The sequence below is a fragment of the Chenopodium quinoa genome, unplaced genomic scaffold (assembly GCF_001683475.1).
Source record: "Chenopodium quinoa cultivar QQ74 unplaced genomic scaffold, ASM168347v1, whole genome shotgun sequence".
Classification (NCBI taxonomy): Eukaryota; Viridiplantae; Streptophyta; class Magnoliopsida; order Caryophyllales; family Amaranthaceae; genus Chenopodium; species Chenopodium quinoa.
In genome coordinates, this window is record NW_018744498.1 from 1467372 (window position 1) to 1539460 (window position 72089).

Below are 72089 nucleotides of genomic sequence, written 5' to 3' on the forward strand. Positions count from 1 at the left end.
CGTTATTACAAGTACAAATGCCCTTTAAACATGCATAAAAGGCGTGATCAAGCAATAACAATAAATATAATCAAGAAACAAAATAATAATCATGATAATAAATCATCATCATAAAATTATAATAATTAAAATAATCATGATAATAATTATAAATAATCATAATAATAAAATTTATCATGTTAAAGCATAATAATATTAGCAAGATCCTAGGCATGATACTAAAAAGATTAATAACAAACCCTAGCATGTTACTAAACAATAAAAATAAAAGCTTTAGCCCTAACATGATACTAACATGCTATTAGGAAAGAAAATAGGAAACATCTTTTAATCATACTTGATATTAGCAATTTTTAGTTGTTACCCTAAACATGATACTAGGAAGCAAAAAAAAATCCTAAAATGATACTAGGATTCAAAATAACAACCTAAACATGATTTCTATAACATAATATCAATAAAGTAATTAAAGTACTTACTTGGATGCCTCGTATCTTTTTCTAATAACAAAAATCACACATTAGTAACTTCAAGGAAAATAATAAAATTAAACAATTAAATTAAATAATTGAGATAGGTATTTGAGACCAAACCCTTGGAAATATCAAACCTTTCACGTCTAGGGCGAAGGCAACTTCGAATTATGCTAGGTGTGCTTAGTTCTAATGTATGAGGAATTTTGTTTGTAAAAGGCTAGGTTAGAAAGAGAGAGAGAGAGAATCAAGAAATTCTTGATGAGAGTTGGTGATTTGAAAAATGGGAGATATGACCTCTACTTATAGAGAAAAAATAGGGTCAAAGAATAAGAAAAGTATCCGAATTCGAATCGAAATAAAACTCGATGGACAGCAGTTTTTGCGGATTTTGTTTTTAACATATCTTTTGACCTAAAAGTCCAAATAAGGCATACAATATTTCTTTGGAAAGCTCTTGAAGTATAATTTCCAAACCAATTAGAATCAAATTAAAATATTTTATAGATAAAAAGATATGGCCGATATAGTAGGACGGTGTTAGTTTTTGATAGAGTTTCATGTTCCATTCATATCTTTTTCGTTATAGCTCGGAATTAATATTATAATATATAATTGGAAAGATAATTTCAAGATCCATCAAACCATATAAGATTTGGATAAATATTATGAGGTAAAAAAATAAAACCTGAATATATTCCACTTCGTAAAAAACAAGGGTTCTAAAAAGGAGTAGTGTTATTCAATTTCAAACTCTTAGAAACATAATTATCAATCCTAACCCCATTAGGATTTAAGCGTACATTATAAAGTATTCTAGAAGACTATAATCAATCCTAATATCTTTAGTAATGATAATTAATAATAGGACCTCCTCTAAAACATTGGGCCGCATATAAAAACCAAACCGGGCCTAGTTTAGTATTTTGGTCATAACTTCCTCATTATTCATCGAAATTGGGCTTATAATATATCGTTGGAAAGGTCTTTTCAAGCCCCATCCAACTACACCATTATTAGACCGATATCATGGACCAAACTAAAATGGTATGCACGTTTTTTTTAAAATAGGGTAAGAAAAGAAATAATTTCAAAAACAGAAAGAAGAGATATTTTAATAAAAACATCCTCTTCACTAGACTTTTTACACTTTCGCTATGTTTGATAACCAAATGACATGAAAGGTATTTATCAGTGGGTTTGGTTTTGGGGAGACACATTTGGGTGTCTACACCTGTGCACCAAAAATACCAAAATCCGACCAGGAACTCCCAGCGGGCTGGCCGCGAGCTACCAGCGGGCGCGAGTATCCTCCCGCGGGCGCGGAATTATTGGGAGCGGTTGCGGCCTTCTGTTGCGCGCACACACCTGCTGGCAGCCCCTATAACCCCAAAATGCACCCTACTCTTTCAATTCTCTCCTTTTTCCCACCTAAAACCCTATACCCTCTCCTGCAATATGAAACCTACTTCACCCCTTTTTCTAACATTTCAACATCAATTACAACTTCCAACATCAAGTTTTCAAATCTAAAACCCAAAAATTTCAGATTTCCTTCCCCAATTTAATCAAAAATTGGGACTTTTTCAAAATTTTGAAGTTTTGTGTTGAGGTTTGGAGCTTGTTTTTGGGAGTTCTATTTGTTCTTACGTACATCTTCATTTTGAGCATTTTACAAGCATTTCAAGGCTTCATTGAGGTATGGTTTCTTATTGTCATTTCATCATCTTCCGCTTTGATTCAAGCTTGAACCTTTACTGCTTTCATGGTGAAACTCTACGGTTAGTTCTTTTCACTTGGAATTTATGTTTAGTGATATCATTGGGTGTTGAATTGAAGTGATTTCATGATAAATGTCTGAAATTTTATTGAATTATTGAATAACCATTGGTTGCTATTTTCTCTCTCATGGGTATTCTATATAATAGTTTCATATCATTGATAATTCAATGTTTGGGATTTATTTTGCTCAAATTGACTCATGATTTGGTTTCTTATGTTCAAATTTGCCTTCAATCCATGTTTATTTGCTTAAAATTCATGATGTTATTAATGACATTGTTCATTTGTTACCATCTCTTGCTTCTATTGTGAGATATTTCCATTTTGTGCTTGTTCTTGAACAACTACTTATGCTAAGTTTTGATACATTGTAGATGGCCACACTTCGTCATAAGAAGCGAGCTAGAGCAAGTTCAAGCAAGCCTAGGTATGTTGTTCCACCTCCACCCGAGGTTGAAGAAACTTATGGCATTTAATTTTTAAAAGAATCACATTGGGATTGCTTCAAGTGTCTATCTAAAAGAAAGCTTAGACCAACGAGATTCTACGATCAAACAACAACCAAGTTTCTAGGGATTGATGAGGAGGTTCGCCTTCTTGCGGAGGGCCTTGATCTTTTAGAGTTCTTGGATTTGAGTGCCCCTACTTATGCTAGGGTGACTTATGAATTCCTTTCTTCTCTCAAAGTTGTCCATGAACCGGGTGCAAATTACTCAAAGATTTTGACTTTCCAGCTCTTCAACAATGATCACTCATTGACGGATGCTCAACTATGTTCATATCTCAAGTTTCCTTGGGTCGAGGATCCGGATCATTGTATCTATCCGACTAATAGTAGAATGGCAAATGAGCATGGATATGATGAGCAACGTTGATGGAGGAGTATCTCGGAGGAAGGAAATTATGACCCTCAAACTTCAAAGTCTGCTTCCATGATTCATCCGGCTATGCGGTATTTCAACCGAATCCTCACATACTCTCTTTGCTTCAAACTTCAAAGGAGCTTTGTTGGTTGTGGATAGCCGACCAAAACGACTTTGAGATTGATTCGGTGGATTTCACGGAGCATTTGATCTCTCGATTCTTGGATATTCGTGATGGAGTTTTCCTATCGGGGTGCATCTAATAGGGTGGAATGATTTCTATTCCAGCTCTTTGCATCAATGATGATTACAAGCCTTTGTTAGATGAGATTTCCCCAATTATTGATCCTCGAGAAAAATCTCCCTCTCATTTCCTAAACATCTTCGCCCTTGTGAATAAAAAATTTCTTGACCGAACGAGGAAGGATGATGTTTTCATTTGGAAAGTTTCTCGATATAAGGAATGGTTCCTCATCCCTTGCAAGGAGGAAACTACTCGCCCCGAGGAGAGAGATTCTTTGTCTTGAAGGCCCCCGATGTGAGATATTAATCCTTCTATCCCATGAAGGACAAATTGTACAAGAGGTTGTTCAACCAATGCGTGCTCATCGAACGCTCATTCTCTTCCCCCGATTGAACCGGGAGGTACACCTACTCTTTTCCCTTCTCCTACTCCTACTTTTGATATGTCAACAATTCATGCCAAGCTTGATTCTATTGCTAACATGTTGTACTACATGCCTTATGTGCAACCCCCATCCCTTGGTTATGATTACCATACGTATCAATTATATTATTTGCATGTTTGGAGGGGGGAAATAGAACCTTACGTCAACTATCCGTACCTCCCGGTCCAATAAGGACCTGTCCCTCAATGGGAGCCTTTTGACCCTACTGGGGGTCATAGACTTTGTTACCCATATTGGGAGGGCCCCCATATTCACCCTAGTTCTATAATAGGCACTACCCCGGGCACTTACCACTATAGGCGACCCGGTGGTTGTGATTATGCATATGATCCGGCTAATCCTTCGCCTTTTTCGGACCCCGAGACTTTTGGTAGGTCGGGTGAGCCGATCTTAAATGATTGGTCTCATTATTTTGAGCTTAACAGAATTAGGAGGGAAATTCGGTTGAGGGGTAAGGCTCCCATGGAGGTGAGCGAGATGGCAAGCTCTAGTCATTTGATGGAGACCGGTGAGGGGAGTTCTCATTCTACTCCTTACCATAGTGCGGAATGATACTACCATGCCCCCCCTCTTTTGTGCTTTATATGATGTTTCTCTTTTTCCTATATTCCTTTAGGTTTAGAGTTAGGGAGGTGGCCCATCTTAATCTTGGGGGTATTTTATGTCTTTTATTGTTGTGCTTCGTTGTTTCTCCCCCTTTCTTTTGTAGTTCATTCCTGGTCTCGTCTGCTTCTGGTGTCGATCTCTGAGTCCTTTGGTTTTATGATGATGATGATGTGCTTCTATTGAATTCTCTGCCCGACTTATTGGCCTTGTTGTTTGATTCGATGATCGATGTCTGATGCGTTTCTCTGTACCTCTATTATGATGATTCCTGATGTTGATTATCTGATATTTAGTTTCCTGTTACTGTTTCGATCTGATGTCTCACTGGATATTACTCCTTTTGCTTTTACTAATTGCTTTTCCTTTATTTTCATTATTTTTTTTTCTTTCTTTTCTTCTTTTATTTTGTTTGGAAGTTACTAACAATTTTCTTAGTATATAGTTCTTTATTTCTCACTTTTCTCTATTGCTTATGCTTTGGATTTCAACGTTCGTAAGGTGCTCTTACAACTTGATTTATGTAGCATAGCTTTAGTGCCCGGTGAGATATTTCTATATCTCTTCTCTTTCTTTTCTTGGTTGCTTAGTTTAGGATTATCTTTAGGATGATTTGAATGGTTCAAGGATGTTTGCTTTGTAACACCTAGCGTGTTTGGGGTCATTGGCATTGTTGCCGAATGACCACTTTTTTGATGATTGGGTATTACTTGTTATTTCTTGCATTCTTGTGCTTTTCTCTCTTTATTTTGGTTTTAGTTCTTTTCCTTCTTTCAAATACAAATAAAACATTTTTTATGAGGCTATTCTTTTTCTTTTTGTTTGTTAAACTCTTTTCTTTGGACATTCTACAACTCGGAATTTTGCCTTTGCATGTATGCTTTCCTATGTTTAATTGGTGTGCATGTTTTGAGAATATTTGCGATTGACTCTAGGATAGGGTATGTTAAGGTAGCGGTTTAGACCTTTTAGGGCCTTAAAGCCGGATTCTGTTGGGTTTGTGGTAAGAAGGAGTTGCTTCCTTTGGTTGATTTGACGCCTTTAGTGAGTTTTTGCTACATTCATGTGAGGTTCATTATTTTTCAAGCCTTCAACATATATTTGCATGAGCGGCATGGATCCTTGACTATTGCAGACCTAATCTAGAATCTTGACTCATAATTCTCAAACTCGAAACCGAACCAACTAGGGAGGACACAGACATCTTTTCGGGGAGGTAATGTTTCATTTCTAGGATTTTTATTTCTTTTTAGTTCATTGGGCTTACATTTTCCATCTTGCTAACCATATGAGCCTTTTCCCTTCTTTTCAAGCCACATCTTTAGTTCTTGAGCCTTTTATTTCATTTACGTTTCCATCATTGTTTTTTCTGAAGCAATTGATCATTATTGTTGGAGTTTGTGGTGAAGAAGTTTGGGTTTTTGGTTATCTTGAAAGCAAGATTATGTTGTGATATTTGTGTGAATAATGGAAAGTGAATAAAGTAAAAGCCGTCCAAAGTAAAACAAAAGGCAAGGACAATGCAATTGCATATTTGTAAAAGCCATCCTAAGTGTAAGAGGCATGGAAAATTGTTTTGTTATGAATGAAAATACAAAATAAATCAAAAAAAAATTGAAAATGAGAAAAATTTAAAAATATTTTGATGTAAGTTCTTTTCCCTTTTCAAGCATTGAGGACAATGCTTCCTTTTAGCTTGGGGGAGAAGCGTTTAAGCTTTTTGTATATATACTTGTGGATATAGCTTTGAATAAGCTTGGGGGTGTTAGTTTGTTTTTGTTTGGTGACTACTTGATTGTGATTCTATGAAAGGACCCATTCTTTGCTTTAGTTTTAGGGATACCACCAAATTTTAAAATTTTAGCCTACCCCTAACCTTTTTCCCTTACATTACAACCTTTGGGAAAGTCCTTTCGACCTAGTGGTTGAGTCATATACCGAGGGAGGGCATTATGAGTTAGCTAAGGAAAAGGGATGCAAGGTCAAGATGTCGAGAAAACCCTAAAATTCTATTCTTTTTCTGGTTCATTCGAGGAACCAAAGGGACACTTACTAAGGGAAGATTTGAAACCATAGGGAGAATGTGGCTAGATTGGTTGGGATGAAAGTGGATAGAGCCTCTTTAGTTCTCTACGCTTAGCATACCTTATGTTTCAATAAACCGTGAATATCTTGAAGCATGCATACCCATTCCATATAGAAAAGTTTTCATGCATTTGCATTTGGCCATTTGTGAAAGTCCTTGTCAAGAGCTATTTGTTTGAGTTTTTGTTTTACTTTCTTTTCTTTTTAAATTGTTTTGCCTCATTTTGTTTCAAAGATTTGTGGGTTAAACTCTTAGGAAACCCTTACGAGACCGCACTCGTCCTCATAGGCGACTTTGGGGTTTAAAGGGTTTTTTGTAGCTAAAAACACCCGTGATTCCTACGTTAGTGAGTCTTAGTGTATATTCTTCTTCTCTCTTCTTCTTTTCTAAATAAACCCCTCTTTATTCCTTTTTAGCCTTCGTTTTGCTCGGGACGAGCAAAAGTCTAGATTGGGGGAATTTGATGAGTGTCATTTATGGCACTCATAGGGTAGTGTTTTAAAATATTTTCACTATATTTTTCATGCTTTTATTTTACCATTTTGGTCATTTCTCCTTTAGTTTCTCTATTTCTTCTTCCTTCGTGTTTTACTTTCCTTTATGTGCTTTTCTTCATGTTTACCTTTTATATTGCTTTTTTTCTCTTCTATTTTCTCTCTTTGGTTTCATTTGTAGGTGCCTAAAGACTTAGCTTTGCAAAGGATTCAAGAGGAGCAAAAAGAGCCAATTAAAGGAGTTTCAAGCCTCATGGAGAGGGCTTGGAGAGGGCGCTCCTCTTCTTCTCATGGTCGCGGACGCGGGTTAAGTGCACTATTTTGGTGATTTTGGGCACGAACACTCCGCGCCCTAGCCGCGGCTTAAAGAGGCCGCTCCAGATTAAAGAGACTGCGACCCCCTGCTTCGCCTGGAATAGGGCATCCGTCGCGCATTGAGCCGCGGGCGCGGGTTTTGCCAAGTTTGACCACGGAGTTATTTATGGGTTTAGTACCCGTTTCTGCGCACTCGCGGAGTCTTCTTGGAGAGGGCCGATCGGTTTTTCTTATTTGTCTATAAATACTTTGTAAATCCTTTTGAGGGCCAACTTTTAGATAATATTTCATTTGCTTAGCTTTTAGAGAGAGAAACTAGAGAGAAGTTAGAGAGAAAGTAGAGATTGTAATCTTTGGATTTGATTTGTAATTCAACATTGTTTCTTCAAACAAGTTACCGATTCTTCTTCATATCAATCAAAGTTTGTAAGATTTCTTTCCTTTGAATTTACTTCAATTGCAATTTACTTTTATGCTTGAATGTTTGGTTTGGATTTTTATTTAGTTTTGAGAATTTGTTGGTTGATTGTATTTCCTTTTGATTTAGCTTGAAATGAATATGTTTGAGATTGAATTTGTTTTGGATTTAAATTTCACCATGATTAGTGAGTAAATTAGTTGCAAGGGATAAGGGGAAGCATGCTTGATTGATGATTTTTTCTAGTTGATGATCCTTGATTGATTGATTGTTGCAATTAAATTGAATGACATAGTTGTGCATATGATTAATTAGACTAGGAGTGATCAACCTATAAGATTAATCTAGATTGCATTGCAAATCTCAATGACACGAACAATTGATTTGGGAATTGCTTTAATTGATTGAATTTGATTGTGATTCTCCTTGTTAACCATTCGTAGTGAACCCTAGCTTGGTTTATAGGATATAACCCTTGAATTCCTTTGATTGAAACTAATGTTTGTCCCTTGCAATGTTTGAATCAATTGGGTGATCTATCAATTAGCATGATTGTTAAGCTTGCATGTGGAACCTATATCCCTAGTGTTTAGCAATTAGATTGAATTCTTGATTCTTGTTATCCTAGTTACCATACTCAACCATTGACAATTCTTCGATTTAGCTTAACATTAGACTATAACATAATTTCGATTTATTCCTTTGGGTTCGACCCTTAGCTTACCTCTATACTCCTATAAGGTTTGTTAAGCGTTTACAAATTTAGTTTGACTTAGGGAGAATTAGATGATGACCTAGTTCCAACCCTTGTCAATCGGTGATCGTTGTTGCGGGTGGATCATCGTTGGAGGCCTTCGTAATTTCGAGGCTAGCTTTCAAGTAAGAGCCCAAGCCGTCGGGCGAAGCACGCTCCAAAGGTAATCTTATTATCATAATCTTGTAATTAAGTTTATTATGTTTATGGTTTTATATATTGCGAGTGCGCTATTGTTTTGGGTTTGTTTCCGCAGTGAGTCAGACTCACCAAACCCCAACAAAATTTTGTCAAATGTTGAAACATGATAACGAAACCAACACACCAAGATGGTGTAAGTGCCAAAAGGACTCACAAAACCTAAAAATCTGATACCATTATGATGTGGATCTCTTAAGATTCTCACAAGGCTCGCAAGCTACAATAACATTGTATTTTCGGATTTTAATAAGAACTAAAGAAATTACACGAAAATTAAAAGGATAGTACCCTTATTCTCACAGGAATAGAGGCTCTCTTCTTAGTCGCAACTAGAAGATGATCACAAGTCGCAATAAGTGATGTTTATTATTAACAATCAAACGAGCAACGCTCAACGGATTAATTCCCATAACAAATCTATCAAATTCTTAAACTATTATTGATGTACACCCATATTTTTAGGGTGACAAATCGTACAAAGATAAGATAGGAAACTAACAATTATAACCTAAAATAAGATAAAATATTAGGAATCCTAACCTAATATATCTACAAATCATATTTTAATCAACTACTAAATCTATCCTATCATAAATAAATTAAATAAATAAATATCCTAATGGCTAAAACAGTTAAAGCCTAAAAATAGAAAAATTCCTTTCAAGTGAAAGGTAAAAACTCATAGGCAAAAATCCTAATAGTTAATAATAACTAAAAGATAGTGTAGGTTTTCTTAAAATTCCATGAATTTTCAAGAATACCCATATTGGGCTATTGCTCCCGCATTATAAATTATGATGTGGATCTCTCAAGACTCTCACAAGGCTAGCAAGCTATAATAACATTGGATTTTCGAATTTTAATAAGAACTAAAGAAATTACACGAAAATTTAAAGGATTGTACTCTAATTCTCACAGGATTAGAGGGTCTTTTCCTATTCGCAACTAGAAGATGATCACAAGTCGCAACAAGTGATGTTTTTTATTAACAATCAAACGAGCAACGCTCAAAGGATTAATTCCCATAAAAAATCTCTCTTATTCTGAAACTATTATTGATGTACACCCATATTTATAGGGTGAAAAATCGTACAAAGATAAGATAGGAAACTAACAATTATATCCTAAAATAAGATAAAATATTAAGAATCCTAATCCAAATATATCTACTAATCATATTTTAACCAACTACTAAATCTATCCTAACATAAATAAATTAAATAAATTAATATCCTAATGGCTAAAACACTTAAAGCCTAAAAATACGAAAAATCCTTTCAAGTGAAAGGTAAAAACCCATAGGAAATATCCTAATAATTAATAATAACTAAAAGATAGTGTAGGCTTTCTTAAAATTCCATGAATTTTCAAGAATATTGTAGACACCCAAATGTGTCTCCCCAAACCAAACCCAGTGATGAATACCTTTCATTTCATTTGATTATCGAACGAAGCGAAAGTGTGAAAAGTCTAGTGATGAGGATGTTTTTATTAAAATATCTCTTCTTTCTGTTTTTGAAAATATTGCTTTTCTTACCTTATTTATGAAAACGTGCATTACAGTTTAGTTTGGTCCATGATAAGGGTCCAATAATAGTTTAGTTGGATGTGTTTTGAAAAGACCTTTCAAACAATATATTATAATCCCAATTCCGATGAATAATGAGGAAGTTATGGCCAAAATACTAAACTGGGCCCAAGCCGGATTTTACCTACGACCCAATGATCATGTGGAGGGTCCAAAGGTCTAATCCTATTCCTAAACTAATTAGGATTAATTAAAAGCTTCTATAAGTTTCTAAAAGATCTTAATGATCCTTTTTGAAAAGATAAGATTAAAGAATTTGAGTTAAATAAAAACTTTCCTTTTTTAAAACTTTTCTTTTTCTTAAATCCTAATTCTATTCGAATTTAAAGATGTTCAAAGACAGTCAGATTTTATTTTCTTTCCTCATAATCTGTGTCCAAATTTTATATGGTTGGATAGATTTTGAAATTATCTTTCCAATGATACATTATAATATTAAATCCGAGTTATAACGAAAAAGATATGAATGAGATACAAAACTCTATCCAGAACTGACACTGTTCCACTATTTCGGCCATATATTTTTATCTACATAAGATTTTTATTTGATTCTAATTGGATTGGAAAGAAGACTTCAAGAGCTTTCCAACGACATATTATATGTCTTATTTTAACTTTTGGATCAAAAGATATGATAAAAACAAAATCCGCAAAAACTGCTGTCCATCGAGTTTATTTCGATTCGAATTCGAATTCTTTTCTTATTCTTCGACCCTCTTTTTTTTCTCTATAAATAGAGATCATATCTCCCCTTTTTCAATCACCAACTCTCATCAAGAATTTCTTGATTTTCTCCCTCTTTCTATTCTATTTTTTTACAAACACAATTCCTCATACATTAGCACTAGACACACCTAGCATAGTTCGAAGTTGCCTTCGCCCTAGGCGTGAAAGGTTTAATTTCTGAGGGTTTGGTCCCAAATCTCTCTTTCAATTATTTAATTTAATTGTTTGATTTTATTATTTTCCTTGAAGTTACTAACGTGTGTATTTTGTTATTAGAAAGTGATACGAGGCATTCAAGTAAGTGATTTAATTGATTTATTGATATTATAATATAGAAATCATGTCTAGGTTGTTATTATGATTCCTAGTGTCATGTTAGGGTGTTTTGATCTTCCTAGTATCATGTTTAGAATAATTTCTAATATCAAATATGATAATTTTGATTCCTGCGATACTTCCTATTTTCTTTCCTAATATTCATTTTAGTATCATGTTAGGGTTAAAGCTTTGATTTTGATGCTTAGTGACATGCTAAGGTTTGTTATTAATCTTGTTAGTATCATGCCTAGGATCTTGCTATTAATATTATGTTTTTATTGTTAACATGATCATTTTAATTATGATAATTATGATAATTATGATTATTATTATTATACTTATTATTATGTTTCTTGATATTTATTGTTATTGCTTGATCACACCTTTTATGCATGTTTAAAGGGAATTTGGACTTGTTTTTTTTTTCTTTTTTTTTTGAAGCCAAGTAAGCATGATTAAATTAAATCAATCTCCGCCAAAGTATGAAGGCTTTGGGTAAAAGAGTTCGTACAAACAACTTCCGAATTAGGATTCGTAGCCCATCGTGCAACTAAATGAGCTAAGGAATTCCCACCTCGTTTCACATGTTTACATTGAAAGAAACTAAATAAATTACTCATCCTCAAAATATCATCAAAGAGTATGAATATAGGAGCAGCACCCTTCTTTCTCGACTGAATTGCCCGAGTCACTTGCAGTGCATCACATTCCAAAATCACCTCATCAAACCCCATCCTTCTGCCAAGCTCCACCCCAAACCGAGCAGCCCCTGCTTCAGCCATATCAGGGCTCCAACGAGCTTCAATATGCTTAATAGCGGCCACTAAAAGTTGTCCATCAGGTCCTCTAATCACAACACCAAATCTGGTGCCACCACCCTACTGAATGTGGGCATCTACATTAATCTTTACACGACCACTGGGAGGAGGAGACCATGAAATACGAAAAATAGGAGCTGCCCTAATACGTGTAGGCAAAACCTTTGCGTTATAGGCACAATAATCAAAGAATAGCTTCACGAAACCAATCCCCATCCTCACAGCATCAATACCAGCAGGCCCCTGAAAGATGTGTGTGTTCCTGCAATGCCAGATTGCCCATGATAAAGACGCAAAAACGCTCAGCCTCTCCTTCTTCAGCTTGCTCGACATCCACAACAATCTATCCGCAAAGGAGCTTGATGGTGCATCCATAATAAGCTCTCCAAACTCACTGTTATCCCACACTCTCAAAGCATAAGTACACTCAAAAAGAGAATGTATAAATGATTCCTCTTCACCACCACAAACAGAACACCGTTTAGAGTCTCTAATGTGGCGCCTATACAACTCCCCCATAACAACTAAAGAGCCCTTGCACGCACTCCATAAAAAATGATTGAGTTTAGGAGGACCTCCCACACTCCAAATAGTTTTCCACAAAGAGTTTGTGTTATCCCCATGGAATAAATCCCAAGCTCTTAACCTGCCAAGCCGACCCAACCAATAGCCACTTAACAGAATACACTCCATCTTTAGACGGCCACCAAAATTGAGTATCCCATAGAGTGGTATGAGGGAGAGGGATATCCAGGATAGCTAACCTGTCCGATGCACTAAAATTCGACACAAGCATCGAATCATCCCAGGAATTTGCAGAACTATCAATTAGATCACTAACCTTCAAGTTCGGGTTGCTTTCACCAATAGGCAAGGGAACACCAGGAGAACCCGACCCAAGCAGCCATGCCTCTTCCCACACTTTAATGAGCGAGCCATCACCAACCCGCCGTCGTAAACCATCAAGCAATAAGTTCTTTGCACCCCAAATGCTCCTCCAACTATATCAAGGATCAAAACCCCATCGTGCCTCAATAAAATCAGAATGCTTGAAATATCTTGCTTTCAAAATGCAATGTAGCAGCGAAGTATCATCATTAATCAAGCGCCAACCTTGCTTATCTAATAAAGCATGGTTAAAGACCCGTAGATCCCTAAACTCCATGCCTCCTTTTGACTTCGGTAAGCAAAGATCATCCCACTTATGCCAATGCATCTTCCTTTCCGCCCCATTCGAGCCCCACCAAAACTTGGCTAGCAAAGAGTGAATTTCATCAATCAACCCATCGGGAATTTTGAAGATACTCATCATGTATGTTGGGATAGCTTGGGCCACCGCTTTGATCAAGATTTCCTTCCCCGGGCGAGATAACAACTTTTCTTTCCATCCTTGTAGTTTCTTCCAAATACGCTCCTTTAAGCATGCAAAAATAACTTTTTTTTATTTACCAATAATCGTCGGTAAACCTAAGTATTTTTCATGCCTATCCACCTCTCTAACACCAAGGGTCACACCTATAGCACTTCTCCTTTCTGCAGACACACATTTGCTAAAAGCCACCTCTTCCTTGCTTAAATTAACTTTCTGACCCGATGCTCTTTCATAGATACTAATACAATTTTAGAACATTCTTGCAAAGTAGCTTTCGCAAATAGAATACTGTCATCAGCAAAAAAAATAAATGAGACACTCTTGGAGCCCTTCGACAGACTCGAGCCCCATGTATCACATTTTCCCTAGCCGCCTTTGAGAGGAGAGTAGAGAAAGCCTCATCACAAATAAGAAACAGATATGGAGAAATCGGATCCCCCTAATAAAGACCCCTTATTGGAACCAAGGAACCAGAAATTGCACCATTATACTTGAAAGAAAACGAGACACTCTCCAAGAACTTCATAATCCTCTCCACCCAAGCTATTCGGAATCCCATTCTAAGCATCACTTTCTCCAAGAAACGCCACTCTACCCTATCACAGGCCTTACTCATGTCGAGTTTAAGAGCAACCGAACCATCACTACCTTCGCCTTTTCTCTTCATGGAGTGAAATATTTCAAAAGCAACCAAAGCATTATCCGAACTAAGCCTATTAGGAACAAAAGCACTCTGATTTTTTGAGATAATCGAACCAAGCATGGGTTTTAATTTATTTGCAAGGGTTTTAGAAATGATTTTGTACAACACATTACACAAAATAATAGGCCTAAACTCGGTCATATATTTTGGGTCATCACATTTAGGAATAAGAACGATGCAAGTTTGATTAACCCTTACTAAATCCAACTCACCACGCCACCAAGCCTTCACGAACCCGATCACATCACCTCCCACGATATTCCAGAATTTTTTGGAAAAATAGAGCATGAAGCCCATCCGGACTCGGCGCCTTATTTGGATGCATTTGAAAGAGTGCATTTTTAATTTCTTCTCCCGTCGGCTCTTTGTCAAGCTCTAAATTCATCTCTTCCGAAACAAGGGTATCAATACCCCCCAATGCAGCCTCAAACTCCACCGGTTGATCAGAAGTGAAAAGGCTATCAAAATAGCGAGCAATGATCCCATCCATCGAGGGCATCGAAGTCTGCCAAACCCCATCCTCATCAAAAAGCCCCATAATGGTATTTTTCTTCCTCCTCTGACTTGCTTTATGATGAAAATACTTCGTATTTTTGTCTCCGTCACGCAACTCATTAGCCCTTGATCTAGCAAACCAGTAGGATTCCTCCATACAACGAAATTCAGATAACTCACTACTAACAACATGACATTGTTGTAATATGCTTGAATCCATTCTGCCACCCTGCAAACCCCGCAATTTATCTTCGGCTTTTTTAATTTTTTTCTTCAAACTCCCAAAAGTCCGATCAGCCCACGCCGAGAGTCGTTCCTCCAGCCCCAAAATACGGTCAGACATGGCAGAATTCACCCCGGCATCCCATGCCTCATCAACTACCTTGTGACATTCTTCACTAGATAACCATAGTGCCTCAAATCTGAATAATTTTTTCCTTCTATCGATCTCATTGCTTTCCCCATATTTGAGCAGAATAGGGGCATGGTCCGAATGACACATTGGTAAGTGCAGCACCTCCGAACATTGGAACAACGAGCACCAACCCGAGTCAGCCACAAACCTATCCAACCTCTCCCTCAGAGCACCTCAATATTATTTCCCCTCTGCCAAGTGTAGATGTTGCCTTTGAAACCAAGGTCCCTAAAGCCACAATCATCTAACGCACTTCTAAAAGCATCCATCAATCTCCCATCCCGCACCACACCACCACTCTTCTCATTCATTCCAAGGATTTCATTGAAATCACCAAAGCAAAGCATAGGAATCGTCGATACCCTTTTCAAATTTCTCAATAAATCCCACGTCTTATATTTGCACTCCGCAGCAGCCCACCCATACACTCCCACGACCTTCCAAATAGGGGTATTCTCACTATTACACACATTAACTTCGATATGATGATCCGAGAAGGAACACACCGAAACATTAAGCTCTCTCCACCATAAACCTAAACCTCCTGACCTCCCATTACTACTCAAACATAAACCATTTACAAAACCACAACGATTACGAATAAGCTCCAAGCGATGTGCATCAATTTTAGACTCCGAAACAAAAACCAACTCCGGCCTATCCCTCCAACACCAGTCCTGGAGGGCTCTCACTGTCAATGGGTTGCCAAGCTCATTGCAGTTCCAAGCTAGTATTTTCATTGTCCTTCGCGGTGTTGGTCAACACCAACCACCGCTACTTGAGTCGAATTCACCCAACCCGAGGCAACATGAGAGCTTTTCAATTTTTTCACACCATCCCCCTCCTCCCCCATACCCCTCCCATCAGATTGCACTACAACTTTCCTCTTTCCCTCTCCCGAAACTTCATAAATATTTTCTGTATCCTCCTCCATCGCATCCCCCACCAGTACATTGTCCCATTTGTCCAGCCGTTCCACTCCCCTGTTTCCCCTACTTTCCAGATTTTCGAACAACATATCTCTTCTGACAGTTTTGACCCAAAGCACTATCCTTCCCCACCGAGAAAGATAAATTTTGTAGAGGCAAAGAACACATAGGAGTGTCCTGATCAATCCTATTTGGGGAACACAAGTCTGACTTTTGAGTACTATGATGCCCCACTATACCACACACAAATTCTCCACTCACTACATTTAAAGTGTCAATATCCAAATTAGTGCCCACCACAGCGGAGTTAGCTTTAACAGATATAATTTTATTATTTAACCCCACATTACACTCCTTTGCCACCAATCCCAAAGAATCCTTTCCATCAGACATTCCCTGCAAAAATAAAGTATCACCATCCCCATTCACCTCCTTATCACTAGAAACCTCCCTCCGCTCATCTTTGTCCCTAGAAACAAATAGTTGGCGTTTGCTTTGGGTAATTTGTGCTACCTCATCATCCATCTTGCTAAAACCCCTCCTCGGCGAAGCTTTCAAGAAAGTCCCCCATCCCAATTTTCTCGATTTTTCATCTTCAGAAACAGCCACAAAGTCTCTTTCCGAGTGGCCAATTGTACCACACGCAAAGCAAAAGTAAGGAAGCCTCTCGTATTTGAACTCTACTTTCACTTTCTCCCCTTTCTTATCCTTCATCCACTGATATCTTCTTAACGGTTTCTCCACATCAACCATAACTCGCACCCTTTGATATCTATTCAATCCTAATCTGTCTTCCTGCAATTCCATGAATTCCCCCAAATTCGATGTTAGGGCTTTTGCATATGCATCAGTCCTGCAATTAAAGGGTAAGTTTAACACCCTCACCCAGAATGGCGAGTGGGTAAGCTTCACCTTATCCGGCTGTTCATTGCCATCAATCTCCAACAGGATAATCAAATTATTTTCCCAACACCACGGCATCCCCTTCAACACCTTCTCCTTATCCCTCCAATGAAAAAATTGAAAAGCATAGAGATTAGGGCTAATTACCCTAATAATTAAATCGTGTGAGGGAGCCCAGACCTTCAACATTGTCCGCTTAAATGCTTCTACGTTATACGGACGCTCCGTACACAACCTTCACACAAGTAGTAGATCAATTTTGTCATTCGATTTGGAACACTCGATATCACCCACATCAATAAGGTCACCATCTTCCTCTTCCAGTCGAAGAGAAGAGTATTGCATAGCCAATTTGTCAGCCATAGCCGGAGATCCACGCTCGGTCAAGGATCGAGCGTAGCGCAGTCGTTCGAGACAGAGATCAAACTTTCTTTCAAGGAGTTTCGCCCTTTTTTCGAGGGAGTTTTTAAATTCTCAATATTTTTTTCTCTCTTCTTTTAAAAAAATGGATTTGAGGTGAGTTTGTACTTGTAATCACGCTTAATAAGATAATTAATAATCTTGTTTAGGGTTAATTTGATTATAATTCAAGTGATCGCCAATAATAGTTTTGTTTGTGCATTAATATTCAACCAACATAGATAAACAGGTTTAGGGTTAATCCTATTGATTGTATGTTAGTCAGAAAGCGCACATAAATACGATCAGAATAAAGTAGAGACCTATTATTAGGGCAGGTTCAATCTCTTTTAGGTTTGATTCATACCTTCATCCCCGAACTACCAGTCATGGTTCCAGACCTATTGGAGTTGACGATCTCGTGGATCATCAAGGGGTGTAACCTTCACCTCGTGAACGGTTTACAAGTTCCTAAAACTTGTTGGCGACTCTTTTGCTCTATCTTCTTTCCCTTTGGACGCCACCGTACTTAAGTGTATGATCACAGTGGGGTTCAAGCTAGGGATAATGCTTGAAATATTTCCTACAATTGCCCATATTGGTTTATTGCTCCCGCATCATACTCCCCTTCTTCAAACGAAATTCGCCTCGAATTTTGTCAAATCTTGAAACATGATAACGAAACCATCACACCAAGATCGTGTAAGTGCCAAAAGGACTCACAAAACCTGAAAATCTGATACCATTATGATGTGGATCTCTTAAGACTCTCACAAGGGTCGCAAGCTATATAATAACATTAGATTTTCGGATTTTAATTAGAACTAAAGAAATTACAGGAAAATTAAAAGGATAGTACTCTTATTCTCGCAGGAATAGAGGGTCTCTTCCTAGTGGCAACTAGAAGATGACCACAAGTCGCAACAAGTGATGTTTTTTATTAACAATCAAACTAGCAACGCTCAAAGAATTAATTCCCATAACAATTCTCTCTTATTCTTAAACTACTATTGATGTACACCCATATTTATAGGGTGACAAATCGTACAAAGATAAGATAGGAAACTAATAATTATATCCTAAAATAAGATAAAATAATAGGAATCCTAATCCTAATATATCTACTAATCAGATTTTAATCAACTACTAAATCTATCCTAACATAAATGAATTAAATAAATAAATATCCTAATGTCTAAAACACTTAAAGTCTAAAAATAGGAAAAATTCTTTCAAGTGAAAGGTAAAACCCATAGGCAAAAATCCTAATAGTTAATAATAACTAAAAGATAGTGTAGGTTTTCTTAAAATTCCATGAATTTTTAAGAATACCCATATTGGTCTATTGCTCCCCCATCATTGATCATATGCATTTCTAATTGTAATGTCCTCTGAATATACCCTTTTCCTCGTATCTAAGTTCAGAAGTTTCTAATGATGACTTTAGTTGATCAATCTCTAGTTTTAATGAGTTTTAGCTTTAAGTTTTGGCTTCTAATTTTGGCTTTTAGTTCCAAATCTTCTTGAGCTTCCTCACAATTTTCTTTAGTAAAGTGACTTTGCCTTTTGAGTGTTATAACTTTGACATCAAACTATTATAAAGAAATGAAGCTAAGGTAATTACCGGTTCAATATTTCAAATTACTGGCTTACTGATAAGAGAGTATCTTTTACTACATTAACACTTAGTTTATCAAATCGCTTAGTAACCCATTTTTCACAGAGTTCTACAGGCTAATTTAACAAGAAAATTAGAATATTAATTGATAAATTCCAGCTTATATACAGTAGTAGGCGATTACCTGAGTGAGGAACTGAGGGTATCATTGATTGGTTTTCCCCTGATTCGATACTATGATGTGTAAGTAAAAACCTATTATAATCAGCTTACCGGAAGAAATGCAGTATTGTTCTTTAATTTGAGGTTGTAGCTTGTAACCTTGTGACTGATTATACAGGTACTTAGAGAGTCAATTAATTAGCAGATTCTCAACAGCTGAAATGAATCTTATGAGTGTTTAGATACATTTATAAAATTGTTGGCTTTGACCTATGTTGCATTATCTGAATGAGCTTTGCTTTCATTCTGAAAATAGATAACTGAGTCAGTTGACATCATGTTTGGATAGCAACATAGGAAATAAAGGGTAGGGATAAGGAAGGAAGGGAAGGTGAGTGGAGAGAGGAAGAAATCCAACTTCTGTTGTTTGGATGAGGGATAAAAGGGGAGGTAAAAGTTGATATTTGGGGTAGAACGTTGGAGTATTAGCCTCTAGAATAGTAATATAACTCAAATTATTCCCAACTTGTGTTTAAAATTGATCGTAAATCAGGAAAAAAAAGGTTTTTGATCGTAATACCATCTGAATATTTATATGTATTTGTGGTTTCCTTTAAGTAATCATCAATTTGCTTTTTAACCTAGTAAATGAATCTGAATCACTACATGAATCACCTAACCAAAGTAAATTACAAATCTTGAGTTATAGGCCCTTCCCTGTGAGTACTGTTTTGGTGAGTTCTGCTTTCCGACACTGGTACATGATGTGCCTTTGACACAGACATTGGAGTACTACCTAGTTAGGGATTAGATTATCCAATTTATGAACACAAGAATGCTGAGAATTCTTTGCCAAGTGTTTTGCACGACATTCCCTTACCTTTGCACGAATCTTTGACGCTGCTGTGCGAACCGCCTCAATTGTATCATCATCCACGACAGAAGTTTCGTCAAACAAAGCCTCAAGATTTGGGATCAGCTTGTTCCAACATTTGCATTCTTTGGTTTAGGTAGGATTGTGATAAGCCACTTTGAGCTATGTGTGCCTCCGGAGAATGTCCTTCCGCCAACGATCAAGTACATATTTTGATGGAATTTCTTTCACCCTATGTTGATCCCAAACTCTAATGATATGCTTACACAAGATGTCATCTTTTTCAAACTTTCGACAATCATAGGAAATGTCTTCGGTAACAGGGTTAAAGACAATTAAAACCTCCGGTATTAGGTGAGGATTTCTTCACTTGCTTCGGTGGATTTCTGTTTCACTAACAACTTCCTCACCCTTAGGAATGACATAAATTATTCTTGAACATTCTTTTTGCACTACTTTAAACTTGGCATGTGTGTAATTTTTTTTGAACCCCTTGTGTAGACTTAATAGGTTTGGGCGTAGCCCATTTTATGACTTAGAAGTTTTTTTAACCTGGTCCATTTAATTTATTATATAACTTGAATTGTATTTGATTAATTCGGATTATTTATTTGGGTAGACCAAAAATAATTAATATGGATTATTATCATGATTTAACCCAAAATAATTTATTTAATTTAATATATGACACTCATAAAATATCTGTGTCTATAAGTGTACTTTATACCATTAAAATTGAAGGTTGAAAGAGGAGAGAGAACACAACAAAGGTTGAAGGATGAGAGAGAGAATATAAGAAAATACCAAAAGGTTAAAGGAGGAGAGAGAAAACAACAATTAACAAAAGTTAAATGTAATTTACATATACACCCCTTGATAAACAATTCTTGTATTTTCTTTTTGACTAGGTAAAAAAAAATTGCTTAAAAGGGACTAAATCAATATCAATCAATCAATATATATATATATATTAAAACTCAAAGGCAAGCATTATAATCTTGCCACGTGTTGTCATTATCGCCACGTGTTTCCATGTCACCTACTATTACCAATCATCAATGTTTCCACACAAAAAATAATAATTTGTTAACAATAGTATTTGAACTCATGACCTCATCTTTATTAAATTTAAAATTTAACCATCACTCCAACAACAAATCTCATGATAATAAAGTTGTATTTAAAAGAGTTATGTTCATAGATTCAAATATTTTAATTGCCAACTTATATGTGTGTATTTTGACAACAATATGATTATAAAATTAATTTCATTTCTTTCAATTACTCAACCTTAAGTATATGTTATATACTTATATTTAAGTATGTAGTATTAAAATGTGTAACCCAAATTTAAATTAAGGTTTTTTCTTTTAACTACGAAATTTGTTACTGGACGGAATTCTAATGATATGTAGCTGAAAAAAGAAATCCCTTTAACAAGTAAAACAAATTGATACGATATAACATTTTTTGTGATATATAGCTAGAAAAAATATCCCTTTAACAAGTAAAACAAATTGATATGATATAACATTTAGCTTACTTCATATTAAATAACAAATTAACAAATGGTCGATATTGTTTTTATAAAACCACCAATATATTTTACTTTTTTAATATAGTATTTTTATATACAAACAATGACCCGGGGTAGCGCCCGAGCCAAAAACTAGTTTTCCTACTACAAAAAAAATCTAACAAAAATGGTTGTTGGGAGTATTGAACCCCACACTTTGACATTTATCTACGTGCATAGTTGCTCTAACTCCAACGCCTCCATCTTTTTTTTTTTTTTGAAAGAACTCCAAGGCCTCTATCTCATTGAATTGCTCTGTCTAATACTACCTCTGGTTCAATTTAGTCTCAACAAAGAACATGTTTGCGGAAACCAAGGCAAAAGATTGAAAACATGATTATGGAAAAATAAGGGTATGTGCTTAACTAGTAATCCAACCAAAAAAAAAGAAAAAAACAAATTCAACCTTAATTAAATTAAATAACCCACCACCATCAACATCACCAAGCATCACATAAACCACCGACCACCACCACCCAGCATCACCGAATCTACCCACCACCACCCAGTACTAAACCCAGCACCGCCAGTGCACCATGACCACCCCACGCAACCTGCAACCCGTCGACCTAGCACCACCACCCCACGCACCCAGCAACCCACGAACCCAACCACCCCACTACCACCACCCCGAACCAAACAGCCGACTTGCAACCGCGAATCAAACCCACGAAACCAAACCCACAACCGCCACTAATCTGAAACCCATGAATCAAACCCACGAAACCAAACCACCAATCTACAACCCACGAAACCAAACCACCAATCTACAACCCACAAATCAAACCCACTACCGTCGCCGATCTGCAACCCACGAATCAAACCGACGAAACCAAATCCACGACGCCGCCGATCTACAACTCCCGCCGCTCGTAACACCATGAAGCCACCATGTAAAGGGGGTTGGAGGAGGAGAGAGAAAATTAAATGGGATGAGAGTTTAATTAACGGAAATTTCACCAAATGTCCTTGAGTCATTTTTTTATTCACCATATACCCATGCAAATTTTCAAATTCACTATATACACTTGAGTTTCACATTTTTGTTAAACTCAGGAGTATTTGGTGAATTTAAAAGTTTTGGTGGGTATTTGGTGAATAAAAAAATAACTCAAGGGTATTTAGTGAAAATTCTGTTTAATTAATTAAGATTGAGGTTTCATCTAATGAAATCATATTTGTAATTTGATAAAGGTGTGTTTTAAAAAAAAAGTAAGGGTATATTGATCAATTACTATCCAAAAAAAAAAAAAAAAAAAAAAAAAAAAAAAGAGTTTGTTGAGAGTAAATTGAACCACCAAACAAGAAATTGTTGCGGAGTAAATTGAAGGTAGTATAAAGAAAAAAATGGACTCACATAACCCTTTCTCCTCCTCCTCTCTTTCCGACTTTCAGCTCTCCATTGAAGCGCACTCGCATCGCACTTGACGTTCTCCATCATTGAAGCAGCATCTGTGGTAAGTTGTTTCTTTTTGTAATCAATTTCACAATCTAAGGTTTATATTTAATTGCCAGTGTATAAGTGTAGGGTTTGAAAGTCTCAACTATTGCTTCTAAATACTAACATTATGAAAACAAAACCATGAGCCTAATTGAATCACATATCCCTAAAATTATGTGATTTTTTCGAGATAATTGAATCAACTTTGGTTGCTAGTGTATTGCACCACCCTGTAGTGTTAGGATTCAACTATGAAATTGAATAGTTGAAACTTAATTGATGCTTTTTTCAGATTAGTTGTTAATGTCAGTTTTAAACATGAAAACCCATCGCCAACAATTGTACCAGTAATAGTTTTCTAGTACTCTTTGTTTGGTTTTAATATGGATTTCTTACTCCTCCGTACTATTTGATTGTAATATTGAACTTTCGGGTTATATGAATTTTTCAAAAAACTTTTGGAATGAAATCAATTATGAACGAGCTTTGGAAAAAAAATAAATGAATTCATGACAGGTGGTTGATAATTAATTGTAACCCACCATCCGGGAATTCCTGAATCCGTCATTGTTTGGCCCTAGTCCCATCTCTGATCAATTGCAATGGCCGTCAATAATTATGATTTATTCGTTGCTTTGCCAATTTTGAAGGGTTCTTGAGATATACATAAGTAATACTGGTATTGTAATTTTATGCTCTAGTAGTTTATTGGCATAGTTTCAATAAGGCTTGGTTACTGTACTTAATGATGCTAACATATGCTGCTTTCTTTTATCTTTTTCGGCATTTGCAATTGGGCGAAGCAGTGGACATATGATGAGAGTATATGATGCTTGCTATGAAATATTGAAGATTCAGAAATTTCGACGGCTGGTCTCCTATGGTGGATTTTATTGTTTTGCGGCAGTATTGAGTTATGCTTATACCAACAACACGTAAATATTATATGTTGGTTTATTTTTGTGGGATGAGCTTTGATGATTTGATGAGGAATAATAATGATTTCTCTGTTCTTGGTGTTGAAGCACGAGAGCTGGGTATTCCAGAGGTGATCAATTCTATGCATCTTATCCTGCAGGAACAGAAATGCTAACAGACACTGCAAAGGTTAGAACTGATAAATGTCGAGTCCCTCTCCATCTGAGAACTTGTGTATTTTTAAGGCTTCATTATCTGATAAATGCGAAATTTGTTTTGCAGTTATACAAAGCCGCGCTTGGCAATTGCTTTGAGGTGGAGGATTGGGGGCCAATAGAGTTTTGCATTATGGCTAAACATTTTGAGCGACAGGGGAAATCACCATATGCTTACCATGCTGTAAGTTGGCTTATATACTCTATGCATTTAAAAAAATGGAGGGAGTAATGTTTTGTGGGTATGACATATCTGTGGTAGAACTGTATGATTGCTAAAAACTCTATGAAGTTCATTGAACGCTCTTCTTGTTTGATACTCCCGTATGTTCCTATCAAGAAAATTTCTTGGTGTTAACTGTCTAATCTTCTGTGATGACAGCAATACATGGCTCATCTTCTTTCACATGGGCAGCTCGATGGAATTGGATAAAAAAGGTTTGTTAAGAGAGTCCTCGAGGAAAAAACTTGACTGGAAAACTGTTACTACAAATACCATGAGCTAATAATGAACCTTGGCCCTGGACCAAACCTAACATGCCCTCAATGAATTCCTGCCTGTAAATGTTTTACTATGATGCTATATTGTACACTTATGTCTCAAAACTAGTAATTCTGAAATGCGGAATTATTGTACATGTGCAGGGTATCACAAACTCTTATTATTTTTGCTTATTGCTATTTTGCTTAAATACTAAGTGCATGTTGCTTTTTTGCATTTGCATTATCCTTCCAATAATTACTGTTATTAGTTAACTTGAATCTGTTCTATTAGTACTTGAGCAAATGTTGATGTGGAAATAAAGCATCAATCTATCAACACTACAGGTTTGTATATTGTAATTATAATTTCAACTGGTAAATTTGGTGGCACGACATTACATTGGATAAACAGAGATGTCTTCAAACTGTAGCAAAAGTAAGTGCCTCTAGAATTAGAAGCTCAACTTGGGCAAGGTAGGATTACAAATTAACAATAGGGAAAAGAGAGATAATAAGGCTTTATGCCAGTGGCTTGTCGGGGTTATTACTGAAGCTGAGGCATAATTTGCTGAACAGAAAATTCTTGGAAGGTTTGAGGCTCTACCATATCCTGTGAAAGTAATTTGGTTTCTCGAACGTAGTAAAGGCAAAGCACGCAATCTTCTTCCCGGTGGAAAATTTCTGGCAGAAACAAAGCTCAAGGGTCACTCCTGATCTATCCTAAAGAAAATTAGGCATACTGTACATGTAATCTTACAAGGTTAGAAGTTGCTAGCGTAACAACAATCTAACAGACAATGAATGACGAAGAATCTACTAAATACTACGAGGCCTACATACACCATAACAAAACAGACAAGACCCAGAGGATAGTCTGGCCTGCACTAAATATTTTAGAATATATTACAGCTGAATCCACCATTATCTTGATTTCCACACTTTGCTCTTTTGTATTCTGTCATCCTGCAAGATACAATAGACAATAGAAGATTAATTATGCATGCAGAGAACCTTGAAACATCTATACATATCTATGGTGTCAACCAGTTAAGTTACATTCATGACAACATTTTGCCCATTAACAGTGAACATTAAACATGTCATGGGTATTAAATACAAACTAAAGACCATGTCAAGCATGCCTGGTGTTTAGTATTCAACTATGCTATACTATATTATCCCTCAGACCTTTTTAAAGCACTGTTATATGCCTATATTTGACAGGCAGATTTAAGCAATCTCACCCCTTCTAACGGCTGAGTTTGTTTCCATGAATTAGGCATATACATGAGACTGCTAGTTTTCATAAGAAAACATAGTATAGTAAAATAAAATTTCAAACCATCACATCTATGTTATAGATTATATATATATCTAAAAAGTTTCCAAATGAATTAAAAGTGCACTAGACCATCCAGAAATAACCATCAAACACAATGTCTTGGATGTCCACAAAAAGTTGTCACGTATCCTGAAATAATAATAGTTCATAGAAGAACTTCCTTAGTTGCCCTATAAAAGCGATGGAAAGAAAGCGGGAATGATAGTTAGTAAAGGGCAATTAAAACTCATGTACTGGGAGGCTGGGTGAATATGACTAGATTATCTTTAATGACTATTGATATGCAGATTGAAATTTGTAGTGTACTAGGATAGGTGACAATTGACTTTTGAAAAACCACATCAGAATTCCTTTCTCAGCTAAAAAAACCAGCACTTTCATCAGGCAAGAAGCATGAACAAGCAACTTTAGAATTTAGTTGATTTAAAATCAGTTAAAGATGGACTGTCAGCAAACCAGCAACACATCTAGTTAAGAGATTATTATTGTATCTCAGTATCTCTAAACAGTCTTGATGCGTAACGCACGAAAAAAATCCTCCTAAGCAGCATAAACCATAATACATAGGAAACACATATAATTATGTTTGATCCCTAAGTTGAGGTTTGGGCTTGATATATTTCTTGAACTTGAGGGGTATTAAGCTTTAATTTATAACTGATGTTACGGCATCCATTTGAGGCAATTCTTATTTTTCTACAAGATGTACGTTTTGTCAAAAAAAAAAAAAAAAAAAAAAAAAAAGATGTACGCAACTCCACATTTACGCCACCGTAGTTGAGGTGATAGCAACATTCTAAAATATCTTTCCTTTCGAAAAAAAAAAAATAGCAATATTCTAAAAAGTTAAATGCTAAGATAGAAAGATGTCTATTTATATGATAAACCTTGAAAAGGAAAATCCATGATCTCTCACAACTATATAGAGATGAAAATGTTCTCTCACAGCTTAAAAACCTTACAAGAAAGTAATTAACATAAAAAAGAAGAAACTGTTATGATCTTTATCTGGATTAGACCATGGCCACACCCTTAAATTAAGGGTAGGGATGTCCAAACTAAATTGAAATCTTCATTTTGTAATTCCTTTTATTCAGTTTGTATTTGAGATCAATTTTTAAAGTGTCTAGCTCCAAATGCATACTACATAAGACTAGATGTGGTTATTGGACAAGGTAGTCCAATGATAATAGGGTCAGGGCCAAGCTTATAGGGCTTTTAATGGATTAATAGACAGATACCTTATTGGGTAGGGTCAACATGTTTTTCCAATTTAGTTGATAAAAAAAATACATAATGTAAAAATAATTATATAGATTAATTTGTTTTCATTTGTATTTAATAATGGCTTTGTCCAATATTTATTTTAATTGATATTTTGTAAGCCTGCCCATTATCGACCCGCGGCCCGCATTATCCCGACCCTATTGACCCTATAAAATGTGACCCTCTTTGACCCTGACCCGCAACTGACCCGCACCGACCCTGACTCGACCCGCCCAATAACCAGGTCTACATAAGACTAAAGTAGAACCAATTAATCTAATGAGAGTTTAATCTAAAAAGTTAATTGCTAAGATAGAAAGATGTCTATTTACATGATAATCCTTGAAAAGGAAAATCCATGATCTCTCACAATTATATAGAGATGAAAATGTTCTCACAGCTTAAAAACCTTACAAGATAGTAATTAACATAAAAAAGAAAGTGTTATGATCTTTATCTGGATTAGACCATGACCACACCCTTAAATTAAGGGTAGGGATGTCCAAACTAAATTGAACTGTTCATTTTGTAATTCCATTTATTCAGTTTGTACTTGAGATCAATTTTTAAAGTGTCTAGCTCAAAATGCATATTACATAAGACTAAAGTAGAACCAATTAATCTAATGAGAGTTTATTTTCGAAATATCAAAAGGACAGGGTAAAACTAGGAATTAATGCAATCTATATTATTATTTCAAAGTGCGGGTGAATGATGATTAAGCAAAGGCTAAGGCTCAATCCATTCTCAAAGTCTCAAGTATGCCACATCATTCGCATATAAAAGGCAAGCATTTTATTAGTGATCACTCATCACGCACCAATCAATAGGGGGAACAAAAAAGGAAACCTAGATCAGGATAGAAAAATGAACAAAAAAAAAAGTACTACCTCCCTTAATTTTTTGTTGCAACAAAGAAATTTCGAGACTCACAAATAATACCGCTTTGTTGTAGCTAAAAATTAACAAAGGTAGTAATTCAAATAATTAGTTCAAGGAAAAAAAATTAAACTAAAATCAAATCAATAATCATACAGGGGGATACAGACAACAAGATTATGATAGAAAATTAGACCAAAAAAACAAGGATTAAAAAAAAGTAAATTTCAATTATATTTTAGCATGAGAGAAGACTAAGAAATGAGCCAAAAAAAAAAGTAAAAAGAGGAAATTTCAATCGTTTTCACCTTGAATTAGGCAAACAAGACATTCATGATTAAAAATTATAAATCAATTTTCTAGCATGAGAAAAAGGAAACCAAGAACAATAACAGTCATGCAACTTGAAAAAAAAGGTAGCCACAACCAAGAGAGAAAACTAGACAAAATGGAAAGAAACAATAAATATAGGAAATTCAATCAAGATATTCCAATATGACAAAAGATTAAAAAGGAGCCAAAAAATTAATACTCCCTCCGTTACTTTTTAGTCGCAACAAACTAGTAGTTTGCGGACTCCTAGGCAAAAGATGGTAAGTGTAATTAACAAAAAATAAGGGCATATGTTTAATATTAATCCAACCCAAAAAAAAAAAAAAAAAAAAAAAAAAAAAAAAAAAAAAAAAACATCAATTACAACCACCTATCACCAACACCACCACCACCTTGCACCATACCACCACCACCTAGAACTATGCCGCCACCACCTAGCACCACCCCCGATTTCGCCCACCTACAACCCCGAAACCCACAACGTAACCCACGAACCCAGAACCACCATCCACAACCCCGAAACCACCACCTACAACCCCGAAAATTCGAACCAACAACCCACGAACCTAGAAAATTCAAACCACCAACCAAATCAACCCACGAACCCAGAAAATTCGAACCACCTACCCACGAACCCAGAAAATTCGAACCACCAACCAAACAACCAAAGAACCCAGAACCACCACCCACAACCCCGAAACCCACAACCCACGAACCCACATCCACCACCCACAAGTCCACAACCCCGAAACCCACCACCCACAACCCCGAAACCCACAACCCACGAACCCCCAATCCCAAAATCCACAACCCACGAACTTGAACCCAAACCCATAACCCCAAAATCCGAAACCCACAACTCTCTATCATCAATTAAAGCTTTAATTGGTCAAATTTAACCATCAAAACTATAAATTTAACCATAAAACCTTCAAATACGTGCTTCACCGCAGTGACAAAACAACAAGAAGAGGAAGAGAGAGAAAACGGAGGCGGCCGAAACAAAAGGGACATCGGCGGCAACTTCCGGCGACGGTGGTGTACTGAGGTGAATTTTTGGGTGATGAACAAAGAATGGAGATTGGTGGTGGACTAGTGGTGGTTCCCAATCAAGATGAGAAAGAACTTTTTTTTTTTTACAAAAGATGAGAATGAATTTAGATGGGAGAGTAATGATTTTGGGGAAATAATTAAGTTAGTTAATGTTAGGGTTTAAATTATTAAGTTAAAATTTGTAGTTTAATTAGGGTGTTTAGAAAAAAAAGTAAGGGTAATATTGTAAAATCACACAAAAAAAATTTACCATAAAAGGAAAGAAATAAGTTTGTTGCAAGTAATGTGTACCGGCTATTTTTAGTAATTGTTGCGAGTAAAAAGAAACGGAGGGAGTATTTGAAAGTTTTATTATAATAGTTGAAGTTTTGTAATTTTATGCCAAAATTATCTATATAATGCATTTAAAATTATAAATTTAGATAAGAAAGTAAAAGTTTAAGACCATTTCTTATACAGGCACAAACTAGTCTTTTACTTAATAAAAAAGATCATACTAGTCAGGTAATTCTGCAGTCAGCCATGAAGAATTACAATTTTGTCCTTCAGCAAAAATTAGATATTAATTCAACCACTTGCAATCAAGTTCGGGTCAAATCATTTTTGGTCGAAATTAGGTTCGGGTCGGACCACCTTTTGGTTGATTTCAGGTTTGGATCAGATTACTTTTGGGTTGATTCAGGTTTGGGTCAGATCATCTTTGAGTTGACTTTACAGGTTAGGTCATATTCGGCTCCGTTGCGAATATGATTTAATGATAAAACTAGATTTAGGCCCGTGACGCCCCGAGTTACTGCATTATTCCATAATTGAAATCCTTATTTATATTTAATTTTGGTAGAAGATATGTATATGGAGATAGCTTAAGTGGCTAACACTTTAGTTTTTAAACTTAAGGTTGTGGATTAAAATCTTTTACAACTCATATTTTTAAGCACGTGAAATGAAAGACTAATTGAGGAGCACCACGTGGCATGTAGGCTTGTTTAGGAACACCTTATAACATATAGTATAGATAATCATTATTATTTTTGTCAGGTCAAGTCAAATTCAGATCAAGTGATTTCGGGTAGAGTTTGAGTTTCACATAAAGTATTCCGAGCCGGGTAATCAGGCATGGGTTAGTTTTATCAATCACAAGGCTGAACATATTGCAATATAAGGTGTAAATTATGGCATTTTACCTGGCTGCATAGTGGACAAGACTAGTTCAAGTGCTATCCAGAGATTGACGCTTTATTCTCGAGCGCAGCTGGTCTATCGAGGCCAACGGAACTACAGAAATCTTTGCTGCCTTTTGACAATTGCTCTCATTTAGCTGCTGATCAGGCTGGTTATCAGAGGAGGTTGTCATTGCTCTCGTTTTAGGACGCTGAACTTCAAGTTTCCCTAGATTCACCTCATGTTTGTGACAGTGCCACTCATTTTGGTGCTGATCAGATTGATTGTCTGAGGTTGTCACTGCTCTTGTTTTAGGACCCTGAACTCCTTCAAATTTTCCACAAGTTCTCTCATGCTCATGACGGCGCTGCACAATTTGCTGCTGATCAGGCTGATTGTTGGAAGAGGTTGTCATTGCTCTTGTCTTAGGACGTTGACCTCCTTCAAATTCTCCTTGACTTCCTTCTTGTTCATGACAGAGCAACTCTTTTTGCTGCTGATCAGGCTGATTGTCAGAGGAGGCAGTCATTGCTCTTGTTTTAGGACGCTGACCTCCAATGTGCAATTTGTGCTTCTTCAGCTGTTGACAAGTTTCATCGTCTGAGGGTGGTGTTGTTTGTCCAGTTTCAGATGTCCTGTGAACTTTACTTTGCAATTTCTCACTGATGTGTTGCTGTGATATGCTGAGAGTTGCTGGATCAGAAAACCCGGCTAGTTTCTGAAGATGCAATATCGATGAAGCTGCAGTATCTTCCTTGGCAGCTTCTATCTGTTTTGGTGACCTTCCAAGGCAATCTTTTTCTGGCTGTTTGAATTGTTGCTGAGAATTTTGACCACTTTCTGGTTCAGATGACCCTTCTTGTCGATGAGCATGCAAATTTAAAGAAGCCACTGCATCTTCGGTGGCTGCTTCTAGTTGTTTCCATGGCCTCTCTAGGTTTTCTTCTTTCATGTCTTTGGTATGTTGATGAGAATAATGACCAGTTGAAGGTTCACATGACCCTTCTTGGAGATGCAAATGCAAATTTGAAGAAACTACTGCATCTTCTTTGACTCCATTTGTTTCTATCCACGGTTGTTTCTGGCCATCCGTTTCTAGCAGTATGACTTTATGCAGAGTGTTGGAAGAAAAAGCAAATTCAGATGACTCATCTTGCTGCTGAAAATGCAAGTTTGAAGAGCCTAGATCATCTTCCTTGCTTGCTTCTACTTGCTTCAGTGGCCTTTCTGGACCATCATTATTAGACTGCATTGTTTGAAGTTGGGGATTCTGATCAATTTCCAGCTCAGACAATCCTTCTTGCTGAAGATGCACATTCATTATAACTATTGCACTTCCCTCGGTTTCCTCTTTTTGTTTCCGAGGCCTTCCCCGTTTCTTTACCTGAAGTTGCAAAGTCAGCGAATCAGCCTTTACCTTGGTTGCACTTTCTTCTTTCCGAGGCCTTCCCCGGCCTGTCTTCTGTTTGTTTTGCTGCTTTTGATTCCAGTGAGTTGCAGGTTTAAGAAGCCCTTTTTGCAGCTGAAGCTGCTCATCTAATGAAGGCACGGCATCTTCTTTGCTTTCTTCTACTTGTTTCTGGGGCCTTGTAGGAACATTTTCCTCTTCTAAGGTACACATAGTTGCTTCTAGAGGCTGAAGTCTAACATCAATTTGACTTTTTACTTCTTGGTGTTCTATTTGATGCTTGGGATTTTGCAAGGATGGTTCTACCTGCTTCTGGTGTTTTTCTTTTTCTTGCTCGCATTGCAGAATATCTGACACAACATGTTCTGTAGCAATAAATTCAGATGGCTCGACCTCTGGACAAACATTTTGCTGATCAGTTGCCAGTTCACGGTTGCTGATTTTATTAATCTGGCAAAGTTTGGAGAGTGTCTCTTCAACAACCAAATTGAATGCCGGTTTAGATGGCACTTCCTGTTCCCAAAGACACTGACGCTGCAAAAAAAAAGATGTGGTAGTTTCCTCTGTAGGCTCCTGTTGGTCGATGAGCTGCTGGTAATTCTGATCCAGTGTTGACACTTTATCTTCTATTACAGCAGTGGTTACCATTTCACCTATATACAGCTCATCTTTCTGTCCATTCAGATGCTGGGTCAGGGGTAACTCTACTGTGTTTACTTTGGCTGAATTTTCTGGTTCACAAAGAAGAGTATGGTCACCCCCAGTCTGTTGGTTATCTTTCCAAATATGACCATCATTCGATGGAAAAGTTTCTGCAGCCAGTTTGAACTGTAGTGAGCTTCCCTGATCCTTACCTTGTCCTAGATGCTGGTGATGAGGCAACATATCAGAAATTTCTTCTACAGGATCCATTACTCCAATCTGAGGTACATGATCCACACAGCTCTGTCTGTTTCTCCATTCCACCATGTGAGGTGATGGTGGTGTCATGCTTTCAGTTGCAGCAACAGTATCTGCCTCAAAATTACTACAATTCTGATCCTGTGGCTTCAGCTTCTTCTGTAGTTGTTTTTCTTTTCTCTTAGGCAGATTTACATGTGAATTTGAATTTGATATTGATGATGCCTCCGTCATTAAAGGTTTGTTTTGTGTCAGCATTTGTGCTACATGCCTTCTTCGCTTACCACACTTTTCCAACACCTGTTGAAGGGGCAGGTTCTCTTCGTCATCCACAGATATAAGCTCTTCCCAGCTACTATGGTGGTACCAAGGGTCCGGAGACTTCTGTCTATCCAGCTGATCTTTGAAACCATCAATCAAAGATGATGAACAAGCTTGTTGACTTTGACCAGCAGGTAATCCCTTGAAATTTGGAGACTCCAACAGAGTTGAACAGGGCTGAAAAATTAGCATCGACAATAAATACAAATGTAATAAATAAACTAAAATAAAAACTGGCACTCAGCAGTATAAAAAATATCTTTCTAACTGTATAGTTCTTCTTTCCACTAAAAGAACTGGCGCTATCTAATCTTTAACAGAGAAAGGCAAATTCAAAAGAGACGAAAATTCAAAGTAAAACATTATGGAGCTATCCACCTTTTAAATATTCATGAGAACGAACAAAAACTCAAGGCCAATTTTTTCTTGTTCACCTAACCAACTGTGTCAAATGGTTATACTTAAAAAGTTCAATAAATTAAAGAAAACACAAATCATGCAGAAACCTTTTTTTTTTTTTTTTTTAATGAAGTTTTTCAATTTGGTAAGAAAAGAAAAACAGGAACCTTTTTAGAGGTTAAGTTGATATTTTGCAGAATTATACATGTAGGTTAATCAAAGAATCTGTTGTACAAGTATTTACTGAATGGAACAGCAATCGAATGATGCCAATTTCTACTCCAATGAATTAAAAGTTGATAATTGCAATAAGAACTGGGTTCTTGGGGGTGAAATAGCGAATTTCTAAATGGGAACTGCAGATATAGATCTAGATCAGGAAACCACCTGCACAGACGTGAATTTTTCACTGGAACAAAATAATAAACTATGTAACACACGTAAACTAATGGAAACAGCATCCCGATTTATTTGGTAATTATCAACCAGAAAGTTCAAAAATCTACACCAAACTATTGTTCAGTATGACTAGTCAAAAATTAAGACAACTTCCAGTCACACATTAACATGAAAGAGTAAAAGCGCACAGACACTTGTTACACAGAAGCATGTGTTTTAGTCCAAAATAAATTATTGAATTGTTAATTGTACAAAACAGGTATCTGAAGGGTACTAGTAACATAGCATAGGCATATACACAACCACTAAAGAAAAGGCTATCATAAAAGAAATTTAATGGAAAAAAAATCTATCCAGCTTTCAGCAAGGAATCACTAATTCAATTAAAAGACACAATCATTAGCCCAATGTCTTGACATCTTTTCCCTGGCCTAAACTCTCTCCTCCCCTAGTTCATCATCAGACATTGTTCTCCATCATTCTCACCCCTCTATAATGCCTTAACGCAGAGACCATCCACTCTCTGTGAAAATAAAGCCACCACAAACCCCATTATTCATTAAAGAAGACAACCCCCCCCCCCCCCCTCTTTAGTCCCTAGTGATTAGCACCACACAACCACCCCACAATAGCCCTGTGTTCAACTGCCATCATATAGATCTAGTACTACCATCACATCTGATTTCCTCCCTTCTCCTTGGCTCCTCCAAGTTCATATCTAGGTACCAGTGCCATTTCATTGACGCATGTACTGTTACATTTGAAAAATAGATCTTAACTAATCCTCTTCTTCCACTACCTCATGATTTGATTACAATGTCACAAATTTACCCTAAAGTTTTAAATAAAAGGTTAACTGGTAACAATATTATCATATGTTGAAGGCTAGTATGTCTACGTTGATTTTGAGGATCTTTAGAGTTAAAATTTCCAGTAAGCTACACATAGCTCTTTTTTGTTGTCAAAGGTAAAACTTCCTTTGTTTTATGTGAAACAATTTTTTTTTCATGCTTGCAAAATGCATAATTACAAGCTTTAATATCTTGCATTATTAATAAGAAAAGTTAATTAAAAACAATGATATTTTTGAAAATATAGACGACTCTATTAAGATTACACATGAGTACATGACTGTTTTTCTTTAAGCAAATATCACAAAAATAGCAAAAGTAGCATATGTGAATAGTATATTTATCAAAGAAAAGTATAGAAGTACAATTACTCACTAAATAGGTGGCGAGAGTATGTGACATGATTCTAGGGCTTAAAGTTGGTGACAAATCACACATGACACACATGCTATAGGAACACATTTTAGTATAATTAGTATGGATTCTCATTTTGATTTCATTTGATGGAAACATCAAATAAGACAGGGGTAACTGCTCCTAGCTCCACATTTTAAGACTGTTACCTTGGTCTCAAAACCTCTCTGAGAAGAAAGCTCTTGTAGCTGGCTGTGATCAAGAAGATTACGATCCACAGTTAAAGCTGGCAAAGATGGCACGGATTTTGAATAGACTTTCATTTTTTTTTGGCAAGCTTTCAACCTCTTTTTTGTGTGATACACCGAACGTTTCCGTTGTGGTTGCTCTTGCTCGACTGGCAAACCACATACAATCACGGGATCAATTCTCAATGAGGTTGGATTTGTTCCAGCACTGACAGCAGCTAGTGGAGTATTGCCCTCAAAAGGAACAATCATTAGCTCGCTCTCCTTTAAGGCCGATTTTTTAACAGCCACCTCATCAACATCAATCCTAATCAAAAGCTCACTTTCCTTTAAGACCAAATCTTTTACGGATGACTTCTCAACACACTCAACGGGTTCAAGCACCAATTCAGCAGCACTTTTATCCTCATCCATGGACATCGTTTCAGTTATAACTTCACTTTCATGTTTCGCCTGCAATACTCCCACAGATGATGGAACCAATAACTTTGTTTCGGATTTTCTTTCACACTCATCGTCGTCTAAAAGAAGGGCTTGACATTTCACTTCAAATTGGCATTCTGTAGGCAGTAATTCACTTTTCAAGCCACCAACAACTAACTGCTCCACAGGCACATTCACTAGATCATGATCCTCACCAACTGTTTCAATACCACCCCATTCCTCAGATGTCTCTCTAGCTTCGCCAGTCAAATCAATCACATCTTTTAGCACCATCTCGTTACGCCTCCTAACCACCAAGTTATTGCTACTGCTGATAATTTCCTGCCCTCCATCAACAACCGCAGCTCCCCAAACTTCATCATCTTCTTCAACAACCAAAGAACTCCGCCTTCTGCTCCTGCTCCTCCAAGCTATATCATCTTCATCTTCTAGCACCCCCACTTCATTACACTTATCAACCACCATGTTTCGGCTACAGCTAGAAATATTGTGCTCTTCTCCAACAATTCCACCTCCCTCAGATTCATCATCTTCTTCAACCACACAACTCCGCCTTCTCCTCTTCACCCTGCTCCTCCTTAACACCATGATGTCTTCCTCTTTAAACCCTATCACATCTCCACTCGCTTCAGCTACTTTTTGTCCACCTAAATTCCCCTCCTCAACTGCACACTCTATAATCCTCCTCCCCAACCTTTGCTTCAGCGGTTCACCCCTCCAATTACACTCCTCGATTAACGCTGGTGTGGTATACCGATTATCAGAAGTGCATACAATCTCACCATTTTCACACATTCTACTCAAATGATGGCTTAAATACACACTGCGTGCCCATGGTAAACCATCATAATTTTCCTTTATATACTTCGAAATTGACTCCTCATTCGACCCATATTCTTCATCCAACTCCTTCACCGCAGTTTCTATCATCTGCAAAGTAATAAAATTAAAAATTAAAAATAAATATCAATAAAGTGGAAAAAAGAAAACCAGAAATTTCAACAATGCAAAACTCCATCAATGATCACTTAAATTAAATTAAAAACTAAACATATAACCATAAGAAAAAACCCAAAAAAATATGAACATTGGCAGAAGTTCAACAAAATTAAGCCCAAAAAAATGCAGATAATCGGCAAAAAAAAAATTATAATAATGCAAACCCAATTAATGATCACTAAAAATTAAATTAAAAAAAATCCACAATATAAACAGAAATTTCAACTATGCAAACTCCATCAATGATCACTAAAAATAAATTAAAATAAACTCAACAAAATAACCATAAGAACATTGGCAGAAATTCAACAAAAATTAAGCCCAACAAATGCAGAAAATCGGCAAAAACAAATATAAGAAAAAAATAACAAAAAAAACCACATAATTTAACAGAAAGGTAATTATGTAAACCCAATTAACGATCACCAAATATGACATTAAGAAAATCAACGAAGAATTAAGGATAAAAATGGTAGAACAAACCGCAGTATAAGTAGGATGAGTAGGAGTTTGAAAAGCAGGAAAAGCTAAAAGGAGTTGCTGTTCGATAAAAGCAATTTGAGAGGGAGAAAAGGGTTTAATTGAGTAAGAATTAGCGACATTGAAAACAGAATTCTTAAAATTTTCCATAATTCGGGCGTGTTTCGAGGAGCGAAGGGCAGGTCTAGGATCCGCCATTGTTAAGAGAAGTAAGGTTTGTGAGTGAGTTGCATGAGAAAGAGAGTTGTAACGAAGAAGACGAAGTTGCTTGGGAATAGGGATTTTATATTTTATAAATAATAAATACAGCGATTCGTAAAAAAAGAGTCGACCCTAAACTCCCTTGTTCTAGAATCCTACCTAAACCGCAAACAAGGTGCTAAACTCTTAAATAGATATGGTTCCCACTAATTTATTGTGGACCACTTATAATAAAGATACTATGGTCATTTAATTAATTAAAAAAAAAAAAGGTCACTATGCTAAAATAATGGTCATTATGTTAAAATAAAAATGATTGTTTTTATAAAGGTCATAATCGATAAAAAAATTTAAATGAAAATTTTAAAATACCGGTCAATATGAATAATATAGGTCAGTAGGTTAAAATTAGGATCATAACATCATACTTCAGATTTTGCAACAATACTAAAAATAACACATATTTTATTAAAGGTTACTATGTTAAAATTAAGATTACTATATTTAATATTAGGGTCACTATGTTCAATACAAAACCAGTTATGCACAAGTGTAACTTCGGGTCCACAATAATATTATTGTGAACCAGGTTTGATTAGGGGATTTTGCTCCCACCAATCGGAATGCGCCACGTGGGCCAATCAGGTCCTGCCAAGTGTCCCCCAGTTGGAACTGTCAGGGCTTGCCACGTGGCACGCGCTTATTCGTCCACCTTGGACCTATTATGTCATGACATGTGGCATACTCCATGCCTAATGGAGAAACCGGCCACCCAGGCCCAACTTCCGAGGGAAGCCCAATCGGCCCTAGGTTAACCTAAACCTAGGATGGGCACGTTTCCCAAGGTTATAAATACCTCCCTTAATCCTCATTAAGGGGGATTACGAAAAAACACATTAATTACACACAGTAATAACCGGCTGATCTCGCTAACAAAGCAGATTACCTACATTAAACACTCTCACCTAGAGAGACCCAATCACTTTAATTTCCGCATTAATTACTCCTTAATCAAGTACTAACTTGACCGTTGGAGGCGGAGCTCCCACCACCAGGAGTCTCCGTTATTTTGCAGGTACAGGCGTCCGGTTCCAGTCTCAGAATTGTAACTCTCCCGCAGGACATCAGGAAACCCCGAAACATTTGGCGCCGTCTGTGGGGAGAGTACTTCTGAGATGGCATCCAAGTCTGTACCGACTCCTGAAGAGAGGCGTCCCTTAGACGACCCTCAAGTTCAGTCGGACCATGATACCGAGAGTAAATTTGAAGTTGAAGCTCACACAGCTTCAGACGGGACCCTAAGGGCCCGACGTACCCGTCATACCGAAAGGAGGGAACGGGAACATCTTCAAACTGGGAGTGAGCCAGCAGGCGCACCGCCTGTTCGGCAACAGCCGACTGATGGGTCTGCTCCCATCACAAGGAACGAAATCATGACCTTCATGAGGAACTTCAAGGGAAAGATTCAAGAGTTGATCAACAAGAAGCCGCCTGCTCCAGTCAAGGAGCAGTCGGCTAAGAAACCATCCACTTCACTGAAAAGGAAGCCAGTTCAAGGGCGAGAGGCGACTCCTCATCCTAAATCTAGGAAGCAGGAGCCACCTGCCCTTGATTTCACAAAATTCCGTTTTCCTACAGGAAATAGGAAACCTGTTCGTCATATTCAGGCGGACGGGTCGAAGCAAACATTCACAGACGCTCGGCTACTGCTAGAGCAGAAGAAGAGTGACCGATTGTAAGAGTCGGCCTCTACTTCAAACTTTCAAGACAATCTGCGAAATGCCTCGATGAGGCATACTCAGTCGTATCATGAGAGTCCGTCAGGCGATACCTCCCGTCAGTCCGGCTTTCATAGCGACCAGGCGGTACCAAACTTACCATTTGTGCCGCAACATCCGACTGATTGCATACATCCGGCCTCCCACCCTTTAGTAGGGTTTGGAGGAGGAGTCGTCCACCCACTGGGACGAGTGGATTTACCCATCCGCCTGGGCGAGAAAGGGGAAGGACGACACATGGTAGTCCGGTTCCTGGTAGTAGAAGAACTCTCGGCCTACAACATGATTCTGGGTCGACCAACCCTGAATAATTCCAAGGCTGTTATAATCCCATCTCTTATGTTGCTCAAGTTTTAGAGGGATAATGGAACAGTCGGCTCCCTAAGGGGAGATCAGAGGATGGCCCGAGAGTGCTATCTCTCGGATGTCAAGCCCACTGTTATGGCCACTGGGTCAAGCGGTGAAAAAACAGACCTTGACAATGTCAAGGAGAGTGCGCCTGTTCAAGAAGCAGGCGGCAAGAAGAGAAAGGCACCCCAGACAGGGGCCGCAAGAAAAGAAAGAAAATAGCAATCATTGGAAGAGGAGCGGTCGGATGAGTTCCGCCCTCAGCCGGCTGGTGAGCATACGGACCTGATCTTAGACAACTCACGTCCTGATCGAACAGTCAAAGTTGGGACGACTGCTCTGAGAGACCTTGGTGACGACTTTCACAAATTATTGAAAGAATACAAGGACATCTTTGCATTCGAAGTCCATGAAATGCCAGGCATTAGTCCTGATCTGGCGGTACATAAACTGGCTGTGGATCCAAAAAAGAAGCCGGTACGGCAGAAGAAACGGAACCATGGCGAAGAAAGAAGTCAGGCGGCAGCCGCTGAAGTTAAAAAATTACTTGATGCAGGGTTCATTCGGCAATGTTACTTCCCAGACTGGGTTGCAAATGTGGTGCTTGTTAAAAAGCCGAATGGCACCTGGCGAATGTGTGTAGACTACACAGACTTAAACAAGGCGTGCCCCAAAGACAGTTACCCTCTGCCTAAAATTGATAACGTGGTCGACTCAACAGCCGGCCATGCTTTGATGAGCTTTATGGACGCCTATTCTGGTTTCCATCAAATTCCTTTATGGAAGAAAGATCAGGAGAAGACGGCCTTCGTCACTGATCAGGGGTTATACTGTTACACGGTCATGCCGTTTGGTCTGAAGAATGCCCCGGCTACCTTCCAGCGAATGATAAACACTGTGTTCTTTGATCAGATTGGGAGAAACGTCGAGGCATACATTGATGATATGATTGTCAAGACTAAACTTCAGAAAGATCATCTGTCGGACCTCCGAGAAACTTTCGCCACACTCAGGCGGCACCATGTCATGCTCAATCCCAAGAAATGTGTCTTTGGAGTTGAGTCTGGGAAATTTCTCGGATTCCTTATCAATCAGAGAGGAATAGAGGCGAACCCTGAGAAGGTGCAGGCGGTCATTGACATGCAGTCGCCTCGTACCATCCGAGAGGTTCAGAAGTTAACAGGTTGTCTGGCGGCCTTGGGAAGATTTCTAAGCCGATCAGGCGACAAATGCCTATACTTTTTCCAGGCAATTAAGAAAAAGGCAAGGTTTGAATGGGGGCCGGATGCTGAGGCGGCCTTCCAGAAATTGAAAGTTCACTTGCATTCCTTGCCGAGGCTAGTCAGCCCTTTGCCCAAAGAAGTACTCTACATGTACCTGGTCGTCTCTGATCATGCGTTAAGCGCTGTTCTCCTTGCTGAAAGAGACGGCTGTCAGCTCCCAGTCTACTTTGTCAGTCACGTACTGAAAAATGCCGAGTTGAGGTATCCCCTAGTGTAGAAATTTGGTCTTGCACTCTTCATGGCTGTTAAAAAATTGAAGCCCTACTTTTTGGCACATGCAGTCGTCGTGTATACAGACCAACCTATCAAGCGGCCACTTACCATCATGGAGTCGTTAGGCCGAATGATCAAATGGGCCATAGAAATACAGAGCCTCGAAGTTACTTTCGAGCCTAGAAAAGCAGTGAAGGGGCAAGCCTTTGCTGACTTTATTGTAGAGATGACTCGTCCTCCTGACTCTCAAGTTCCAGACCAAGTATGGAAGGTATATGTGGACGGAAGCTCTACTTCAAATGGTTGTGGAGCAGGCGTCATATGTCAGTTGCCAGAGGGCGACAGGTACGAGTATGCTCTACGCTTCAGTTTTCAGGCTTCAAACAATGAGGCAGAATATGAAGCTTTACTAGCTGGGATCCGCATGTGCAAGGCGGCAGGGGCAAGAAAAATAGACGCCTGTTCCGATTCACAATTGATAGTGAGTCAGTACAATGGCGAATACGAAGCAACCCATCCGGCCATGATCAAGTATTTACAGGCGGTCCGACAAGCAGTCGGATCCCTTGAGGATTTCCATCTGATCCAAGTGCCGAGATCAGAAAACAACCAGGCGGATGCACTGTCAAAATTATCATCATCCACCTCCTCTGATACTCCTCGAACTGTTTTTTGGGAAGTAATGGAGAAGAGAAGCATCGAGGAAAACCCTATTGGAATCCTAGACAGAAGCTCAACCTGGATGGATTCAATCAGGGCATATCTGACAAACGGTACACTGCCGGATGATCCTCAACAGGCGGCAACACTGAAAAACGAGCCACCTGTTTTGAAATGATAAAGGGAGAACTTCACAAAAGGGGGTACCTTCAACCCTTCTTAAAGTGTGTTACTCCAGAAAAGGGACGAGATATACTAGACGATCTTCACTCTGGTTACTGTGCTTCTCATATAGGCGGTAGGACGCTTGCTCAAAGGGCAAGGCGGCAGGGCTACTTTTGGCCTACTTTGGAAGCAGATGCAATGGAGATGGTGAAAAAATGTGACAAGTGCCAAAGGTTTGGTAAACTAATTCACCGTCCGGCTACTGACCTCACTACCATTCATAGCCCACTATCGTTTGCTAAGTGGGGCATGGACATTCTGGGTCCATATACGCCTGCTACAGGCGGAAGGAGGTACATACTTGTTGCCGTCGACTACTTCACTAAATGGGTAGAGGCGGAGGCTGTAAAGGGAATCAAGACGAAGGATGTAATTTCATTCATTTGGAAAAATGTCATCACTCGGTTCGGGGTTCCCATGTCTATGGTTTTTGATAATGGTCCCCAATTTGAGACGCCTGTTCTCAAAAGCTGGTTGGGGGACCAAGGAATTGCAAACTACTTTGCATCTGTCGGCCGTCCACAAGCAAACGGCCAGGTAGAAGCCTTTAATAAAATCATCTCGGACGGTCTCAAGAAAAAGATTGAACGAGCAAGGCGGCCTATGGGCGGATGAACTACCACATGTTCTCTGGGCCATTAGGACGACTGAAAAAGGGGCGACTGGAGAAACTCCATTCCTCCTAACTTACGGTGCGGAAGCTGTTCTTCCAATAGAACACTACGAGCCGACTCTTCGAGTAATGCTATATGACGAAGAGGCAAACTGGGAAGCCATGCGCCTGGCATTAGACTCACTTCCTGAAAAGAGGGGCAATGCTGTCTTGCGCCATGAAATCTATCGCCTGAGAATGACTAGATCATACAACAAAAAAGTACATAGGCGTCCACTCAAAGTAGGGGACTTTGTACTTAGAAAAATGGAAGTAGTTGGTAGGGCTAATGAGTCTGGCAAACTAACTCCCAACTGGGAAGGACCCTACCGAATCTGTGAGGAAGTCAGGGACGGTACCTACCGTCTGGAAACACCAGACGGACAACCGTTTCCTCGAACTTGGAATGTAGATAATCTTAAGAAATATTTCTTTTGAATGATGTAAATAGTCAAGAGCTACTTAATAAAAGTTTGCATACTTACTATTCAATTTTGTACTAAGAGGGGCACGCCTACTAACAAACAGTCGGCTACTCTCCATTGAGTATTTTACTCTATTTTCAGAGGGGCATGCCGTCTGTACCTTTACAGTCGGCTACTCTCCATTGAGTATTTTCTCTCTTCAGAGGGGCATGTCGTCTGTCATTTTACAGTCGGCTACTCTCCATTGAGTTTTTCACTCTATCTTCAGAGGGGCATGCCGTCTGTACCTTTACAATCGGCTACTCTCCATTGAGTTTTACACTCTATCTTCAGAGGGGCATGTCGTCTGTCATTTTACAGTCGGCTACTCTCCATTGAGTTTTTCACTCTATCTTCAGAGGGGCATGCCGTCTGTACCTTTACAATCGGCTACTCTCCATTGAGTTTTACACTCTATCTTCAGAGGGGCATGCCGTCTGTACCTTTACAGTCGGCTACTCTCCATTGAGTATTTTTACTCTCTTCAGAGGGGCATGCCGTCTGTACCTTTACAGTCGGATACTCTCCATTGAGTTTTTCACTCTATCTTCAGAGGGGCATGCCGTCTGGACATATAGTCGGCTACTCTCCATAAGAAGATGGCCGACTAATTCCAAACACATAGCCAACCCCCTAATACTTAGCTAAAAAGATTAGGGCCTGGTCGACCCTGTGCCTAACAGGAGGCTACCCTCCTTTTACTTAGCACCTACGTTCACCAAGAACTTACCAAGGCCACAGGCCGAATGATCAGACCAGGCGCCAAGCCAACTGATCAAATCTACAAAACTAATACGACCTGTCCCAACATCATAGCAGGCGTCCGGCGGCATCCCTCCGGATGAAATTCGTCGCAGAGAGCAGCTCCCTTTTGGGTGGAACATTGCTCTATAAACTAATTACACGGCACCTATACGACTGTCCCCAAGGGCAACCACGTAGCCGTTTTTGAGACAAGGATAACTCTATCACTAACCAAACCAGTGGTAGCAGTTGACATCTGAGTCAGATGACCGCCTGTATTACTTGGGATAAATGCAGGGGGTACCTCTTGAGTTAATAGCCAACAAACATTGGCGAATCAAGGGGATCAGCCGGTCTCCACCGCCTGGTACCTCTACTACTCAATCTAGAGTGTGACGAAGACTAAGTAACTCCTATGTTAACTTATAGTCACTCAAACTTAGTATGGAGCCTAAAAGGTATGAGTCGTCCGCCTGTTTTTAGCAAACAGAGGCTCTCAACCACTACTCCTGCTAGGTTAACAAATTATGAGTTAAAAGCCAACAAACATTGGCGAATAAAGGGAAACAACCGGTACCCGCTTGTTATCTCTACTACTCAGTTCCTTGGCGACTAGGTAACACTCATGTTTACTTGGTCAGACCACTTTCCTACTTGGTTAAATTTACAAATGACAGGACCGCCTGCCTAAAAAGGATCCAGACAAAATAGTTCGAATACCGATTGGATAAATGGCCGACTGATCGTCTATCCTGGAAACAGACAACCAGTCGTCCAGGGGCATAGGCGGCGTGATTAACTATCCGTACCTGTCTGCAACCATCGGCCATGTAAAACAGTCGGTCTAGTGAACAATTGGATATTAGAATATGGAATACTTAGACAAATTTGAGGCAAAACAAAAATTCATTAAAAAGAAGCCGGTCATTAAAGACCGGCAAAATATTCAAAGCCCCGGCCCCCTGGCCGGGTAAATACAAAACAAACGGCACGCAGGCCGTGGAAAGAATACATAAAGCTTAAGAAGGGGGCAGATCTTCAATATTAGCAGCTGCCGCCTGGTCAGCACTCTTCTTGCTGGACTCGGCTTCAGCTGCATCCTTTTATGATGCCTTACCCCCAAGCGGCACAAGCGCCACTATCGGCTCCTCCTCCTCCAACGCTTCCTCCAACGCCTCTTCCTCAGCAGCCGCCAGGATCACTTGATTATATGTATCAGAACACTGGCGGTACGTTTTTTCCCATGAGGCAAAGTCGACATTAGGGAAGAGACGGCCCCAAGTCATGCGCTGGATTTGAGCGGAGTCTTCCATCATCTCCCGGACCAGCTCTTTCTTCTCTTGCTCGGCCTTTTCCGAGAGCTCTTGAGTAAGACTCTTCTCCTGGGTCACCAGGCGTTCCTTTACGTTGGCCAAGGATTTCTCCAAGGCTTCGTATGAGTACATTTTTAGGCGAAGAGGTTTCAGCTCGGCCTTGAGATTGGTGATGGTCGCCTCCAGCTCGTCATTCCTCTTCTGGGCCGCCTCTAACTGAGCCCGAACAGCGGCGGTAGCCTGCGCCTGATAATAAAGAATATCAATGGTCAGAACTTCATTTTGGGCAATTTGAAACATTGCCTTATCACAGTCAGAGGCGGCCATAGCTTTTGCAGCCTTTACCTCTTTGTTCTTCCGGTCAAGCGGCTTGCGAAGGTCGTTCACTCGGAGCAGGGCCTAAGTACAAAGGAACAGGCGTCAGTTTCCAAACAAAAAGAAAACAGGCGTCCTGGAATTCAAATACTCAAAAATATGCTAAGTATACCTCAGCAAGGACCCCTGCAATCCCGTCTAGGTTAAGGGTGCCGACACCCCTGACCGCCTCCCTTTCAGCTGGAGGAACTGCCCTGATCATAGACTTGGCCATCTCTACCAAGTCAGGCTCCTGAGGGCCGGTTGCATCAAGCATAAACAAACGGATTAAACCTAGTAAAAAAGGGAGCGAGTCTAAAATTTACAAGGACAACTTCTTACTTCTAGGCGGCCCAGTTGGAGTTTTAGAAGAAGTGGCCGACTGTTTCTCAGCCGCCACATGTTTCCTGGCAGAACCAGGAGAGCTCCCAACAGTCGTCTTCCGGGCCTTGGGGTCCGGCTGTTGGGAAGATGAAGCTCTTGGAGCACCCGTCTAAAAAAGAAGAAAAAAAAAGTCAGTATATGCATAAACACAACTCCAAAAAGAGGGTGAAAGGTTCGGAGCTCACCAAGGGTGCCCCCTTCTTGGGGGAGTCGGTTGAAGTTTGTTGCATGATGGAGGCCCGCAACATGGCCGCCGCAGTCTTGGAGGCGGTGATTTTGCTCATGGCGTCAGCTGCAAAAACAAACAGCAAAGTTAATAAAAGATAACAACAAATGTATGGAACAACAGAGTATTCGACAGGCCGACTACCTCTTGAGCACCGACTGCTGAGGCCACAGGCGGCCAAAAAGTACTCGTCGTAGAGCCATTTGAAGCTCGGGACGCAGTGCAGGGGTACTTGCTCTCGTACCCCTGAAGTAGAGTCGACCCTCGACTCTACTTTAAAGAGTCCTTTATCAAGGATCTCTTTCTTAGCCTTGGGGGGAACAGGCGGCATGCTACGGCCGCCTGCAAGAAGGGGCGGATTCCTGTTCCACCTATTGAAGCGCTTGTTCAGCTCAGTGTCTGAACTCTCAATGATGAGGAAGGTGCTCCGCCAGTCCTTCCACTTGTTTGCTTTACCTCTCGTCATGAGGTAGCCCCTGTGGCTTGTCAATTGATACCAGCCGGTACCGCCTGTCTTAGGGGTCCGGCTGAGATAGTTCATATGGGCGAAAGCCTCGAAGCTCGGCTCCACCCCGTGCAGTTCGCACCCGGCCACATAGCCGAGTACGTTTACCCAGGAGTTTGGGGCTAACTGCCATAACCCCAACTCATACCCATCCAAGATCCGCTGAACAGCCGGATGTAATGGGAAGCGCAGCCCTGCCTTGATGGCCGCCTCGTAGCAGCCAAAGCAGGCGCTATCATAACTGGAACCAGCCGGCCAGACGACTGTGTCTTCTGGATCCGGCACAAACACTAGAAAGTCGGGGCCCATGGTGTGGTTTGCAATAAAGCTCTCTACTTTCTCTTGCATGGTTGTGATCCGGCCCCGAGGTACCGTGCAGTAATAGGGGGTATTTAGCTCTCGGTGAGAGGCGGATGGCTCCGCCTAGGAGTGTCAACGGGGCGGGGCGGGGCGGATTTTGGCATTCCCATCCCCATCCCCGCCTCACATTTTCATCCCCATCCCCATCCCCATCCCCATGTCGGGTCTGAAAATAATCCCCGTCCCCGCCCCGGCGGGTCCAACTCTAAAACCACCCCCGCCCCATCCCCGTCCCCGCCCCATACCCGCCAAACCCCCACCCCATACCCGCCAAACCCCCGCCCCATCCCCGCCAATTCCCCGCCCCATACCCGCCAACTTAGTATTGAGAAAAGCAACTGTCTTTCAAGTTTCAAGTGTCAACTGAAACCCTGCAGACTTCATAGTAGACTAATGAAAAAGTAGCAGTGCATACAAATCCCATTAACTCAAATCCAACAAAAACCACTGCAAGATCAACCATTTTCATAAAGTGCAACACCTTAGGCATACATACTACATTACTACATATTAAAAAACTTAAAATTAGTAGTACATAAGAGAAAAAAAAAACACTAACTCCAAATTGTCCAAAGTCCAAATATTAAAAATAACTACAAGTCTACAAATATTCAAATACATAACAAGAAATTCATTAGGCCTTGAATTATTCGGTGCAAAGTCCACTTGTTCCAGAATCGATATCACATGTTTCAAATCCTTCCTCTAATTCTCCCACTAATTTAGCATATTCATCATCCTTAAATTCTCCACAATCTGCAAATACAATGTGAATTAATTAAAATAAATAAATAAATAAATAATATTATTAATTAAATAAAATTTTATTTTAGCTATTTACTTTTAGAAGCAGCCCATATCCAATTTTGAGTACACATCAAAGCTTCTACAGCTTCCGGTAAAAGCCGACTACGATAAGGATTAAGAACCCGACCACTTGTGCTAAATGCGGACTCTGATGCAACAGTAGAAACAGGAATGCTCAATATATCTCGTGCTATTTGCTGAAGAATGGGATATGTGCCTCCATTTGTCTTCCACCAGTTAAGAATATCAAAATCTTGGACTAGAGGCACATTAGCAGCATCTAAATACTTATCCAAATCTGATATATCATGACTTGAGTCCTTATCTTGTTGTAAAAATTCAGCAAATTCTTGCATAAAGGTCTCTTCATTGGATTTGCTACTACTACCCAAATCAAAAGCTTGTTGGTTGCTACTACCTTGAGTTTTACCCATCTTAGACCCATATTCATCAACCAATCTTCGTAGAAGATCACTAATTCTACTAATCTCAATTTCAAAGTCATGCTCATCAAAAATTTTTGCAAAATAAAAGCGAATAAGAGCCATTTTGTATCTAGGATCTAGTATTGTTGCCACTCCCATTAAGCCATTCACACTAGCCCAATACTTGTTATATTTTTGTAACATAATGTCGGCCATTTTCCTTACATAATCATGAGGAGATAAAAGCCAACCAGAAATAGCAATTCTCAAAGCACAAATTTTAGGAAAATAAAGATTGGCCGTAGGGTAATTTGTTCCTGAAAAATTAAGGGTAGTTTTACTAAACACTTCCAAATGTTCACATATTTTCTCAACTTTTTCCCAATCTTCAGGGGTCGGTGGATTCTTATATAAATTATTACGAGCACTTAAAACAACAAACACTTCTTTATAACTAGTAGCAATAGAAAGCATTTCATAAGTAGAATTCCACCGGGTTTTGCAATCAAGTGCTAACTTTCTACTACACTCAGGAGTTATTTGCTTAGCCACTTGTTCAAACCTTTGTACTCTCTTATCAGAAGCAGTCCAAAACACAACACTATCCCTAATTCTTTGAACACCATTTGATACCACAGCACTTAAACCATCTTGAACAATCAAATTTAATATGTGAGCACAACAACGCATATGAAAAAAATCACCTCGCAATAAAAGTGAGCCATATGGAAACACTCCTTTCAAAATTTCCATCATTGCATCATTAGTTGAACAATTATCCACGGTTATAGAAGACAACCTAAGATCAAGATTCCATGATTGAATGCTTTCTTTCAAAGCATCAGCAAGAACCTCAGCAGTATGAGGGGCGGGGACATATAAAAACCTACCAAAACCAATGAAAATAACATATATTATTTGTCTATTCAATACTATTGTGGATATATGGGCTCATTATTATCATCCATCATCACAACTTATAATTCTTATGATTTTAAAATTCACACAAAAAACTATAGCAATACAAAGACAACCAAAAAAAATAAACAAGTTATAAGTAACCAGAAAACAATACCTTATGATCCGACTTTGCAACTTCCATGTATTATCAATAAAATGTGAGGTGACCGCCATATAACCTTTTCTCTGGTTGTCAGCTGTCCACATGTCAGTAGTTAAGGCAATCTTACCCTTTGCTTTCCTCAACAAGGTTGCAACATTCTCCTTCTCAAGCTCATATCTTTTCATAATATCTTTTCTAGTTGTGTTGCGAGACGGCACTTTAAATCCAGGTTGGAGTGTCTTGCTATATTTTCTAAAACCAATATGCTCAACCATGCTAATTGGATACTCATGCAAAATAATCATCTCTGCCAAGTCTCTTCTTCCATCTTCTTGGTGGAATTCGTAAGGAGCCAATGTCATCGTGTCATTCTTATCATTCAAGTTTTTTTTGTACCAAACATTCTTGTTTGTCGAAGATCTTGACATACTCTCTTTGGACATATTTTTATATGATCTTTCAAATGAGTAGTTCCTGCTTTTGACCCACCAGCAAGTAGCTTGGAGCAATGGTTGCACTCAGCTTTTATCACATCCCCAACTCTCTTTCTCTTAAAATCAGACCACACTGCCGAAGTATGCCTACTAGTAATTGGTAGGAGAGAAGGATCGGAATTAGTCTCTAGAGGACTTTCATCATCATCTATTGCAATTGGAGTATTACTAGCGGAAGTGGGAACACTAGCGTTATTCTCATTTTTAGATGTCATTCTCCCCTGTAAAAATTAAATAAAGACAATTAATGCACTAGACATATTGACTACAGTATTGAACACATTTGACATCTCAGAAACAGCAATAATAAATTAATAATAGCAAATTAGCAATGCACAGCAGCAAAGGCAGATCATGCTTCTAGCACAGCTATCGGAAGATATCATGTTGAAAGGCCTATCAATGCATAATGTCATATTGTAACTGCTATGTTAATATATTGTTGCTGCTGCATAACCAGTTAACCACCTATCACACTAAGTCACTAACCACTACATACAGGCTACAACACAAATTTATAGCCACTGAGCCACATAGATACAAACACAAACGCTCACACACACCATGCATCATTCATAGGCTAATAGCCAGTCATTTTCAATTCAAATTTAGTAAAAAATCAGTATATATATTTTGAACTACAATACAATCAAAATTCATCCCCACTTAATTATATACAAAGTGTGTTAAGTTAGTGTGTACTACAGAGATTGATCTTAGTAAATGAATTAAATAAAAAAAAAAGTAACTAAATCTATAATGATCGAATAAGTGGTCAAATGACATAATCCGAATTTAGTTATCACACATAAGCTAAAATAATAAACATAAACTTATAAGTCTGAAATGAATGAGAAAAACTAATTACAATCTATACATATTTCGACTTTATTATATCTATTTTGTGAAATTAAATATAAAAAAACAAGTAATGAAAATTCTAGATTAAAACCCTAATAAACTAAAAAATTTGGAGGTCATCATATTCATACATTATCATACAAAAAATAACAGTAATCAACTACATTGCATTAGATTGAAAGTATCATACAAATATAACACGAAACCCTAGCTCAATCAAATGAAATATTGAAAACCGCAATCGAACAAATCATAAATAAAAGACGAATCACATACTTTCAATCGAAAACCCAATTAAGAAATTCTTAATTGAACATATTGAATTAAGAAAATTCAAAGATAATAATGCGAAAACGTTTACCTAAATTGAATGAGTTGCAGCCTTGCAAGATCGAGGTTGAAGAAGAAGGATCGAAGAGATTTGATTGCAGACGAGGACCACGAGGTTGAAGAAGAAGGATCGAAGAGAGGGGTTTGAGGCTTGAGGAAGAGATTCAGCGCTTGAGACAGTGAGGCAGTGAGACTGTGAGAGGAGAGAGTGAGGCAGTGAGGCTAGGATTTTTGTTTTGAGAATGAGTGAATGACTGAATGAGGGTGGGTATTGGGTAAGTGGGTTACTGGGTTAGATTTCATTAGGTGTAGTAATTTTATTTTTTTTAATCGTATTATGCTATAGCTAGTCGGGTCTTATGCGGGTATGGGGTGGGTATAAAGCGGGTATGGGTGGGGTATGGAGTGGGTCAGGCGGGGCGGGGCGGGTACGGGGTGGGTCAGGCGGGGCGGGGCGGGGCGGGTATGGGGCGGGTCTGGGCGGGGCGGGTATTACGTAACAACCATCCCCGCCCCATCACCCATGGCGGGTATGGATTTTAGACCCATCCCCGCCCCGCGACCCGCCAAAGCTAGACCCATCCCCGCCCCATCGGGGCGGGGATGGGGCGGGTCTCCTACTAGACCCGCCCCAGTGACATCCCTAGCTCCGCCCAATTGTCCCCCTTCTCAACTGCGTGAGAAAGTCTCGCCTCTTGCAGGCGGCTGTTTTTCTCTTCTGTGTCCAAAGAAGCATGGCCAGAAGAGCTTGACTCAGAATCGTCCTCTGACGAGTCCGAAGAGGACGACTCCTCCCCTCTCCCGGAGGGGCCCGCCTCCTCTCTTTGAAAAGGAGCAGAATTGGTAACTGTTAAATGGGAAGGGGTCACTATGACTCCTCCCTCAGAATTGCCGGCTTTCAGGCCGCCTTGTTTCACTTCCACATCTAGCGCCTGGTGGGAGGAGCCGTCTGAATTTGAGATCCTAGCAGTCTTTTTCGTTCTGGCCATCCTGCTCTGCATAGACACAGATACAGTCGGACTTTGTATAAAGGGAAAAGATGGGTCCGAAAAAGGGCAGGCGGCGCTCCTAGTCCTAGATTCAGCCGTCCCCGGTGACCGGCTGATCACTAACCTAGGTCGTGTCGTTTGCTTCCGTGGTGCCATTTCAAAAATAAAAATAAAATTAAGAGTAAGAGAACTGACAGTTACCTGAACGAGTGACGGTTGATGAAGTTCTGAAAATCCTGTGCAGTCGGCTTGTCAGAACAGGCGGTAGGCAGAAAAGGTCCGAAATGTCAGAGCAAGTTCAGGGGTCCGAATGTTCTCAAAAAGTTCTCAAAGTGTGAAAATGACTCAAGACAATCCTCCTTTATATAGGCGAAGTGAGAAGGCGAAGGGTCACTTTCAGAATTCAAAATTTGGGCGGGAAAATCTCTCGTCCTTTCGCCGACTGACACCTGTAGAAGGTCGCCGCCTGTTACAGTGCGACACCTGTCACAGGTAACACGTGACCAATCACGTGCCACCTATGAGGGGAAAATGATTAGGGGATTTTGCTCCCACCAATCGGAATGCGCCACGTGGGCCAATCAGGTCCTGCCAAGTGTCCCGCAGTTGGAACTGTCAGGGCTTGCCACGTGGCACGCGCTTATTCGTCCACCTTGGACCTATTATGTCATGACATGTGGCATACTCCATGCCTAATGGAGAAACCGGCCACCCAGGCCCAACTTCCGAGGGAAGCCCAATCGGCCCTAGGTTAACCTAAACCTAGGATGGGCACGTTTCCCAAGGTTATAAATACCTCCCTTAATCCTCATTAAGGGGGATTACGAAAAAACACATTAATTACACACAGTAATAACCGGCTGATCTCGCTAACAAAGCAGATTACCTACATTAAACACTCTCACCTAGAGAGACCCAATCACTTTAATTTCCGCATTAATTACTCCTTAATCAAGTACTAACTTGACCGTTGGAGGCGGAGCTCCCACCACCAGGAGTCTCCGTTATTTTGCAGGTACAGGCGTCCGGTTCCAGTCTCGGAATTGTAACTCTCCCGCAGAACATCAGAAAACCCCGAAACAAGGTTCATACAAGTTTTTCTACAACAAGGTAACACAATGCCTTTGCAATAATTTTCATCTAATCCGTCCATGTGTAAATCATATATTGGCTAAACGCGCTCACAAATATCAATTGTTAGGAATTTGTCATTAAAAAAAACTTGCAGAAAATAGCATAACTTTTACGATTAAAATCATAATTACTAGATGAATCCCGTGCGATCCACGATTTGTTTGAATTTTTCAAATAATTTTTTTATATATATATTTTTGTGTTAAGATTTGTTATACTTAAACAGATCTCATCCTTGAGATGATGATTTTTTTTCTTGAATTTATTTTCTTTTTATGTTTCTATGGTAAGACTTGAAGATCTGGGGTTTCATATGTCTACAAGAATCCGGAGGACCACATGAATATTTTCACTCAAAAGACTACGCATTAGTGGATTTCAAGCCGAATCATTGCGAACTCACAGATTGTATTGCTTCAGATGAAGTTTTTTATAAAGGCGATTGTTAATCAATTCTACGGTACGATATATTTAGTTTTAAGGTGTGTACGTGTGCTGGAATTCTTGTTTTCTTAAGAATTATATGTAAGTGTCGTTTGGCGATATTTTATTAATGAAATCCCTTTTTCTTCTTGTCCAAAAAAAAATGGTTAATTGCAACAAAGGGTATTATTTGTGAGATATAAAAATAATCCTTTGTTGCAATTAACCATTAACGGAGGAAGTATATTTAGATAAAAATGTTAATATCAAAAGATAATATTTTATATTTAATTAATATAAACTAGAAAATCTCATTCGTTAATTTTGCTTAGCTTATGTGTGATTTAAATTATTTAATTCTAAAAGAAATTAATAATCTCGTATCCAATTGGCTACCACTAAAATTTATAATCCTACATGGCACTTTGAAAAAATTATTTATATATATATATATATATATATATATATATATATATATATATATATATAAAGAGGAGTTTCTTCCCGAGTTTTTAGAGAGCCATGTAGGATTTAATTATATATATATATATATATATATATATATATATTAGATTTTCACAAAAGTTTAAAAAAAGCAGGTTTACAATAATTTAATGAATGGCGGTGGCATGCGAAAGTTTTACTATATACGTAAGTTTCTATTTTTCTCTCTCCTCATGGGTTTCTATTTGATCTTTTTTTTCTGCTCTTCATCTCTCTCCTCTGCACTTCTTCTCTCTCCTCTACACTTCTTCTTTGTTCTTCAATTTCCTTCTTTTTTTTCGATTTTATCTAGATTTTCTAATATAATTTTCTTGTTTTGATCAATGATTCATCTTCTACAGCCAATTTCGAGGTATGTATGTTCATCTAATTTTTCACCCACTACGAAAGCCACCACCGCTGCTACCACTGTCGCGAGCTTGAGCCTCGTTAACAGTGATCTGACGATCGTTGAGTGTTTGGTCGTTCATTCCTTCGATCGCATCATCAAGCTCTTCTTTGCTTTTAAATGTCACAAAGCCAAGTCCTCTGGATATGCCTGTATATCTATCCTGAAAATCGATCGAAAATTTCAAAATCAGTTCCAGATCCTAAGAGAATTTATAAATTTACAGAAAAATTGAATAGAAACTGATCTTTCATCTTTCACAACAAATCAAGTAACAATAGTAGCAATAGTAACATATCAAAGAAGTAGCAGAAATTTCGAATCAAAGTAACAGAATATGGGTTACTTTTGGAAAAAAAATAGTGAGATTACTTTTGTGAAAAAAAAGGGTCACTTTTTTGGGAAAAAAAGGTCACTTTTGTGAAAAAAAAAATTCACTTTAAAGGTTATTTTTGTGAAAAAAAGGTCGCTTTTGTAAGAAAAAAGGTCACTTTTCGCAAAATGTTTGATGTATTATAAAACTATTGTAAAACGGGGGCATGCAAAAGTTTTTGAATTATTTTTGCATATCTACCATATCTCAAACTGCACTAGAGGTGTGAATTCGGATAACAAGATGGAGTTTGGGTCGGGTTTATTCGGGTCGGATCTATTCGCATCGGATATATTCGGGTCGAAATTATTCTTTTGACTCGGATCGAGTCGGGTCAAATTCAGGTCATGGTCAATCGATTCCGGGTCGGATATGGGTCGGGTCAACTCCAGATCGGTTCACTTTCGGTTTGGATAAATTCGGATCGGGTCCAAAACGGGTTTAATCGGGTTATTTCGGATGGATGGATTTGGGTCGGGTTAATTTTCGGTTCGGATGATTTTGATTCGGTCAAGTTCGGTTTGATTAAAATAAGGTTGATCTGTACGGTTGTTTCATTATTGTTCAATTTCAATTCAATTCCTTTTTGTGTTTGTCTGGATTTTGGTCGAGTTGACCAATTATCCAAATAAGGTTATTTTTAAACAAGAGTTATTATTGAGTTTTTACCTTATTATTGGGTTAATATCAAGTCGTATCATATATTTTTATCATTTGATTATTAATTACAAATTACGAAATTTTAGTTTTCTCATTTGATCAAGTTTTGTGTAATTTTTAACTTTGAGGCAAATTGAAATAGAAAAATTATCGATGACTTATCAAACCTATATAAGTGAAACGATAAATAATGAGCTAGTGATATATTGACAAATGAAAGTTACATATGGTGGTGTATATATAGTATACAAATAAGAATGTCATCTTTTTAAGTTTATTATAAATCTTCAATTGTACAATCTTCAATGTCATCTTTTAGATGAGACGAATATAAAGCTTAAATTAGAAAGTAATTTTATATAATTGGTATGTACATGAAATAAACTTGTTATTCCGGATTATTTATTTGCAGTAAAATTAGTTATCTTATTAATAATTAGTAAATATATAGAAGCATAAGAACTAAAATAAAAAAAGTCGATAATTAATTGTGGTCGGGTTAAATTCGGATTGGGTAAAATTCAAATCAAGTTAAATTGGGTCGGGTTGATATCAGTTTGGGTAAAAACAGATCGGATTAGATCAATTATTTTTCGGGTCAATTTTGGATCGGTTAAGCTCAAGTCAGGTAAAATCGGTTCGACTTAAGTTCAGGTCGGGTCAAATCGGATTCGGGTTGTGTTTAATTCGGATCAAATTGGTGCCGGGTTAAGTTCTGATCGGGTCAAGTTCTGATTCGGGTCGAGTTCGGTTCGGTTACAGATCGGGTTTGGATCTTGATTTTCTCGAATCAAATCAGATTGTTTACAGTTCAAAATGGATAATTTTTTTCGGGTCGGTTTGATTTTGACACCTCTATACTCCACCTCTTCAAACTTGACCCGAGCAATGATTTTCGTTGTATTCGCATCTTTCCAAGTAGAGACCTTCGCAATTTGTGTTGATGTTTTGATCGCAGAATTGATGGAAAAACCTAAACTCATATTCGCATCAAACTTGACTCGAGCAATGATTTTTTATGTATTCACATCTTTTGAAGTAGAAACCTTCGCAATCTGCGCTGATATTTTGATCGCAGAGTTGATGGCAAACCCTAAACTCATATGAATCCAAATCACCTTCTCATTTATTTTTTGAAGAAACCTTTTCAATTATTATTAGAACCTTAAAAATAAAATTATCATCCATAGATGGAATCAAAATCCCTCTAACGAGTTAAGGGTATAAAATTAGAACAAACTCTCATAAAGAGGTAGAACAAAACAAAACAAACAAAACAAACAACAAATAACAAATAACCGAATTAAGTCAAAGAAAAAGGGTAGTAAATAGTCTAATTTTTTCGGAAATTAGACTAATTCCGGCCTAAATGACCCAAAAATCTAAAACCCTAAAAGAGAGAGGAGAGACCGAGAGAGAAAAAGAATAAAGAGAAGAGAGTACCGATTCTTCGTTCCCTCTATTCTTTTTCTCTCTCGGTCTCTCATTCACATGTGAGGATTATATATAGTTACAAGAGATATTCCTAATCCGAACAAGACTAGGAATAAGATAGAATATTGACATAACTAGGAAATCTAAAGATATTATACAATATTCCTAATTATTATCTTAACATCCCCCCTTAAGATGGAGCATGTCGATCTCGAATGCCCATCTTGTAAAGAAAAAACTCAAATTGTGCCTTTCCCAAGGTTTTTGTAAAAAATTCTCCAATTGAATCTTCGTGGAAATATACAATGACCTAATCACACCTTCTTTAATGGCATTGCATCTCGAATAAAATGACAATCTACTTCAATATGTTTTATCCTCTCATGGAACACCGTATTGTTAGCGATATGAAGTGCTGATTGACTATCACAGTACATGTTCATACCTTGATTATGTTTCACACCCAAATCTCGAAGTAATTGTTTCAACCATTTCAACTCACATGTCCATTGACCTATACTCTACCTTTGTGGAGGTTTTAGAAACTGTGTGTTGCTTTTTAGTCTTCCAAGACACGGGAGACAACCCAAGTAACACAAAACAACTAGTCAATGATCTACGAGTCAAGGGACAACTTGCCTAATCCAAGTCACACCATCCTTCCAACTGGAGACTACTATCAGACCTTAAAAAGAATGCCTTGACCCGGACAAAATTGTTGCCTCCTAATGTTCCTCTTTCGGGCATTGCATAAATTGTGACAAAATATGCACCAAATAAGCTAAACCTGGACTTGTAACTTCCAAGTATATCAGATGGCCAACCAATCGCCTATATTGTTCACCATCTGCGAGCTCCTTCCCCTCTACCAAAGCAAGCTTATGATTTTTCTCCATTGGAAAATCTATCGGCTTTGCTCCTAGTAGCCCTGTCTAAGAAATAATATCCATAGCATACTTATGTTGACATACATAGAAACCGTGTTTGCTACGTGCCACTTAGCTTCTAGCATCAAAAAATATTTCAAGGCTCCCAAATCTTTCATTTAACACTATAACAAATCATCACTTGTGCCACGTATTATGCCACGGGAATTCAAAAATCGTTGCATAATTTCATCTAGCCACGGGAAAAATAAACAATGAACAAAACCTAAATAAGATAAATAACTTATGCCACGGGTATTTATTTTCCCGTGGCAAATACTTCACTTGTGCCACGAGTAGCGCATTTCCCGAGGCAAACTATACATTTGTGCCACGATTAGCTCTTTTCCCGTGGCAAACTTTACATTTCTACCACAAATACTTTTTTTCGCGGCAAATTTTACACTAGTGTATACAATAACTTTACTAAGCTAAGAGTACATACTTACATGACAATTAAATTAAACATCATGAATTAACTATGATACTTCAATTTTTTTTATAAATATTTTTACTTCTTAAATTGAAGATATTTGAAATACCATGAATAAGCACTAATTGAGTAATTGATACAAAGTAGAATATTAAACACAATACAATACAAAATAGAGGTCGAATATATTTATATACTATGTACATGATCTATTTTTGTATAGATATCCTTTAAAACATGATCTATGTATCACTAGTTAGTAAGTAGTAGAAAAATTTTAAAAGACAGAAAAAGAATGCATGAATATTATAAAAATATCGGTCCTTATTAATCATGATAAACATCATGATAAGAGGGCGTTATTATTTTTTAATTTGTCTTATATTATATATTTATATGCATGATCTATTTTTGATAAACAGTTAAGGGATTTTTTTTCTACGCATTGTCAACGAGTGCATATCACTAGTCACTAGTAGAAATATTTTTAAAGATGACACCTCAAGAATGCACTAGTTTTATAAAAATCTCAATCCCTATAATTTAAAATTATACTTAACTCTGTTTTTTTTAGTTGACACATATTTCTTTTTAGTTGACATGTTTTTTTTTTCGGTTAAGTTTTTATACCTTAATTTATTATTGCACCCCACTTGCTTTATCATTCTTACTCCTCAATATATTTGCCTAAATTGAACGTGTTAACTAAATAGAAACAAAGTATTAAAACTACATGACTAGAGGCACATTAATTTCTTGTTAATTTTTTTTGACAAAGTCTTTCTTAGCATTCAGATTGGGGCTTTAGTCTTAAAACTAAGAAAACGATCCACCGCAACAATAATTGAGAGGGTACTAGAATCTAACCACCTAGAACGATCTACGAATCCAGAGCATCCCAATTCTCAAAGGATGGAACTGTAATGAAAATTAAAGTAACCCAAGTAAGGGTGTCCTCTTTCCTGCTCGTGATTTCAAATCACAAAAGCAAGTTCCCTAATCCCCTCACTTGTCACTTTCATCCATCACGTACAACTGCCACCTCCACCTCGTCGTCCACTCCACCGATGCCCCTCCGTCGCGGCCTAATCCACACTACCTCCTTCATCTTCGCTGCCCAGTACTCCATATTCGCCCACGGTGCCTCATTCAGTTCGCCACCGACGCTTGTCTTCATTGAAGATCGGCGACCACCACCAATTGGAAGTATCTACCTCCACCGTAGACTCTTGCACCTAGTCAAGTTAACTCCTTCTCTATCTTATTCATTTTCAACAATTGAGGAAGGTTAAGGTTTCGATAATTTTTTTTCTCAATTTGTATCTTTAATCCTCTACAATTATTTCTCTCTCCTATTTTTCTGCAGTTTAATTAACTTGGTTTGTTATTTGTGTGTGATTCAACTGATTGCGGGGATTTTGGTTTGTTATTTGGCGAATTTCTGATTTTGGGGATTTTTAGTTCATGTTTTCTGGGTGATTTCTTGATTAGGTCTTACCTTGCTCAGTTTATCTATTTAATGAACCTGATAATTCTGCAAAGTATTTAGCTTTTATGGAATTTGAGTTTGGTTCTTAGAATTTTATAATTACAACCTGATTATTTTCGTGTTATTATGTAATTTCTGTGTGGTAGTTTGAATTTGGTCATATTATATCACATTTTACTTTCTAATTTCCCTATAAATTGTTATTATCTTTTTTGGTCAAATTTGTGATTTTTATTCTTTCTTTATTTCAGTGTAAATGTAATTATGCAGCAGTAAATTATTAAACAAAAAGCTTATAGAACACCATTGATTTGGTTCTTACGACTCATCCTACTTTATCAATCTGTAGATGTGGGGAATAATTTCAAGCGTTAATCCCCTTGCTTGAACCCCACTATGATCATACACTAAAGTACGGTGACGTCCAAAAGGGAAGAAGATAGAGCAAAAGAGTCGCCAACAAGTTTTAGGAACTTGTAAACCGTTTACAGGGTGAATGTTACACCCCTTAACGATCCAAGAGATCGTCAACTCCATAAGGTCTTGAACCAAATAAGGGTTCGGGGATGAAGGTACAAATCTAACCTAAAAGAGATTGAACCTGCCCTAATAATAGGCCTCTACTTTATTCTGATCGTATTCATGTGCGCTTTCTGACTAACATACAATCAATAGCATTAACCCTAAACCTGTTTATCTATGTTGGTTGAATTTAAATCCACAAATAAATCTATTATTGGCAATCACTTGAATTATAATCAAATTAACCCTAACAAGATTATTAATTATCTTAGTAAGCGTGATTACAAGTACAAATTCCCTTTAAACATGCATAAAAGCGTGATCAAGCAATAAAAATAAATATCAAGCAGCATAATAATCATAATAACAATTATAAAAATAATCATAATCATAATAATCATGTTAAAGCATAATAATAGCAAGATCCTAGGCATGATACTAACAAGATTAATAACAAAGCATAGCATGTCACTAAGCAATAAAAATCAAAGCTTCAACCCTAACATGATATTAACAATCATACATATTAGGAAGAACATAGGAAGCATCATACTTTTAATCATACTTGATATTAAAGTTACCCTAGACATGATACTAGGAATCAAAATAACAATCTAAGCATGAACTCTACATCATAACATCAATAAAACCATTAAAGTACTTACTTCGATACCTCGTATCTCTTTCTAATAACAAAATACACGCGTTAGTAACTTTAAGGAAAATAATAAAACAAACAATTAAATTAAATAATTGAAAGAGAGATTGGGACCAAACCCTCAGAAATTAAACCTTTCACGTCTAGGGCGAAGGCAACTTCGAATATGGCTAGGTGTTTCTAGATCTAATGAATGCGTAATTTTGTATGTAAAAAGCTAGTTTAGAAAAAAGGAGAGAGAGAGAAATCAAGGAAATCTTGATGAGAGTTGGTGAATGAAAACAGGTTTTAGATGATTATAATTGAAAACTGATTTGTTGATGAAAACTGATTATAATTGAAAACGGAGTTTTTAATACGTTATTTATAGAGAAAATCAGCTAAAAAGATAAAATATCAAAACAGAGTTCTGGCGCACGTAAAACCGAACCAGCGCCAACGCTGGTTGTTGGCGCCAAGCGCCAAAGCTGGCGCCAGGCGCCAAGCGTAGCGCCAGACGCTATAGCTGGCGTTTGGCGCTGATTTAGAAAATCATGCGTTTTCTTAAAATCAGATAAAAATTGTCGTACAGGAGGATAAAATCGTATTTTTCCTCAAAAATGCTCTTTGATTTTAATTAAAACTCTGAAAAGTCAACAAAAGTTAATTTATCAATGCTAATTGAATTAGGAATGAAAAGAACCTTATAGAAGAATTTAGAAGACTAAAACCATTACTAATTGCATTAGGAATGATAAATCTACATTAGGCCCTCCCCTAGATCATTGGGCCGCATATAAGGCTCAAACCGGGCCTAGTTTAGTAAATTGGCCATAACTTCCTCAATATTCATCGGAATTAGGCTTATAATATATCGTTGGAAAGCTCTTGTCAAACCTCATCCAACTACACTACTATCGGACCCATATCATGGACCAACCAAAATGGATTGGCTGTTTTCTTAAAATATGTTTTCAAAAACAGAGAGAAGAGAAAAGAAATTAAAACTATCCGCAACACTAAACTTTCCACACTTTCGCTTCATTCGATTATGATTCTACGTGAAAGGTACACATCACTGGGTTTGGTTTTGGGGAGACACAAATGGGTGTCTACAGAAGCCCCCACTTTGACTGAGTTTGGAGAAACACAAGTTTTGAAAACCAAAGTCAAAGTATTGATAGGGACGGAGAATGATTCATAACGTTCTGCGATCCTTAATCATTCTTGTAACGCTGATACTTGCAAAACTAGCGTTAGTTAAATAGATAAAAGAGTTAAGAAACGCGTATCTTGCACCGTCGAGCACACGTCTCTGAAAGTAATCGATTTTTGTCGCATTGCCGTTGTTTTGATGACCTCCTGCAAGCTAGAGAATGACATCCCGTTTGAAAACCGCTACACTTGTAAACTGCTTCCAATATTGAAGACTGCTTCACTTGAAACGATCCTCCTCTGCTATGATAATATTCCACGTCCAAGGGAATACTATCGAAGATTGCTTCTCTTGAAACAATCCTCTTCCGCTATGATAATACTTCACGTCCAAGGGAATACTATCGAAGATTTCTTCTCTTGAAACAATCCTCATCTGCATTGATAATATTCCACGTCCAAGGGAATACTATCGAAGATTGCTTCTCTTGAAACAATCCTCAGTTGTTTGTGACAACTCTCCACAATCTAGGGAACGCCACCTTGTTGTTTCGATGTTCACTCGTCTCTGAACAAAGAGCTTCTTTTTGATATGTTCACGCGTCTCTGAACAAAGAGCTTCTTTTTGATATGATCTTCTGAATAATGTGTCCACGCGTCTCTGAACGAAGAGCTTGATAATAGGATGCCCACGTGTCTCTGAGCAAAAGAGCTTGTAGGAAATGTCCACGCGTCTCTGAGCAAAAGAGCTTGTATGACATGTCCATGCGTCTCTGAGCAAAAGAGCTTGAAAAGGATTGTCCACGCGTCTCTGAACAAAAGAGCTTGATTGATATGCCCACGTGTCTCTGGATAATAGAGCTTGAATGAAATGTCCACGCGTCTCTGAACAAAAGAGCTTGAATAATATGCCCACGCGTCTCTGGAGCAAAGAGCTTTGATGGAGATGTTCACGCGTCTCTGAACAATAGAGCTTCGGTACTTGAACGTTTGTTGCAATAATATTCTAAAGAAAAATTTCTGAAGACCAACGTTTGTCAATCTCTAAAGCTCGCCTGAACTTTGCTTCCGCTAAAAACAGTATGTCGGTGTTTCCGTGATGAGCCAATTCTTAGGCGCTTTAAGCTAAGTGAGACGATCTTTCATTTGGTCGACCACTTATTGTGATTGTAATCAAACTGACTACTTAATCATGTCAAATTTCTTATAGGGGCTAACTGACGTACCAAGGAACCCGAAATTGCCGTATGAGGTCGAAATCACCTTTCTGAGATGCTTCGAGCTCTGTCGCTGCTGAAATATCTCTGGCGCCAAGAATTGACTCTGTCGCCAGACGCTGAGATCTAGCACCAGGCGCTGAAATCTATTGCCAGACGCTAGATGTTTTCGTCCGACGCTTGAATAGGGTCTCCCCTATTCTGCTGCACCTGTATTTATTTTCGACTATAGAAATTTTCCAATTTCTTCAATTATCTTAGGGTTGACCTAAGGTTTAATGTTGCTTGACTCATCATTTTGACACGACTCAAGGTATAAACTTGACTCGATATGATTGACTGACTCGAGGTTGACTCGACTCAAAGTGAAATGACACATGTGTTAGACTCAAATCAAGGTGATATGACACGACATGACTCAATGTGTACATGACTTGTGTGTGCATTGTGTTGACTCGAAAATGCAAAAAGAAAGACGCGAAAAAGAATCGAAGTGAAGTTTTTTGAAGGTGAATATTGAATGAGCTTAGCTAAATGTTGTTTGATACTATCTCTCAAGGTGCAAGGATTAATCCATCCTAGGCTATCTCAAATGTTGACTCAATGATGAAAGTATTTGGGTAACTTAGGCACGGAGGCTAAGCACTTCGTACTTTGATATGCAATGATGATTATGAGTGACGTTGGTATGACAAGGCATGCTTCAGCGTTGTGTTAAGATTTCATGACAAAGGGTTCCTAAGGGAAAGTATATTTAGTCATGTATTAGTGCAGTGTGTGAAAGTGACACTAAAGTTAGGCCACAAGGGCTAAGTGTGTGGAAAGATATTATTTGAAAAAGAGTCAAATGATGGTGACTCTTAGGCTAGGTAAGCTAATGATGTAGGGATCAAGCCCCCAAGTCTAGCTCTACATGAATAGGGATGAGCATAGGATATCCCTTGATATGATCAATTATGAATGTAAATATGAATGCATGTTTATTACGGCCGCACCTCTATGTGAGGTTGCCTACGTATCCGTTAGGAATCAGGACGAACTTAGCTCTAGCTGAACCTCGCACAAGTATGTATATCTCAAAAAGGTCTTTTTAAGGGTTGTAACGTGGTTAGGCTAAAGGCTGAAGAAGAAGGGGATAAAGGCTCAAAACCCTAGATAAGCCCCCAAGGTGTGCAACCTCGCTTTTGAATCTTTATATTTTTATGCTTGAGTTTTAGCTCTTTTTAGCTCTTTCTTTTGAGTTAGCATTTATTTCATTTTTGCAAGTGTGGGCAATCCCGATCATGCGATCTATCACTCACTTGGCATTCATGTTTCTCAGGCACGGTACCGAGCACTCGATAAGAGACACAATCTGAGACGTGTTCATATCGAAGACATTTTCATATCAAAGACATTGGAACACTTGCCCTTTTGTACACTTTTATTATTTATTTTTGCTTATTTTTGCTATTTTAATTTTTTGAATTCACTCAAGCCCTTTTTTAGAATTGCATAAGTTGCACACTGCCCCATCCAAAGGTTAGATAGATATGGGTTGAAAAATGAAAGGTCTATCGTTAGACGAGGCTTAAAGTGGTTTATGAAAAAAGGATTGTAAATTAGAAAAGGTGAAAAGAGATATGATGTAGCTACAAGGGGTGCCTTAAATCATTGGTATACCTTGTGCTTAGTTCGACACGTATTTTTTTTTTATTTATTTATATTTTTTTTATTTAATGCAATATAATGAAATGATCATATGCAAGAAAATAAATGCTCATTTTATTAAAAGAAAATATATAATGATCCTAAAAAATAAATCTAAGGAGAATAAAAAAGGTGCCTATGCTAGACTTATTGGGGAAAGGGTAAATAAAAAAGAAATAGAAAAAAGAGGTCACGAAATCTTGTCGTTGAAGCTCGCCTCTTGTCTTTTGTTGTTTCCTTTATCATCACTCGCTCTTCTTGTTAACTAGAGGTATGGGAAGCTTGTTATTATCAATCAAATGTTAGATATCCTCCTTTAGCTTCCAACAGCTCTCAGTAGCATGACCCCTACCTTGATGGTATTTGCAGTGTTCGTTTGGATTCCAACTAGGCACTCTCTTCCCGGGCGGGGGATCTTGAAGAGGTCCAATAGGAGTAATGATTCCCTTGGCATGGAGTCGATCGAAAGCATCATCGTAGCTAATTCCGATAGGGGTAAATTCCCTTTTCGGTTGCTTTCGATTACCCATGGCTAGGATCTCACTAAGGTCGAAAGTACCAACACTATTACTAGAGTAGGTGTTTTCGGAAGAAGAAGGATAGTCGTTCTTCTTCCCTTTACAGCCACTGTCACTATCGTTACTAATCTTGGCCTTCTTTTCGCGCGGAGGAACATGAAGGAGATTTGAATCAATGAAGTCTTGAACACGATCCTTGAGGGCGAGACACTTTTCAGTAGTGTGACCGCGACTTTTATGGTATCGACAATAGGAATTTGGATCCCAGTTGGGAAAACGTTTTTTTAGATGGAGGGTCTTGACTAGGCCCTATGGAGTGAATATGACCTTGATCATGAAGACAGTCAAAAGCTCCATTGTAAGTCATTCCTATTGGTGTGTACTCTTCAATGGTCCGTTTTTCCCGTGGCTTAGGAGTATTGAATTCTTCATTAAACCCTTGACGAGGATTTTGTTCGATGACCATCACCCGATTTTCTAGTCCTTCTACCACATTCAAGAGCATGGAAATGACATCTTGCAGTTTTCGAACGTCCTCTTTTAGACGTGACGAGTCTTCCCTGTTATTATCCAAGAAAAGACTTTCATCCTCTCCAATCATGGCCACTTCATCGAGAGAGGTTATATAAGCTGTCTCGATCATGGGCTCTCCTACAGGTGTGATAAGAAGTGATGGATCGAAGGATATTTGATCCTCTTCGATGGCTAGAATCTCGGGAGTTTCATTGTTATCGATCAGATCTTGAATAGCTTCTTTGAGTTTCCAACACTCCTCAGTGTCGTGACCCTTTCCTTGATGATATTTGCAGTGCTTATTAGGATCCCACTTTGGTGGCATAGCTTCTGGAACTGGATCTTTGATGGGCCCTATGGGCATGACTAGTCCTTTGTGATGTAGTTTCTCGAAAGTCGTTTCATAACTCATACCAAGTGGAGTGAACACTCTTTTTGACCTTTGGATTCGCGATTTAGAGGTGTTTGTAGCATGCACCTCATTAATGGGAGAGGAAGAAGAAGGATGGTCGTTCTTCTTTCCTCTCGCACTATTATCTTTCAGAAGGTCATCTTCAATGTCAATGCCTATATTATACACAACCTTGAAAGTATTCAAGTTGTGTTGGTACTTTAAGTGTTTTGAATACTTCCCTTGGAGATTCTTGATAAACATCCTCACAGATTCCTTTTCAGTGGGAGTTTTGACCATATTAGCAGAAGTTTCCCTCCATTTGTTGAAGAAAGAAATGAACCCTTCGTTTTCGTTTTGTTTTAACATCTCAAGTTGTCTGTGGTCTATTTCGTCTTGGATGTTACACTTATATCTATCTATGAAAGCGTTCGTTATCGACTCCCAAGAAGAGGTTTTCTCTTTCTCGACAGAAAAGAACCATTGTTGGCAAACGGTTTCAAGAGATAGTGAGAACAGAGAGGGGATCACCTTCTTATAGATACCCTTAATGTTCATTATAGTTTCAAAAGCTCTTAGATGGAAGTAAGGGTTATATGTTGCCTTGATTTTTGGGATGTCAGTGGCATTGAACTTATGCGGAAGAAGTTCCTTGTCCAGCGAGACCCCTTGTGAACTCATGCCCTGAAATTTATAGTCACTAGATAGCTTTCTCAAACTTTCTTGCATGAGGTTCATTTTTTGTTGCTTCATGGGATCATCGATCTTGAGTGTGAGTAGCTTCAGTGTCTCAGTCACGGTAACTAATTGGTTCCTAAGCTCATTGATTTCTTCTTAACTTGCCATTATCTTTTTAGCCTTCCTCTTTTGGCGAATCGGTTTATCAAAAGTAAGACTTGAATAAAGAGGTTATCCTTGATTAATCGCCATTCTCTCCTCGACCAAGTACTGTGGAAAAGGAATTTGGGGATATTCATTGTTAATTATTTGACTCAAACTCTATTCAACATGCAATGGATGGAGGAAGTGAAGAAAGATGGAATAGAATGTGAAGAAAAATGATGGAGGTGGAGGGATATGAAGAATTAGGAATAGAATGTATCCCCCACTTAAATGACGGAAAAAACCGACTCATGCATGAACCTAAAACATGGTCATGGTGACATATACTCGAAGTGTGTGCTAGGACTAATGAGTGTAGGTGACATGTTTAGACTCGTGTCATGACCATGTGGCTAAACTGTGTGACTAGACTCAATTAACGATTTGACAAAGTATCATTGACGGCGAAAATTAACCGAATTAATTATCAAACTGGTTAATTAGACACTAGGTGATGACTCGACCAATAATCCGAACTGTCGGAAAAAACGACAGGACTGGCATCGCACTGCGTAGTGTAGCGCCAGACGACAGAGCTGTCGCCAGGCGCCACACTCCACAGCGTGGCGCTACAGTCCAGACTTTGGCGCCAATGCTGGAGCTTCAATCTGGGACTGGTTTCGGTGTTATTAATCAACAGGGGTATGCCTAAAGTCGTACTAGGTCAATTCTGATTAAAATATTAGACTTTATTGACTCAAATTAATTAATTAATTAGGCAAAGTTCTTTAAGTCGTTAATTTATTTAATCTCAACACAGGTCAACAAACGGTTAAGAAAACATATATATGCACAACAAATAATGCACAATTAGTCAAGTAGGCACAATATGATGCAATGAGTTTGCAACCTAACCATGGCTCTAGTTCTCTAAAGTTCGGGATATGGTTTAGTCAATAGAGGGTCCATGGTTATTTATCCGGATGCACCAAGCGGAAGCCTAACCGTGAAGGGTTGGCGCGAGTGGATGGGACACCGCGAGTTAAGAAAAACTCGCTTCCTTGGTTTGGTGAATTCAACATCTCGGATGTACCCTTTGTTGCTCAGAGCGTTCAATCAGGTAGATGGAGCATGAATTCCCAGAGGGTTATGTCCATATGTAGAACACATATGGGTTTCAGAAAAGTGAGAAAAACTCAATCAGGAAGTAGGATCGAGCAAACAATACGAAAAACTGGTCAAAATTAGAACGCATATTTCTGGCTCGGTATTGGAAGAATTTGGCGCCAGCAAACAGAGACTGGCGCCAGGTTTTAGCTGAAGCGCCTGGCGCCAATGCTGGCGTCTAGCGCTACAGTTAAAATTCTGGCGCTAATGCTCTGGCCTCTGGCGCTAATTCCTACATGCCTCAGCAGCTTTCTATGCTCGATAAAATTTTCCAGTTTCGCGCAGTGTTATTTCGGTCCTAGTTGTGAAAGATATTTCTCAAATTTCCTACGTGTAAAATTCTATGTTTTAACTCATTACGGATGGTATTTCCAATGAGATCTTTTTTATGCATATGACAATAATGTTAATCAAAATTACGCACATGAAATACTTAGAACGTTTCGAGTCTCATCCATTCATTCTAAATCATTGCCGAAACAAATTCAAGAATTAAAATAGAAATCCTCCCCAGTGGAGTCGCCAAAAACTGTGGGGAATAATTTCAAGCGTTAATCCCCTTGCTTGAACCCCACTGTGATCATATACTAAAGTACGGTGGCGTCCAAAAGGGAAGAAGATAGAGCAAAAGAGTTGTCAACAAGTTTTAGGAACTTGTAAACCGTTCATAGGGTGAAGGTTACACCCCTTAACGATCCAAGAGATCGTCAACTCCATAAGGTCTTGAACCAAATAAGGGTTCGGGGATGAAGGTACAAATCTAACCTAAAAGAGATTGAACCTGCCCTAATAATAGACCTCTACTTTATTCTGATCGTATTCATGTGCGCTTTCTAACTAACATACAATCAATAGGATTAACCCTAAACCTGTTTATCTATGTTGGTTGAATTTAAATGCACAGATAAATCTATTATTGGCGATCACTTGAATTATAATCAAATTAACCCTAACAAGATTATTAATTATCTTATTAAGTGTGTTTACAAGTACAAATTCCCTTTAAACATGCATAAAAGCGTGATCAAGCAATAAAAATAAATATCAAGCAACATAATAATCATAATAACATTTATAAAAATAATCATAATCATAATAATCATGTTAAAGCATAATAATAGCAAGATCCTAGGCATGATACTAACAAGATTAATAACAAAGCATAGCATGTCACTAAGCAATAAAAATCAAAACTTCAACCCTAACATGATACTAACAATCATAAATATTAGGAAGAACATAGGAAGCATCATACTTTTAATCATACTTGATATTAAATTACTCTAGACATGATACTAGGAATCAAAATAAGAATCTAAGCATGAACTCTACATCATAACATCAATAAAACCATTAAAGTTCTTACTTCGATGCCTCATATCTCTTTCTAATAACAAAATACACGCGTTAGTAACTTCAAAGAAAATAATAAAACAAACAATTAAATTAAATAATTGAAAGAGAGATTTGGGACCAAACCCTCAGAAATTAAACCTTTCACATCTAGGGCGAAGGCAACTTTGAATATGGCTAGGTGTTTCTAGATCTAATGAATGCGGATTTTTGTATGTAAAAAGCTAGTTTAGAAAAGGAGAGAGAGAGAGAGAAATCAAGGAAATATTGATGAGAGTTGGTGAATGAAAACAGGTTTTAGATGATTATAATTGAAAACTGATTTGTTGATGAAAACTGATTATAATTGAAAACGAAGTTTTTAATACGTTATTTATAGAGAAAATCAGCTAAAAAGATAAAATGTCAAAACAGAGTTCTAGCGCACGTAAAACCGAACCAGCGCCAACGCTGGCTGTTGGCGCCCGGCGCCAACATTAGCGCCAGACGCTACAGCTGGCGTTTGGCTCTAATTTAGAAAATCACGCGTTTTCTCAAAATCAGATAAAAATTGCCGTACAGGAGGATAAAATCGTATTATTCCTCAAAAATGCTCTTTGATTTTAATTAAAACTCTAAAAAGTCAACAAAAGTCAATTTATCAATGCTAATTGAATTAGGAATGAAAAGAACATTCTAGAAGAATCTAGAAGACTAAAACCATTCCTAATTGCATTAGGAATGATAAATCTACATTAGGCCCTCCCCTAGATCATTGGGCCGCATATAAGGCTCAAACCGGGCCCAGTTTAGTAAATTGGCCATAACTTCCTTAATATTCATCGGAATTGGCTTATAATATATCGTTGGAAAGCTCTTGCCAAGCCTCATCCAACTACACTAATATCGGACCCATATAATGGATCAACCAAACTGGATTGGCTGTTTTCTTAAAATAAGTTTTCAAAAATAGAGAGAAGAGAAAAGAAATTAAAACTATCCGCAACACTAAACTTTCCACACTTTCGTTTCATTCGATTATGATTCGACGTGAAAGGTACACATCACTGGGTTTGGTTTTGGGGAGACACAAATGGGTGTCTACAGTAGATCTTTGCTTCAGAAACATGGAAGGTCTGCTTTTGAACTACTCTGCTTTTAAAACTTGTTAAGGCCACAATCATGATTTTGATATGCTTATTAAGTTAGTTGTTTACTTGATTAGGACTTAGGTTTTTCTTGATTATGCATCCTAATCCTAATTCCCAAAGTTGAATGGATTGCGTATGGATTATTCTGATATCTATCCTTTATGGACCGATGGGGTTGGGATTCTTGAAAAATGAGATTAAAATTTGATCTCCTTAGAATGATACAATGATACATGGTGAATTTGGGATCTTCTAAACACTGTGTGTTTCTTTCAGCCGTTCATTGTATCCCTGTTATCTTCCGACATAAGCTAGTAGCTGATCTATCATGCAATCTAATGAAATCATGAAAAATGTTCTGCTGACTGTACCCTTCAAATGTTGTTGAGGCCCATGTATCAGCTATTTTTCATCTTAGCTTACGACTTACAACTGTTTGAGCTTGATTATAATCATTGGTATCTGTACTTGAAATCATTTTAATCGGCACTACTGTCCAGTACAGGATAGGAACTGGTGGTTGTAATTTTATAAGCAGTGCTGGAGAAATCGAGCTTGAGCTTCGAAGGTTTGTGTGTATCAGTGAAGGTTGCAATGAAAATTACACTATTAATATTGATTAAACATTAAATCATATAGAGAGATTACTTGCCCTATTGTTTCTAGTCTTTCTACTTATAAACCCTGTTTTTTGGGTATAAACAATGCTATTTCTTTTTAATATGTAGCATTAATTTTGGCTCTTATAATTGTGTAATCAATGCTAATCCTGAAACCAGTGTACTTGCATAAATCACACTTTGGAGGAGCTTAATCTTTGGAGCCAATATTTTTTGTATGGAAGTGTAGTTTATACTTCTTTCTTAGTGTTCTATATTCTCCTCCTTGAGTAAATGTCTGTTACATTGGCTCATACTCCTTGAGTATATGCAAATATACTTCTTCTGATTGCAATGAACTAAATTTTGGACTTATAATGACTAGATCTCAGAAAGAAGAAAGAAGAAAGCACCTGTTGGCAGAAATTGAAGAAGTTTGTGCTTTGTAGTGTGCTAGGAAGAGAA

The 72089-nt window shown here is 38.1% G+C and overlaps 3 protein-coding genes across 4 annotated transcripts; 1 reads left to right on the top strand and 2 right to left on the bottom strand.

The window, feature by feature from the left end:
* The first annotated feature begins 22849 nt into the window (after positions 1–22849).
* LOC110697746 lies at positions 22850–24831 on the top strand. 2 transcript variants are annotated; one of them, XM_021875126.1, is made up of 6 exons: positions 22850–23031; positions 23532–23694; positions 23822–23950; positions 24041–24122; positions 24216–24332; positions 24531–24831. In XM_021875126.1, the coding sequence occupies exons 3-6, from the start codon at positions 23829–23831 to the stop codon at positions 24579–24581; spliced, it is 372 nt and encodes a 123-aa protein (XP_021730818.1). In that variant the 5' UTR covers positions 22850–23031; positions 23532–23694; positions 23822–23828; the 3' UTR covers positions 24582–24831. The 2 variants fall into 2 exon arrangements, with proteins under 2 accessions (XP_021730818.1, XP_021730817.1); XM_021875125.1 differs by lacking the exon at positions 23532–23694 and having other exon boundaries at positions 22851–23031.
* Positions 24832–24959: 128 nt separating this feature from the next.
* LOC110697745 lies at positions 24960–38037 on the bottom strand. Its single transcript, XM_021875124.1, has 4 exons — positions 37472–38037; positions 35507–36919; positions 30689–33471; positions 24960–25594 (listed from the first exon to the last, which is right to left on the bottom strand). The coding sequence occupies exons 1-3, from the start codon at positions 37664–37666 to the stop codon at positions 30715–30717; spliced, it is 4365 nt and encodes a 1454-aa protein (XP_021730816.1). The 5' UTR covers positions 37667–38037; the 3' UTR covers positions 24960–25594; positions 30689–30714.
* LOC110697768 (glycine-rich protein 23-like) lies at positions 28812–29321 on the bottom strand. Its single transcript, XM_021875148.1, has one exon. It carries the CDS (start codon positions 29319–29321, stop codon positions 28812–28814), a length of 510 nt encoding a protein of 169 aa, XP_021730840.1.
* Positions 38038–72089: the final 34052 nt, after the last annotated feature.

What these genes read in the sequence shown, in the direction of transcription:
- LOC110697746 (XM_021875126.1), top strand. Translation starts at nt 23,829, where the DNA reads ATGATGAGAGTATATGATGCTTGCTATGAAATATTGAAGATTCAGAAA. An exon ending in TATGCTTATACCAACAACAC is followed by an intron (nt 23,951 to 24,040) that starts GTAAATATTATA and finishes TTGGTGTTGAAG; the next exon opens with CACGAGAGCTGGGTATTCCA. An exon ending in TGCTAACAGACACTGCAAAG is followed by an intron (nt 24,123 to 24,215) that starts GTTAGAACTGAT and finishes TTTGTTTTGCAG; the next exon opens with TTATACAAAGCCGCGCTTGG.
- LOC110697768 (XM_021875148.1), bottom strand. Translation starts at nt 29,321, where the DNA reads ATGATAGAGAGTTGTGGGTTTCGGATTTTGGGGTTATGGGTTTGGGTT.
- LOC110697745 (XM_021875124.1), bottom strand. Translation starts at nt 37,666, where the DNA reads ATGGCGGATCCTAGACCTGCCCTTCGCTCCTCGAAACACGCCCGAATT. An exon ending in CTCATCCTACTTATACTGCG is followed by an intron (nt 36,920 to 37,471) that starts GTTTGTTCTACC and finishes ATTACTTTGCAG; the next exon opens with ATGATAGAAACTGCGGTGAA. An exon ending in AGAGAGGTTTTGAGACCAAG is followed by an intron (nt 33,472 to 35,506) that starts GTAACAGTCTTA and finishes CTAATTTTTCAG; the next exon opens with CCCTGTTCAACTCTGTTGGA.